Here is a 60,948-nt window from a genome sequence, read left to right on the forward strand (position 1 = left end):
ATAAATGAGGCAATAAATATGTATATATGTACATTTAAATACACATTTATTTATTTCATGGGACTTTTATTTCATAATGAGACATTTATTTATTTCAGGGGACTTGTATTTCATAATGACACATTTCCATTTCTTATATGCAAATGAACGGGGCGTGGTTAGCTCACAGATCCAGACCAAAGCAACAGCACCGCAACACTGACTCAATAGGCTTGTTTGAGACGAGCTGCGGCTCGCCTCGACAGTAGACGAGAATAGCCGATTGCAGCCGGGGGAGGTCTCAAAAAGCTCGCCTGAAGTCGGACAGCTCGGAGTCGGCTTCTTCTTCTTCTTCTTCTTCTTCTCTCGGTTTTTGGCGGATTGCAAACAACTTTAAGGTGCATACCGCCACCTACTGTACAAGAGTGTGTATCACCATATCATCCTATCACCATTTGTGGAATTATACCACTGTATTTACGTTGTTTTAAATTCTTCCAATCAATCCTGTTTCACTCAAATACTTAAAAATGGCCTTCCTGGTAGCTCTTACCCCCTCACCTTCTGTTCTCAGTGTCCCCATCAGGCTCCACTCCCTTCCTGGTAGCTCTTACCCCCTCACCTTCTGTTCCCAGTGTCCCCATCAGGCTCCACTCCCTTCCTGGTAGCTCTTACCCCCTCACCTTCTGTTCCCAGTGTCCCCATCAGGCTCCACTCCCTTCCTGGTAGCTCTTACCCCCTCACCTTCTGTCCCCAGTGTCCCCATCAGGCTCCACTCCCTTCCTGCCTCTCTGACCCTGTCTCTTAGTTTTTCCCTATCTGTTTTGTACATGTTGCAGTGTAATATGATGTGTTCCACATTTTCCCATTATAAACATCCAACCATCGTGCCGTTTAATCCTGTATGATCCAGTCTGAGTCTAGTGATGATGATCTCCTCCCGTCTGTTCCTTTCTGTGTTATTGTCGACTGTATGCTTTTCAAAGCAGATAGTGAGTCTGTGCATATCACTAACCTATCAGGTCTGACCTCTTCAACCTATTGTAGCCCAATAATTGCTGCGAGTATTTCTGCTGTATGAACTGATAAGTTATGTGACACTCGTTTTGAGATTGATATTTTGAATTCTGGTATATACACGCCTATCCCCACGCATTTTTGCTTCTTAGATCCATCTGTATACATTTTGAGGTAATTGTAATACTTTTCGTTCAGGTACATACTCGTTTTAATTCCCACTTCATTTATTTGCCACTCTTTTTTCCTTTCTATGAAACTCACATGTTAGCTTCTGGGGAAAGCCATGGGGGAACACGGCTAAATGGGCTTGCTTTGGCCAACGTGATGGTCTCCACTCCATATGTCCTCGTTCTCTCCTTACTTGTCCAGCCAAACCCACGCCCCTGGAACTTTGTATATTCCCAGCCATCCTGTAGTATTCTGTTTGTGATATTTTCCTCTCCACTTTCTTGTAGCCTGACCCAGTAGGCCTATGAAAGAGCAAGTTTCTCTCTTCTAAAGAATGCACAAATGTGTTTAATCGTTAATGTCAGATATGTACTAAGTAAATACATTTGTTCCTGCTCAAGATTAGATTCAACTTTATTGTTATTGCACAGATTACAGGTACTGAGACAACGAAATGCAGTTTAGCTTCTAACCAGGAGTGCATAAAGCAGTAAAGTGAAAAGTAATGTACACAATCTACAGAATAAAATATAGAATGAATTGAATGATGAATACACAGTGAGGGGTATGAATACACTAGATATACACAGTAGCCTATGAGCAGTATGAACAGTATTAACAGTGTGTATGAATGCTAAGATATATAAAGTATGAAAACGGTAAGCAGTGCAAGTATTGTATAAAATATTAATTTCATGATGATAAACATTGTGGAACAATGATGAAAAATGTGAATGGAAGTGGCGACGTAAAACTGACACAAAACAACAACAAACTTTTGCCAAGCCAATGGAGAGTTTCATCCCCAGCACGGGGTAAAACCATAGACTGTATATATAAATGGACGTAGGGTCCGTGACGTCACCCATAGGATTCTGCAGAGTTGCCGAGAAGCCCTTAGTAGGCGGAGTCGGCCACTAACGGCTCGACAGTGACGTCTGAGTCTAACTCCCGCCTGCTACATCCTGCTCCAAATAAGGGCAAAGAGGCGGAGCCGAGGCGGGACCTTCTGCCTCCAGCTGGGAAGTAACAGAGCTAGCTCAAGCTAAGAAGCTAAGCTAACATGCTTCCCCATCAGCACACTGCCGTCACATTTTACGTTTCTAAGGTAAGCGGACATGAAACTATTCAGCAAAACTATAAATAATAATCTAAGTTATTGAGTTTTTAGCATAATACTTCAGAATCTTAAAATCCCTTAACGTTTGTATGCAATGTGCTAAATGCAACACTGGAATCAAGCAAATATTAATATGTTTGCATGACATTAGTTATTTATATTTTGCTATCACTTAATTATACGTTTAATACATTTAAGTTAAGCTAAGGTGCATGTGATGGTAGCTAGTTAGTGCTCTTACCTGTGAGGCCTCCTCCAAACAGCATTATAACCAGACTGTATCATTACAACTATAAGTACCAGTTCTAGATCCTTGACTTTAGACAAACAATTCAAAAGACAAAATGTATTTAAAGACCAATCTTTATTTGAAGGTGCCTCTTAACCTGGGATATTAGTTATACAGTAATAGTATTGACAATCTAAAAAAACTGAGCAACTCAACAGTCAACTTTATATTTCTTATTGTCTAAAGCATTTATTATTTTCATTTTCCCCTCATATTCAGTGTGGACGGATTGAGACAGCGTGGTGTCCAGAGAGCTGCAGAGACTTCAGGGAGAAACCTCCGTGTGATGGACGTCCTGTCTGTTGGTTTGGCCGGAGAGGACTGAGGGTCTTTCCTCAGCGAGGAGGACCAGGCCTGATGGAGGAGCCCATGCATAGCTGATACCACCTGATCAGGCCTAGTCTGTCACTTTATTTGACTAAATGTGTTTACTTATACATTTAATAGGTTTACACCTTCTGTCCATATGTGCTTTTTTATTTAAAACATGTTTGATTAACTTTTGGTTCAGATTTCAATAAATTGAATTTGTATTTGCACTCCTTTTGTCCATTATTCTTACTGAAAATGTTAGATTACACATTCACATCCGACTGAAGATTGGCCCCATTTATTTGCGTTGCAAACTCTGCGGTACAAGGTACATGTTGTGAAGCTCATAAAGTGAGGCAAATAGAATTAATCAGCTGATGGAGTGTAGATGTGGAAATAGGTGCATTCGATCAGCTGACTTCACAATAAAAGTAGTTTCTTAGTGAATGTCCTGTACTGCTCTTAACATCTCATAACATCAGCTTTTAATTTTCCTCTTGGATGTTCTTCTTGACCCTCAGAGAAGGAGAAAATGTTGAGTCGTGTCTTTCAGGCATGTCCTTTCCTAACAAAAATTACAGGAAACATAAAACATATTATTGCAGAACAAGTGTGTTATTTATGAAAGAGGTGTGTTTGTGTTTAGGGGCTGTAGATATAATTATTTTGTAATTGTAATGTTTTATTTTATTTCAACAGTGAGCTACAAAGACAATCAGATTATGAATGAACAGTATGAAATTCATCAACATTGAAATATATTTTATTATCAAAATAATATTTAACTGTTATCAAAACTTAGTGCAACTGTAGAAGCTTGCTCTGTTCTCTCACTGAAATCATAACTTTTACCACGTTTTTTACAGACAATATTGAGAGATAAATAGCAGTTGTCACTATGTGTTAAATAGCTTTGCCTTCAATACCTTAAATTAGAAAGCTGACAGTCATATTGCTTGTTAACATCTAAATGTAACCCTTTGCATGGAAAAAACCCTCAACTTCACTGATCTGTAGGTGATCTAGTATTTAGTATTGTTTAATGGAATGTATATCAGTGTATTAAAGTCAATACTTCATTTATTTAAACCAATATCTTTCTTGATTCTTTGTACAGTATGAAAAAAGAGTATTTGTACCTGTGCTGAAGTTCACTGCTGTGAGGAGTCCAGTTCTGTCTCTCACTCTCTGGTCCATCCTGTCTGCATCACCTGGAAACTTTAAACAAACAGATATATATGTAAAGAACCATGTGTACAAACAATATAACTTATTCTCTTCTGTTGAACATGTTGGATTGTGTATTGTCCGAGTCAGGGTCCTTTTTATTTTACTGTAACTTTGGAAGTTGTGTTACCAATGCTGTTGTGTTACTGTTTATTTGATACCAATTTGGTAATGCACATTTCCTGCTGAAATACATGCATACCAAGTTACTGCGTGGCACTTTGGTTTTGATAAAACAGTGTAGTTCCACTATATAAACGTTACATTCATAATCAAACGAGACAATCTGCAAGATAATGAGCTATTTCTTGTTATTTTTAATGCTTGTCCTTCACACGTTAATCAAATAAAATAAGTACCGATACATAGCAGAACAATTGTGGCGATGTTCAGCTTAATAAGCCTTGTTCAACATAATTTATTTAGCTAATACTACAGCGGGCTGCAGGCGAACCAAGTCTGCGTTTCGCTGCATTCCTTGATCTCCAGTTATAATGCCGGACTCCGCCGCCGGCCGAAGCTAACGGAGCCGCCGGGACGCGCTAGCGAGCTAGCCCCCTGCGGCTCCATTAGCTTCGGCCGGCGTGGACTCCGGCGGCCACCACTGGGATAATTGGGTCCCCTTTTAACATTTGCTCCCGTTTAGCATTATGGGCGTCACAGCCATATACTATAAAAGGCTGAATCATAAACTAAACTGTATATATATATATATATATATATATATACACACATGTATAAAGGGTTGCGTCCTTAGCTGGCTAATAAGCTACATAATAAGCTACATAACAAGCTAAACTAACAAGCACACAAACACCTGCTAACGGGATTAACATGTATAATATTATCATTTTACTCACCGAAAAAAGCTGAGAGTAGACTTCTTGGAAGGTCTGTTAGTACATTCAAGCGCACAGCACTACATTTCAATTGTCTGGTATTTGTAACAATATTCCCTAAAAGGCACAATCACCACGAACACGGCTAAAGGGTCAAGTACAGCAACTACAACTAACTAACGTTGTAGCCTAGCAGAGTGGACAAATTGCTGTTAGCTGACAGTGAGGCACGTACCTGTCCATCAAAGTGACCACGCCCTAATTTATGCAAAAACTTTAAGACCTAATATAAATAAAAGGGTCGTGTTAGAAAACAATTCACTCACAGATCCATAATCATGAAGGTGGAATCTAACTATATTCATAATAATATTTATTGGATCCATAGGTAGAAACATGTTTTTTTAGGCTGTGAAATTGGGCATTTTAACATGGGGCTCTATGGAAATTGCTCCTTTCTGCAGTCAGCGCCTATCGGCCAATATATGAACTGCAGTTTGTGGCACTTCCGCATTGGCGTCCCGGCTCTTCCCCAGAGTTTGCCGCTTGGGTAAAACCCAGTGAGCGCTCAGCTCGAGATACCAGCGAGTCGTTTCCCATCAAGCATTTTGCTTCCGCAGCCCGTGGAGAGAAACTGCGCCGCCTCGTCGCGCCTCGCTCTCAAGTCTGCTTTGTCCCGCGAGATTTCAACGTCTCATGTAGGCGAGCCTCCAGAGCAAGTCGGACAAAATGACTAACCATCATGCAACGCACTAGCAAGACGTTGATCGCAATTGCGCAGGTCTGCGCAGGTCTCGCTTGTCTCAAACAAGCCTAATAGCTCTTGTTTCACACTCAGCCTGATTAAGCACTGGTTCTTCCTGTTTCAGCCGCAGCGGAGCCGGCTCTAAACACCGAACACCCGTTCTTAGCTGACCCCACTTGGCTGCCCGGCAAGAACCAAGAACCACGCTCACGTCGGAAGGGGGCGAGATTAACCTGAGCCATAATAACAGTTTATGGCGAGTACGGAAAATGAAAGTTGTAACAAGCAGTAGTGCTGAGCAAAGTGACTAGAAGGCAACCACACACTTATAAACAAACACACTTTATAAAGTCAGGCAGCACTAACCAGGCTTCGTGTGATTCTGTTTATTTGTACCTTACTTTGACCATCCGTTCGCTGTTATTGATCATTGTGGAGAGCAGGCAGAAGTTTTGTTTTGTATTATAGCAGCTATCAGATGGAATCAATACATGGGCTGCACAGGTTGTCATGTCCGACTATCACAAGTAGAATCATAATGAAAAGGTAAAATAAAGCAGAAAAAAACATGCATTATTTTACACTTGTACAGCGATTACCGTAAAGGCGCTATTAATTGCGCACTCAAAAATGAATAGCTGCTGATTTGACCAAGCGAACGCGAGAGATGGCTGAGTTGACCGCAGTTATGCAACAGCAACCAATGCTAAACTGACTATCTTGACAACTTGTTGCTATCCTATTGTGGCATAAGCCGTTTTCTACAGGCACATTTTACCTTTTCATTATGATTCTACGTGATAGCCGGACTCGGACATGACAACCTGTGCAGCCCATGTTTTGATTCCATCTGATAGCTGCTATAATACAAAACTGAAGTATTTCATGTGGCCCACCCACATGCACATCTGGCCCACCCACAGCCAATCAGCGCTTCATAGCGCAGAGCCAGGAAGCCCAGAAGGGCAGAATCCAGCAGAGTGGATTGTGCTGTTCATCCTATAGAGTGGCGAAGTCACGCCCATCTACTTGCGGTCCATGGGACCTTATTTCGGAAAAATAATGCATTGTAGTCAATGGGGAGAGAAAACTTATCTTTCGATCCCGTTTGAATTGTGCCATGAATTACACATAAGATGTTTGTCAATCTTAAAAAATTATTTTCATGTCAAAAAAGTCACAGTTTGTCGTAAAACTGTTGAAATATAAGACTATGAAAAATACGCAACTAGAAAGACTACAAATCCCAGAGTCGCGTAAGTGATGTCACAATTGTTTTCCTCCACTAAGAGATAGCTAAGATCAGCGCCATATAGATATAATCTATCTATATGGCGCTGGCTAAGATAAGATAACTTTAACAAGATGCCTGTGTGCTTAGTACCAGGTTGTTATCATACCAGCAATGGGTCTTGCTCATTCTTTCGCTTCCCGTCTGATGAAAGGACCAGGGGTGGCTTGATCAAGTTAGCTACATAGCTAGTAGCTAGCACCTTAGTTAGCATTATAGCCTTGTCATTTTTATTAGCCTCAACATGAAGTAACATTAAGTAACCCAAAATGTTAAACAGTAAGAGTAGTAGTCATATTTCGTGAACCCTTACTGTCACTGGTGTGATCATTCTATAATACACAATTTAATCCCAGGGGAGAAAGGCTAACGCTAACGCTACATTAGCATCGGCGATCTTTTGCACTTCATGCTATCTGCACAAATGGTTGACATTAAACATTAAAAAGACCAGGCAGTACAGAGAGAATCAAAGGCAGGCAGGCAGGCAGGCAGCTTTGCATGACATTCATAGTGAGGGTAGTCAATCCTTTTTTTGACAAGACAGCAGTGACGGCCATCTTGGTGACGTGTGTTATTGTGCGAGACCGGAGATGTAGTTCTTTTAGCGTTTCACACAAACAAATGTGTTACTTCACAGTTTTACGACATATATTATTTTTTTGACTTGCAAAATTATCTTTTAAATTGACAAACATCATATGTGTAATTCGTGGCACAATTCAAACGGGATCGAAAGATAATCTTTCTCTCTCCATTGACTTCAATACATAATTTTTCCGAAATAAGGTCCCATGGAGGTCCACCGGAAAGGGAGGGACTTCGCCTCTCTATGTAATCTATATGTATAGAAAAAAAGTTTAAATATTAAAGATAAAGCTGTGAAACAATCTCAATAATTGGCAGCAAAAATTTAAGGTTTTTTTAATGCATAAAAGGATACATGTTGAGATAGGAAGTTATAATATTTTAAAGGGGACCTATCATGCAAAATGCACTTTTGTACGTCTTTTATTTATGAATATGTGTCCCCGGTGTTCCAGAGAACTCACCAAGTGTCAGAAAACACAACCCTCTCTATTTTCCTCCATACCCAAATCTCTAAAAAAGGGGCTGCAACGGATCTGATAAAAACTGATCCAGATTTGAACACTCCTGACGTCAGGATGGTGGCGCTACGGCTATTGGGCCAACTCCACCAATCAGGAGGAGACAACCACGGCCATTGCCGTTCGAAAGCGCTGGAGACGCTGTAGTACATATGCCAGGCCTGTAAGTGGCGCTGTAGTCTGCCACAAAAGCAGCGAAGAAGACTTGGTTACCATGGTTACCCTTCTGTTTATTCTCCGCTGTGGCTTTCTTTCTCCCTCCCCGAGGCAAGCGTTTGCTCCCGCTGCTTTAATTCAATGCAATCCCTCCCCGTCGAGGCAAGCACTGTAATTCTCTCCGGTTAGTCCACCAGCAGATGACAAACACCCACCTCTCCGCCTCTTCCAAGGAATGAGGGGACCGTGCGGCAGAGTTTCAGTTTCAGTTTGTTTCGCCGGTCAAGATGTCTGTTAAAGTTTAAATCTTCCAGACAAAATTTGAAAAGTTCCGGTCAAAGGTCTTCTTTGTTATTTATTGAGCTTTAAAACAAATGAATAACGACTCTATATAATAAAACACGGAGGACGGAGATCTCTTTTTCTCCCCCTCTTCTGACAGCCCAGCAGCTGATCAGAGCACGTCTCCCCTCTCCTGCAGGGGGGCGTGGTCAGCAGAATCAGACCCGTAGACAGCAAACAGCACATAGAGCGAAATGAGGCATGGCTAAAATGCATGATCTGTTTGGTATTTTGAAAACAGAAACGTATAAATATACCTTATATAGGTATGGCCCTACAATATATCATTTACATATAGCATGATAGGTCCACTTTAAGTGAGACTCTTTTCTTTTCTGACTTTATGGGTATTTCACTTTATACTAAATACATAACAATAAGAGTGCAGAACATCTAATACACTTCACTATAAATCCAGAACAATACAACTGCAGGAGTATGGATAAAGCGAGATGTTTGCATGCATTTTGAGCCGATTTGGGCAGAATCCAGCAGAGTGGATCGTGCTGTTCATCCTATGTAATCTATATGTATAGAAAAAAAGTCTAAATATTTAAGATAAAGCTGTGAAACAATCTCAATAATTGGCAGCAAAAATGTAAGGTTTTTTTAATGCATAAAAGGATACATGTTGAGAAGTTATAATATCTTGAGAGAAGAGCTTGAATATTAAAAAATAAAGAATACAAACTCTTGTGGCTCCTTCCTGTCTTCCTACTGGGTCTTTCTTGGCTTTGTTCTGGCTTTGTTCTAGCTCTATTCAGGTTTTTGGAGTTTTTTTCTAGCTCTATCCCTGATCATTTTCAGAACCTGAAGGCTCTATACGGACTATCTTCTGGTTCTCCTCTGGATCCATCCACTATCTCTTGTCTCTGTCCAGTGAATTACACTTTTGTTACTGGAGCAGGTAAAGCATACAACAGATACTTTCAGCATTATCGGAGCACGAAGTGGACGCTTGGATGAAACACAGCGGACTTCTAAACAATGAACACCCGCAACTTGGAAGAAATAAAGTTGGGTTTTATGCGTTCTAATATTACAATGCAAACCCATGATGTAATGACAGTTATTAAGAATAATTTAGTCATTGAATGCTCATTTCAGTAGATTTAATCAAACAAAACATAAACATATTGGACATGGCCTCAAGACTGTAACCTCTTCACATTCTGTTGAAATAGTCAATTACTAGCCATATCTCACACATTGCTGTTTTGAATCACTAATATGTGGATGACAGTTGAACTGGATGATGTAACATGTATGCCATCTGCTGGAAAGAAGACGTATCGCTCTGTTGGCGTTGTTTAGACAACAAAAACAGAATGAAGCTCTCATACCATAAACAATCTTTGAGTCCAGACCCCGTCCTGCAGAGAGCACACAACCCAACAGCACGTTGATGGTCTTGCATCACTTTACAAAACGTTTGCATTAAGACACTAAGACTAGCTGGTCCCTTGTAAAGGTGAGTCCACCTTAAATGAGCAGTGGGTGATCAGCAGGTGAAGGGCAGGACACGGGAACTTGGTCCTGAGGAGATGTAACGATTATTAAACAAGAAATAGTCGAGTCAAGGGGTCGAAGAAATGAACATTTGTGATTATTAGCGAGTCGGTTGCACGTGGGTGAAAACAGGCTTAGGGAGTAACGTATTACATGTAACGGCATCAGATCATCAGGATACAAAATAGACAAATGTATTCCCTTACCAACACTCTTGTGTCTTTTTCAACGATTACGCCATTTAAATCTTTTGTCACAAACTTTGCAGATCTATTTTTCCTCTCCTGTGTGGCTTCTCATGTGTCTCTTTAAAGTTCCACTCTGTGAAAAAGCTTTCTTACAGACTGAGCAGCTGTGTGGTTTCTCTCCTGTGTGGCTTCTCATGTGTGACTTTAAAGTTCCACTCTGTGAAAAAGCTTTCTTACAGACTGAGCAGCTGTGTGATTTCTCTCCTGTGTGGATTTTCATGTGTGACTTTAAATTTCCACTCTGTGAAAAAAATTGTTTACAGACTGAGCAGCTGTGTGGTTTCTCTCCTGTGTGGATTCTCATGTGTTTCTTTAAACATCCACTATGTGAAAAAGTTTTTTGACAGACTGAGCAGCTGTGTGGTTTCTCTCCTGTGTGGATTCTCATGTGTCTCTGTAAATGTCCACTCTGTGAAAAAGCTTTCTTACAGACTGAGCAGCTGTGTGGTTTCTCTCCTGTGTGGATTCTCATGTGTGACTTTAAATGTCCACTATGTGAAAAAGCTTTCTTACAGACTGAGCAGCTGTGTGGTTTCTCTCCTGTGTGGATTCTCATGTGTTTCTTTAAACATCCACTATGTGAAAAAGTTTTTTTACAGACTGAGCAGCTGTGTGGTTTCTCTCCTGTGTGGATTCTCATGTGTCTCTGTAAATGTCCACTCTGTGAAAAAGCTTTCTTACAGACTGAGCAGCTGTGTGGTTTCTCTCCTGTGTGGATTCTCATGTGTGACTTTAAACTTACACTCCATGAAAAAGCTTTCTTACAGACTGAGCAGCTGAATGGTTTCTTTTCAGCACTACATCGTGGATCACTGACAGATTCATGTCTATTTTTCAGTGAGTTTGAGCCTGATGCAGGTTCTGTGGTCTCCTTCCAATCAGCACTGTCTTCAGTGTCAGGTTCAGAAGAGTCTCCAGTGTCAGGTTCAGAAGAGTCTCCAGTGTCAGGTTCAGAAGAGTCTCCAGTGTCAGGTTCAGAAGAGTCTCCAGTGTCGTCCTCAGTCTCTGGTTGTAAACTGCTCTCTGGATCTGAGCTCCTGGCTGGTTCTGGTCCTCCACAGTCCTCTCCATCAGCTTCTGTTTCCATGTGTTCAGTTTGTCTTTGATGAGGCTGAGAGGACTGAGGTTTCTCTTTATCATCTTCACTCTTCACAGGGTCAGGAGTGAAAGTGGACTTGGTGATATCAGCCTCCTCCAGCTCCTGAAGCTGCTCTCCCTCCTGACTGATCCTGAGTTCCTCCTGTTCCTGCTTAATGTGCGGGGGGGGCTCTGGGTCCTCCTGGTCCAGACTGGTGCTCAACTCCTGCTGGTCAGGGAGAAGCTCTTCTTTAACCACCATCAGCTGCTGGACGTCTGCAGGAAACAGGAAACACACAGTCAGAACAAACTGTTAAGACTTAGCATTTAAAAATCTCATCACCATTACAATGGCAGACATTTTGCAGCCCTAATTAATGCCTTTGTTTTTATATTTTCACATTATCTTTCTTAGTCCCACCTATTGTGTATTTGTGTTGGCTCAAGTCACCTCATGTAGCCCAGCCCCTTTCCACTTCCAGTTCAAAATGAAAAAGGGTTTTTTCTTCTGGCGTAGCACTAGCTGCAATGTAAACAAGGAATTGTATTTGGGATCGTTCACAGATACACTACGCCTACAGTATAGAATTACAATACTCTGTTACAAATTTAAATCCTGCATTCAAACCTTATTTAAGTAAAAGTATGCAAGTATTAACAGAACATTTGACGGCACCTTCTTATGTAAAAGTAATGACGGTGCAGTAAAATGTTCCCTGTCAGTGTTTCATTTATGTTGTTTCTTGATTATTGTGTATGTTGCATTTTACTGCTGTACATGTTCAAAGTTGCGCTTGTATAAATGATTATAGATGAGGGAACCTGCTCAATATTAAGATGTGTGTTTTTTATATACAGTACCAGTCAAAAGTTTGGACACCTTCTCATTCAATGTTTTTTATTTAAATGTGTTTCTACTTTATAGATTAATACTGAAGACATCAAAACTATGAAAGAACACATATGGAATTATCTAGTGAACAAAAAAGTGTTAAAAATCAAGAATATGATTTTTATTTTAGATTCTTCAAAGTAGCCCCCTTTTGCCTTGATGACAGCTTTGCACACTCTTGGCTTCTCTCAGTCAGCTTCATGAGGTCGTCACCTGGAATGGTTTTCAATGAACACGTGTGCCTTGTCAAGAGTCAATGTGTGGAATGACTTGCCTTCTTAATGTGTTTGAGACCATCAGTTGTGTTGAGCAGAGGTAGAGTTAGTGCACAGTGGAAAGCCCTATTTGACTGCTGTTGTAATCCATATTATAGCAAGAACCACTCAACCCAGTAAAGAGAAGCGACCGTCCATCATCACTTTAAGAAATGAAGGCCAGTCGATCCGGAAAATGCCAAGAACTTTGAATGTATCCTCAAGTGCAGTCGCAAAAACCATCGAATGCTATGATGAGACTGGCTCTCATGAGGACCCCCCCGGGAAAGGAAGAGCAAGAGTTACCTCTGCTCAGAGGATAAATACATCAGAGTTACCAGCCTCAGAAACCGCAAATTAAAGCACCTCAGATTAGAGCTCACATAGATGATCACAGAGCTCAAGGAGCAGACAATCTTAACATCCACTGTTCAGAGGAGACTGCGTGAATCAGGCCTTCATGGTCCAATTGCTGCAAAGATCCACTACTGAGGATCAGGCTTGGATTTTCGTCATTTTAGGGGCAAGGCCATTTGGCCTTTGGTGTCACACATTTTTTCAGGGCACAAAGGCCATTGAGGGAAACATTTGGATTTGGAGCTTACAAATAAATAACTTCACTTTCTGATAAGAAAAACACATGAATGACATGGAAAACAAATCACTTTTTTAATATCAATAATGTCAAACATTATATCATCATATGCCTCCTTAGCATTACCGTATATAAAATGAAATGAATAATTAGTGTTTGGTATTTTTTCCATCTACTACTTCTCCCATTCACAAATCCAAAATCAAATCAAAAAATCTAAAATTCTATTAATATGTAACAAATATATTCCATTTCAGAGCAGAAGAAACAGCCTTCAAGGGTCCAACTCTGCACATTCATCATTCAGCAGGGCACAGTGAAGCTCAAACATTCAACTGTATGAACAAGCAATACTTTGAAATGCAAAAGTGTGTGTGTGTGTGTGTGTGTGTGTCTTTAATCAACTCCTCACTGCTCCTCATATCTGTTCAGAAACTAGACAGAAGTTAAACATGTACAAACCACAGACTGTCTGTGTCATGGTGAATACAGTCGCTGCTTTAATTCTGTCTTTAGGACGTTGTTGTGAGTTTGGACGGAGCAGATACATGTTAGTTTCTGATCTGATCGAATGGAGATCGCTCCATTCAGAGAACACGCATTTAAAAGTTTTTCGCCTGCCGTCTTGTCTGCACACTTGTCAAAGCATGGTTTTTACTAACCGTTGTCAGTATGTAGTTACTTCGGCATCATTTTGAAACGTGTATTACAATTAAATCACGGTCAAATAGGTTAATTTTGTCGTAGTTGGTTTCCACCACAGTATTTACATGGATATAAGCCCCGCCCCCTCTCCAGCGCGTCCTGTTTGAATGACAGGAGTAAACACAGCTGACAGCCGCGGTGAAACTCCAGCGGTTAGAGCGATGAGAATATTCGCATCGCGTCCGTTGTGAACGCAGCATAATGCAGTTCAGAAACCACTGTTCTGACGCTTTTAAAGTAACTTTGAAATTGCTGCAAAGATCCACTACTGAGGACGAACAACAAGAAGAAGAGAATTGTGTGGGCCAAGAAACACAAGGACTGGACATTAGACCAGTGGAAATCTGTACTTCGAATTTGCTTAGAGATTTGTCTTGGCAGATGAGAAGCGCTATATAAATTAAATGTATTATTAATTTATTATTACTTTGGTCTGATGAGTCCAAATTTGAGATTTTTGGTTCCAACCTCCGTGTCTTTGTGAGACGCAGAGAAGGTGAGCGGATGGTTTCTTCATGAGTGGTTCCCACTGTGAAGCATGGAGGAGGAGGTGAGATGGTGGTGGGGGGGGGGGCTTTGCTGGTGTCACTGTTGGTGATTTATTCAGAATTCAAGGCACCCTTAACCAGCATGGCTACCACAGCATTCTGCAGTAGCCAGCAAAATATAAATCATTTTTGTTTACTAGATCATTCCATGTGTTCTTTTATAGTTTTGACGTCTTCAGTATAAATCTACAAAGTAGAACCAATTTAAATAAATAAAAATCTTCGAATGACAAGATGTGTCCAAACTTTTGACTGCGTCTAATACTAGTGTATATCTCTCTCAAAATATATATATTCTGTGTATATATATATATACACACAGAATATACATGTTGGCAATAATTGATTGATTGAGATTTTACATTAATTTATATTAACGTTTGAATGACTTAATGACATTTGTACGAGTTCCCCTATTCTTTATCAAGTAACATTTTAGATGTGTTTAATTTATTATTGAACATATTTATTCATTGATTTCTTTATGAATTATTCTCGCGCAATTTGAATTAATCCAAAGTATTTGTTTTGATTTCCTTTTACACATTTAAAAAGAAAAGGTGAATAAAGAAGCACATTAAAACTAAAGTATCAATGTATGTCACATTTAATCAACTAGTGCCTACATGCATGGGTAATATTTAAATCAGTAAATTAAATAGCATATTATTCAATGTATGTATTTTTATAAATATATTTAATTTGGTAGGTTTGCTCTTCCGTAATAATTATAATAATGGAGTATTTTCACAGTGTGGTGTTTGTACTTTTACTTCAGGATGTACTACCTGCAGCACGTGCTGATAAAGGGTCTAAAGCAGGGGTGTCAAACTCAATTTCATCACGGGCCACATCAGCATTATGGTTGCACTCAAAGGGCCGGTTGTAACTTTAAGACTATATCATTAATTAATATAACTTCATAATTAACTACGTCTGAAAGCAGAAGTCTAGAGCAAATAATTGCAAGTCTCTTCAGTAAGAATGTCACAATATGATTTTAAAAGAAAAGCCACATTCTGGATGTGGTATCTTACCTTGTGTTATTATTACATGTTATTGCATTTGTCCAGCAGGGGGCAAACTCACTCTTGGTATTAAAAAGAGCCTGTTGTACATGTTCCCACGAGGAAGTCCCGGAAGCATGTTACCAAAGTAAAACCAAGCCCCCAGGAAGTGCACCGGACTCAGATGAAAATATTCATGCTGGCCAAACGGCGGTACTACACTTCCTTTTGGTTGCCAGGCCCAGAAACACTTTTTCCCATTGACTTACATGGGGAAAGAGTGGTCTGTAAATCGTTGGATATTTTTTTTTAAACTAAATAAACTACCCAGTATGAACACTTGTATAGCCCTTATTAAAAACATTCGTTCCTCAAGTTGTAAAAATGTGCTAATAACGTTATTCTGAGAGTTATTTCCCTCTGCATTATGAACGCGCATCTAACCCACGGGACCGCGCCGCCCGGCACGTTCATGTTACGTGTTCAGCACAACATGCGTTTATCTTTACCCATGGATGCACAATAAGAACGGACCCATATCGCCTTACTGCCAGCCCACGGAGCTGTAATAATGGATATATTGCACATGTTTGCTGTAATTCATAATTTGTAAAATATTATACTACATGGGCTGTATGATTAAATCTTGTACCGTAAATGTTGTATTAAATAAAGTTAATATTACCGACGTAGATTAACGTCCCTGTAGCTTCTTATTGCACTAAGAAGCTTATTTCACTGTATGTATATATATATATATATATATATACAGTGCAATAATTCTTTCATGCTAAATGAAGCTCTGTTGCTTGGATATCACTAGATCCTGTTACAGCGTAATATAAAAGTACATAACGATTGATGTGTAAATTAGCATAATTACTAGCTAACCGCTAGCTGCTAACTGCCGCCTCGTTAATATCAAATCTATCATAATAACAAACCATTACCATGCTGTCATGAACGTGCGGTGCTGTTACGTGTACGCAAATTGACGTGCTTGATGTGAACGAGCATTTTGGGGGGCATGTTTAAAGTTGCGCATGCGCTATGAGCGCACATACGGGTACTTCTCAGGCATGCCGGGTAATCTGTGACGTTTCACTCTCTCAAAAGTTGGGCCATTTTATCATCATGCGCGAATGAGCAACTCTCATAGGAATGAATGAGGCCCCGCCTCCCATGCTGTATCCAGTTCTTATTATACATCCATGAGTAAAACCAGTTAAATCTACTCCTATGTTGTGGACATACAATTATTGATCACAAGATACAACATATTATTGGCGATGAGGATTAAGAAGAGGATTAAGACAAGGATCAATACGGGATCAAAGAGGACATGCCGAACGGACTGGTTAGCACCTTACATGCAGGTTTGGGTCGTTAGCGGCAGCTAGCTCAAATTATTAGCAAAGTCTGCGGGTGGAGGAGAGGATTCATTGACACACAATGGCAATGATTGGCACGCTGGCACCTTTTGATGCAAAAAATCAGAAGTGGGAAGAATACTGTGAGGTATTGGAACAGTTTTTTGAGGCTAATGAAATTGAAAATGGAGACAGACAAAGAGCCATATTAATAAGTGTTGTGGGATCATCAACATACAGCCTTATGAAAAACCTCCTCAGTCCGGATAAGCCCAAGGATAAGACTTACACACAACTTGTGGAGCTGCTAAAAAATCACTTTGACCCAAAGCCTAGTGAAATTGTGCAAAGGTACAAGTTTGACTCCCGCAACCGTGAGCCCAATGAGTTAGTAATGGAATACGTGGCTGAGCTGCGTCGGTTAGCGCAGGATTGCAACTATGGTAACACTTTGCAGCAGAGGTTGAGAGACAGGATCGTCTGTGGAATAAATGAAGATCGGATTCAGAGACGACTCTTATCAGAAGCGGATTTAACATTTGAAACAGCATTATCAATTGCTGTGGCGTCAGAGACTGCAAATAAAAATGCACAGGAGATACAAAGCCAAGGGGCCACAGCTAAATGCTTCACAATGGATAAAAAGCCACAGGAGGCTTATGCACACAGAGAACCTACCAAAGAGTGTTACAGATGCAAGGGAACCCAGCATGAAGCAGCAGACTGTAAGTTTAAACAAGAGACATGTCATGCATGTGGTAAAATAGGACACATTGCCAGAGCTTGTCGTAGTAGATCTACACAGAATGGAAACAGCAACAAAAATGCAGACCCAAAGAGAGAAAGGAGGCAAACCACATATCACCGTTCTCATAAAGTACAAGAGCAACGGAGCCAAAGTGATAGCTCAGAAGAAGATACATTCTTACTGAATAAGATGAGGTTCAGATTGGGACGCATGAGTGAAGTGCACCTGAGACGAGTAGACCCATACATGGTTGAAGTGAAGCTGGATAGTACGTTTGTTAACTTTGAGATAGACACTGGCTGTAGTCTCACAATAATGAATGAACAGACATTTCAAAGACTATGGAAAGACACAAAAAGTCCATGTTTGAGACCAACCAAAATCCACATTGAGTCTTATACAGGTGACCCTGTTAATGTGGTCGGAGCTGCCCTTGTTAAAGTGAAATACAAACATCAAAGGCGGTACTTGCCCCTCATTGTGGTTAAAGGGGACGGCCCCAGCCTGCTGGGAAGAGGCTGGCTGGAGGAAATACATCTGAGTTGGAAAAAAATCAAGCTCAGACACAAATCAGACCGATTACAAGAACAAGACCGATTACAAGACCGATTACAAGAACAGTACAACGATGGAGCGAGGAGTCAGATGAGGCACTGCAGGATTGCTTTGCATCCACGGATTGGAGTGTGTTTGAGGACAATAACATCAACATACACACGGACACTGTCATCTGCTACATTGGGAAATGCATCGATGACGTGGTACCGAAGGTTTCTGTACGGACATTCCCAAATCAAAAGCAATGGGTAAACTCCGATGTGCGCTGCAAGCTGAGAGCGCGCACTATCGCGCACACAGCGGGAGATTTGGAGGAGTACAGGAAGTCTAGGTATGATCTCCGGAGAGCAATTAAAAATGCTAAGAGACAGTACAAAGAAAAGGTGGAATCTGACTTCAAAGGCTGTAACACTAGGAATATGTGGGCGGGACTAAGGACAATGACTGACTACAAAGGAGCAGCGGGGGGTGCTGCGGGAGTGTCTGCATGCGCATCTCTCCCAGATGAGCTGAACAGTTTTTTTGCACGCTTTGAGAGCAGCCGGGCTGTGGAGGTACAGAGGGACCAGGAGCTACCCTGCCCTTTTGTTTTAAATAGGGCAGATGTGTGTAAATCCTTTAAAAGGGTTAACCCACACAAGGCTCCTGGACCTGATGGCATCCCTGGCCGTGTTCTCAGGGTGTGTGCAGTTCAGCTGGCAGAGGTGTTCACAGACATCTTCAACAGGTCCCTGCTGCAGTCTGTAGTCCCCACATGTCTTAAACACTCCACCATCATTCCTGTCCCCAAAAAGACAATCATCACCTGCCCCAACGACTACCGCCCAGTAGCACTCACCTCCACCATAATGAAGTGCTTTGAGCGGTTAGTCAAATCATTCATCACCTCCTCCCTCCCTGACTCTCTGGACCCCCTGCAGTTTGCCTACAGAGCAAACAGGTCCACTGACGACGCCATAGCCCTTACCCTCCACACTGCCCTCTCACACCTGGACCCGAAGAACAGGAACACATATGTGAGAATGCTGTTCATTGACTACAGTTCAGCATTCAATACCATTGTGCCCTCCAAGCTGGCCATCAAGCTCAGAGACCTCGGGCTCAACAGCGCCCTCTGTGACTGGATCCTGAACTTCCTGACGGGCAGACCCCAGGCAGTGCGGGTGGGAAACATCACATCCTCCACCCTGATTCTTAACACCGGTGCCCCTCAAGGCTGCGTGCTCAGCCCTCTCCTCTACTCCCTGTTCACCCACGACTGCGTGGCCACACACAGCTCCAACACCATCGTGAAGTTTGCTCATGACACGACCGTCATCGGCCAGATCACAGACGATGACGAGACGGCGTACAGAGAGGAGGTCGAAAACCTGACATCTTGGTGCCAGGATAACAACCTCCATCTCAACATCAGCAAAACAAAGGAGCTGATTGTGGATTACAGGAAGCAGCAGGGAGAGGGACACGCCCCCATCGCCATCAATGGGACTACGGTGGAGAGAGTCAAAAGCTTCAGGTTCCTTGGGGTCCACATCACTGAGGACCTGACATGGTCTCTTCACACCACCACCATCACCAAGAAAGCTCGACAGCGGCTCTTCTTCCTCCGCAGGTTGAGGAGGTTCAAAATGGACTCCAGGATACTCTGCAACTTCTACAGGTGCACGATAGAGAGTATCCTCACTGGCAGCATGACGGCCTGGTACGGCAGCTGCACCGACCTCGATCGTAAGGCTTTACAGAGGGTGGTGAAAACTGCACAGCACATCACCAGGACGGAGCTGCCATCCATGGAGGACCTTTACTCCCAGCGGCTCAGGAAGAAATCACTACGGATTATCAAAGACCCCCATCACCCCAGCCACAAACTGTTCTTTCTGTTGCCGTCTGGCAGACGGTACCGCAGCATCCTGGCAAGGACAAGAAGATTCGGAGACAGTTTCTTCCCGCGGGCAGTGAGACTGTTAAAAAATTGAACTGTTGAAACAACATCAAACATTCATCTGCTACTCAGTAGTATGTATCTAATATCTAATATATATAAATCATTCCAATAACTTGTATATAGACTCATACTGCACTATTCCACATCATAACTTTATTTCATTTTATAACTATTATTATTTTTGTATTGCTCATGCTCTTATTGTTATTATGTTGCATTGTTGGAGAAGCCTCTGACATAAGATTTTCAACTACATAATTACTCTGTAACTATGTCAGATTGACAATAAAGAACCTTGAAATCCAGAGTCCTGAAACACCTGAAGACAGAGGACAAATCGCTGCAGCAAGTACTGAGCAAACATGAAAATGTCTTCAAAGAGGAGCTTGGCACACTGAAAGGTATGAAAGCTACCATCCATGTAAAGGCTGATGCAGTCCCTCCTTTCTTCCGTCCGAGGTCTGTCCCGTACGCCATGCGCACCAAAGTAGATGAAGAAATAGACAGATTGTTGAAAGAAGGAGTAATCTCACCTGTTAAACATGCAGAATGGGCAGCACCATTGGTTCCAATACTGAAGCCTGTTGGGACAGTAAGGCTATGTGGAGACTACAAGCTCACTGTAAATACAGTTTCCTCACTTGAACAATACCCCATACCCCGAATGGAAGACCTGTTTGCAGCACTGACAGGAGGAAAACAGTTCACAAAGTTGGACATGAGTCATGCATACCAGCAAATACTCATGGATGATGAATCAAAGAAATACTTAACAGTGAATACGCACAGAGGCTTATTCACATACAACAGACTGCCTTTTGGAGTAGCATCAGCCCCAGCTATATTTCAGAGGACAATGGAAGGTCTCCTGCGAGGCATTCCTTTTGTGGCAGTGTATTTAGATGACATCCTGGTGAGCGGTGTGGATGAGGAAGACCATCTGCAGAACCTCGAGACAGTGTTGGCAAAGCTGGAGGAGGCAGGATTGCGTCTGAGAAGGAGCAAGTGCACTTTCCTGGAAGAGGAAGTGGAATATCTGGGACATCGAGTGGACGCACAGGGACTTCACCCTGTGGAAAAGAAAGTCAAAGCCATCATGGAGGCTCCCAACCCCACAAATGTTACTGAACTCAAGTCGTACTTAGGTTTGCTAAATTACTATAACACATTTCTGCCAAACTTAGCTACACTATTGGCACCACTGCGTGAGCTCCTGCGACAAGATGTGTGATGGCAAAAGAAACAGGAAGAGGCTTTTAAAAAATCAAAGGCCCTGTTAAACTCAGCAGAAGTGTTGGTGCATTACTCTGCTGACCGAGAGTTAATTATGTCATGTGATGCGTCACCTTACGGGGTGGGGGCTGTTTTATCACACGTAATGGACGATGGAACTGAACGTCCTTTGGGGTTCATGTCGCGTACCCTAGCGCCTGCTGAAAAGAATTACTCACAGCTAGACAAAGAAGGCTTAGCAGTTATATTATATTTGCAATCAAGAAATTCCACAAGTACTTGTATGGTCGAACTTTCACCATCTATACAGATCACAAGCCACTGATCTCTCTCTTCAACGAAAATAAACCCATTCCACAGATGGGTTCCCCTAGAGTTCAGAGATGGGCAGTGCACCTGAGTGCCTATGAGTATCACATTGTGTACAAACCAGGAAAGAACAACGCTAATGCGGACGCATTAAGCAGACTGCCGCTGTCGGAAGATGTGCGAGAGAGTGAGACCGCAGAACAAGTGCTCATGATTGATCTTCTGGATGACACACTCGTGGACACAGCCAAAATAAAACACTGGACAGATAAGGATGTAATATTGTCTCAAGTTCATGGTTATGTCCTGTCGGGATGACCTTCAGTGACTGAGGCTCCTCTCAAGCTGTATCATCAGAGGAGAGAAGAACTGAGTGTGAGGGATGGCTGCGTGCTCTGGGGGGCCAGAGTCATCGTACCAAACAAAGGCAGGGAAAAGATATTGAAAGTACTGCACCAAACACATTCCGGCATGTCAAAGATGAAAGGTCTGGCTAGATCTTATGTATGGTGGCCGGGGATGGACCAGGATGTAGAAAAGGAAGTGCAGTCTTGTGAGGAGTGCCAAAAGCACCACAAGTCACCACCATCAGCACCATTACATCCCTGGGAGTGGCCGGAGTCTCCCTGGACGAGAATTCATGTGGACTATGCAGGCCCTTTCCTGGGAGAGATGTTTCTACTGATAGTGGATGCTCACTCAAAATGGATGGATATTTATCCAGTGAAGTCAGCTACATCACAGGTGACCATTGAAAAGCTGCGTCAGAGTTTCAGTGTTTTTGGACTGCCAAAAATGTTGGTGTCAGACAACGGAACCTGTTTCACAAGTGCTGAATTTGAGACTTTCATGAAACAAAATGGCATCCGCCATGTGAGGTCAGCACCATTTCACCCGTCTTCTAATGGGCTGGCAGAGAGGGCGGTCCAAACCTTCAAAGGGGGGATGAAAAAGATGAAAGGTGAAACATTGCAAACTAGACTGTCAAGGTTTCTGTTCAGTTACCGCATCACACCTCACGCGACCACAGGCGTGTCGCCTGCAGAGTTGATGATGTCAAGGAGACTCAGATCTGCATTAGACCTGAGGCCTGTACTACGAAGCCGGATTTTCCTAACCTGGATATGTTTGAGTTAGCCGGTTGGCCCAATCCAAAACATACGCGCTCTCGCTAAACTGTACTACGACGCTGGTTATCAAGTGGATCGCTCAAGCCAGCCGTGTCCTATCTAGTTAGGTGCGCGTTCACATGAAAGGGGTGGTATTTGGACCATTCGACCAATCTCAAACATGGACAAGCGTACTGACAGCGCAGCGTCATACTTCCTGAATGAAAATTGAACTTTAATATTAGTCAAATATGAAGAAGTTAAACTTTAAACATCCATGACTTAAACACTTTATCCAGGATAAAAGCCACATAGCTGCACCTGCAAGGTGAATACAGCTGGTAACAGAAAAAGCGTTGGAATGCGTACATTAACAGGTTTATAATATCACTGCCCCGTCCAAGACACGAGTGGATCTGACTTTAATTACATTTGACTCGAGTGTTTTGTCAACTTAATGTGTTGCTTAAAATAATACTTCTGCATACAGTATGTGACACTGTGTGTTGCACGGCCAGATACGGCTCAAGAAGCTGACTCAGATAAGGAAATATATGATACATTATGATGTGATATGATATGAATGATAATGGGACACATCGACGTCTGCACTCACAGTGCCGCGGACTGTACTTAATGTTAAGGAATAATTCTTCTAGATATCTAACCTTTTGCTCTGTGACGTTTTATGATCTACTCTGCCATCTGTTATCTCCTTTAAGGAAAGGCATTGGTGCCATATGTGTTGTTGTCACCAGTTTGTGACCGGTCAACTTGTCTGGCACGAATGGTAATTGTTGTGAGAACGCTGAGGCACTTCCTTATCGGTGTTTGTGGACTCTAAGATGTGAAATCTTTGAGGCCACGAGTGTCGGACGCAGGTGGCTCAGTGTTCCCAGCTGTTTAGTCTACTCCTTCAGAGATGTTGATTCTCTGTGAACCAGTTAAAAGGTCTAGCATAGAGAGAGGCTCTTCAGAATTGACGTGGCAACTCTACCGTGTGGTCAGAACCTCTGACTCTTTGATTTGTGATGTGAATCCTCCGGCCGAATACTCTGAATAAACTCTGTGTGTGCTGCTTGGGACGTATGTGCCGTGCAGGCATACACGGAGATGTTTAAAAAGACCTTAATGAGGGCAGCAGTAAAGTGGAACTTCTGTGTGAAATCAAAATAGAGATTTGTAGTGAAAAAATCGCCGAGATTCCGGGGGTTTCAGCGGCCAACACTAGCAGTTAACACAAGCAGCCAGAGATATTACCCCCAGCGCCTCTAAAAAAAACACGGCTCCAGCTGCGGCTCCGGGGGATGTGTGTAAAATACCTCCCCGTATCTGCATGAGCTGGTGAAGTGAACTCAGAGGGAGAAAGTCACAGCTTTTGTCTATAGCTTTAACTCACACCACCGCCGTCTCTAGTAAAAACGAGACGGTTTAAAAGCACTCTCGTGGCTTGTGGCCGTTTACGACGTGCTGACAAGTGCGAGGTGCGTGCATTACCTGATGCGCCACAGCTCCCTACATTGCTGGAGGAGCTGGTGCCGGTCCGGGGTGCATACATAAAATGATAGGCTAATTGATCACGGGTGGGCAGTGGCATGCAAGTGTAGAACAAAACTGTGTTTCATCGTTGTGATGAACATGATGGCGTGTGTATAGGCTGGTCGAGTAGGACTACAGTTAACTGTGTAGTTTCGGATAGAAAGGGTAGAGGAGAAAAAAGTCTATGTGCTCCTGATCGGGGGGGCATAGCACCACTAGAACAGGGATAGTGGGGTCGCAAGAGGATAAGCTAGTTATTGCTCTTGGACGGTCTTCAGGCACCGATCTAGGACTTGTATACACCCTCTGAAACCTCTTTAATCCGGACTAAATTGAGCTGGATGAACTTTGCTGTCACGCTGGTGTTTATTATGAGTTCATGTTTGTTCGTCTAATTGCAGTGTGGTTTTTCTTGTACTAACCGCCGTCTTGTGTATGTTTTGTAACAACTAATAATGAATCAGTCCATAGCCAGGGTAAAATAAACTAAGCTTTAGTTAACTCACCAAAAGTAAATGACTTGAGAAAAATAAATAATATATAGTGTTTTGCAAAATTCTGGTAGTATAGATGTGCTGCAAAATGAAAATAAATAGCAAAAGAGTGTTTGTATGTCCTGCATCTGAGTGTGCAGAGGAACATGTAAACAAGGAGCACACTGTTCAGGGTGTGCGCTGTAGGTGTAAGAAGAAGAGAAGATTATATTACTTTAAGAATACATTCTTAAATGGTATTGCTGGTATGTTAAGATATGTTTGTGACCTTTTATAAACCCTATGCCCCGTCCTGCACCCTGAGACCCTCAGAGGCATCACTGCTGGTCATAAAGACCTGCCTGAGGAGGTCAGGGTGGCAAAATCTGTCTGCTGTTTTAGGTCAATGTTGTATTATTTGTTTCATTTATTCTTAAATCTATGTATTGTATGGTAATAATGAAAAAAAAACGTAATGTATTGAACACATTCCGAAACAAAGCTGATAAGACAGAACTTGACTCAGACATAATACAAATTATTGTTGAAACATTTTGCGCTGTTGCTGCAAAATGGAAACTTTGTTGATTATCTATTCCAACTGGCCACTGGATTCAGATAATTAATATAAGTTGAAGTTTAATTACAGTTTTAAATATAGTTTAACATTCTTTATTAAACTGCTTCAAATGATTTCTCGTATCAACCAATGGGTCTCCATAGACATTACTACAATTATAATAGTTGTTAAACTACTGACAAGTTTTCTGAAACCGAGTTTATGGACAAAAGAGTAAAGGTCGCTGGTTAAGCCAGGATCAATATATTTGTTGACGTTTTCATTACAGTGTGCATAATAAATGTGTTAAATGAATTGAGCAATTCTTTAAAAAGTATAATGTTGCAATCTCTTTACAATAAGTAATTACAGTTAAAAAAAGTAGATGTTTTCCAAGGGCCTCTCCTTCACAGGCCTACACTTTAAATCATGAGACTTTCAAATCATAACAGACAGAGATCGGTATCACTTTGTGTTGCAAGCTAAATCCATGTAAAGGTTCTACTTGAGCCCAATTTAAATACCATAAAGAAAGTATTGAACCCAGCTCAAGCTAAATGTCAAATGTATTTAATTAATGTGCAAGTGTTTTGATTTATTTAAAATGTTCTAATCTCAGCTTCTTTCGAGTTCAGTCTAAGCAACAAATTGTTTCTCATAACATTCTCACTGCTGTCCCAAATGTTTTAACATGACAAGCTGTTCACACACCCACACACTTTGGATAAGTAGTCACCTTATCCACATTGTAAATTGTTGCCTTCTTTAAAGTTATTAGTTATTTAAGATTAATTATTAAATTAAATGTGGTACATAAGATAAAATAAATAAAATAACTTGTTAATGTATAATGTTAATAATAATGTTCACAAACATTAGACCTGTCCTCTAATCTCTACTAGAATAAGATAAGTGTGCATGTTTGGATGTTTTATCACTCCTGTAATGTACCTAATCTTGATATCCTTTTCATTACAGAGCTGGGGAAATGGTGTATTGATTAGATTCTGATCCGTGCACGTCCAATTTTGACTGACTTTAGTTCTAATGTTAAATTTGACTTCAACCCATAAGTAATTATTTAAATGAACTCTAAATTTCACATGATGATGGATTAGGGTTCCACATTTCACACAGTCAGTTGATTTTTGCCGGCCGTCTTTCCTGCAACGGCAGTTTTTCTGTATCTGTTCTCTATCCTGTAATATGACTTGATCGCTTTAAACTCTGCACACGGAGCTCTGATTGGTCAGCAGGCGGTGCTTTCACTGAGTTAATCTCTTAGCCTGCAACCTAACCTCCTCCCGGGGAGGTTAGCCGCTCAGCATAAGTTACCATGGAGATTTAGCCCGCTAAAAAGAGAACCAGCGTCGTAGGACCGGAAAGCCCGAGTTTTCCCTGAAGTCAGCCGGCTAAGCAAAAATCCGGCTTCGTAGTACAGGCCTCTGCTCCTGCCAGATGTGAAAACAAGAGTGCAGCAAAAAACAACTAAAACAGAAACAGTCCCATGACACAAACAGGAAACTGAGAAGTTTCTCACCTGGGGATAAAGTGTTCATCAGAAACTACTCTTATGGACCTAAATGGATCGCTGCGGTCATCGAGAGCTCATCAGGTCCAGTGTCATATACAGTGATCATTGGAAGTGGTCAAGTCGTGAAGCGGCATGTGGATCAAGTAAGAGCCAGATTAACAGACACCGTGCCCTTAGAGCCGGTGCTGGACTCCAACAGAGACACTGTGGTTCCAGTGACAATCGAGCAAGAAGGACCTCCTGCAAGTGAGCCAGTGGTTCTGTGTACTCCGGTCCCGCCGGACTTGCCTGCTACACCCGTGGTGAGACGATCAGAGCGCGAGAGACAGCCACCTGTATACCTGAAAGACTTTGTTAAATAGATCAAGAGATGTTCCATTAATAGAGCAGCATAGTTCTCTGATCTCACTTTAAGGAAAGGTTTAGAATGTTAATCTTTGAAAGTGAAATGGTTTATGCCAGTACCTCGAAATGTTGTGTAACGGGAGTATGTTATACCCCCACCTTCGGGAAGTATTGTTAGCTTAAAGGGGGGGAAATGTGGTATCTTACCTTGTGTTATTATTACATGTTATTGCATTTGTCCAGCAGGGGGCAAACTCACTCTTGGTATTAAAAAGAGCCTGTTGTACATGTTCCCACGAGGAAGTCCCGGAAGCATGTTACCAAAGTAAAACCAGTTAAATCTACTCCTATGTTGTGGACATACAATTATTGATCACAAGATACAACACTGGAAAAACATTGATTGTGACATTTTGAAAAAAAAATCTATTTATGAGAAAAAGGCTAATTCTAAGAAAAAAGGCATATTTGGACAAAAAAAGTCAAATTCTGAGAAAAAGTCAAATTTGAGATGCATTGTGGGACATGTCGTTTATGGGCAACGTGCTTCTGTAAAGTAGCATGTAACCGTATAATAAACACATTATATTCTTTGCAAGCTCTTGTGGGGCCACATAAAATGAAGTCGCGGGCCGGATTTGCCCCCGGGCCTTGAGTTTGACACCCCTGGTCTAAAGTGTTATTAATGTGATAATAAAGTGTTACTGAAGAGTTTAAAGTGTTAATGGAGAGTAAAGGGAACAGACCTGCTCTGTGTATCCGAAGCTGAGGCTGTAAAACAGCGTCCAGTAGTTTCTGGAGTCTCTTGTTCTCTTCTTTGGAAAGAGACAGCTCCTCCTCGAGCATTTGGACTTTACTCATGTTTCCTAGATCACCTTTTCCTGCAGACTCCGTTAAACACACCGTTTCTCTCTCAATCAAACTCTCAATCTGACTAGTGTTGCTAACGTGTTTCCAGCTAGCATGCTAAGCTAGCTCCTATAGTCCGAGGTAAACGCTCCAGAAAAAAAGAGCACAGAGTCCATTCGGAGGTTTATCCAGACACACAGATGATGGATCAGTAGTGCTGGAGCTCACACACACTTTCTCAGGAACACAGAGAGAGAGAACCGTAGCGACGAGACGCCACGTGGATCCAGGTTCTTCTTCTTCTTCTTCTCTCGGTTTTTGGCGGATTGCAAACAACTTTAAGGTGCATACCGCCACCTACTGTACAAGAGTGTGTATCACCATATCATCCTATCACCATATGTGGAATTATACCACTGTATTTACGTTGTTTAAAATTATTCCAATCAATCCTGTTTCACTCAAATGCTTAAGAATGGCCTTCCTGGTAGCTCTTACCCCCTCACCTTCTGTTCTCAGTGTCCCCATCAGGCTCCACTCCCTTCCTGGTAGCTCTTACCCCCTCACCTTCTGTCCCCAGTGTCCCCATCAGGCTCCACTCCCTTCCTGCCTCTCTGACCCTGTCTCTTAGTTGTTCCCTCTCTGTTTTCTACATGTTGCAGTGTAATACGATGTGTTCCACATTTTCTTTTACTCCACACCCCCTGCATTCTTCAACTTCGCTTTTTTCCTTTAAAAACATTGTTCCGTTTAATCCTGTATGATCCAGTCAGAGTCTAGTGATGGTGATCTCCTCCCGTCTGTTCCTTTCTGCATAGATCTTTATTATTTAGTGGGAATGCTGATTCAGCATTCCCACTGTATGTTATGCTACGGACAAAATTCTTATTATTCCATCCAGTTATTTTGTCCGTCTTCTCCTCCCACATTCAACATCGCAGAAACTCTGTTCAAACATCAAAACGTTCAGCTCGGTCGGGAATCGATGGCTATTACTTTTATCATTCATAACTTTCATAATTCCAGAGATACATCCCATAATTCATCACATTTTTTACATTTGAACTTTAACATTGCGCAGCTCGTTAAGGCAGGGTGCGTGATGTCACAGCTGGAGGGTAGGAAATCTTGAAATTTGCCTTCATATTTTTTTTTAAAACTGCCATAATTCCCAAACCCTACATTCCTGAGACATAATTTTTCATTAGAAACGTAGGAAAACATCTCGTAGCTTGAAAAATGACAAATAATTAAACAAAATGCCTCTTGAGGCAAAATTCACATGTGTGCTAAGAGTCCAGCCATGAAGACATCTACGAGACAGTTTTGAGATTTCTTCAATTGCTGTTGCCATGGCAACACAATGCTCGCCATGAAACACGGTTTTCTCATAACTTCAGTGAAAATGCTTCAAACGGCCCAAAACTTCACAGGTTTGGTAACGATGCAGCCATCAACGCATCTAAGCGTATTATGGGGTGTCATCAAATGCCATTGCCATGGCGACAGATCATTCACCATCAAGTTAGTTCAAAAGTTTGCAGTTTAAATATTCTGCTGCTTTTCCAAGCCTTTTTACTTTCTTTTCTTCACTCATCACACATTCAAGCCCCCAGTGTTCATGTATCATTTCAATCTAAATTCTTCACTTTCTTCTTACACATTACATTTCAGCATAGCAGTTTAGCGTCAGCTTTTCAGCATAAAGCATTCCCACTAGCAATTTCTTCAGGAATTGCGCTCCTCCCCGACCCATTTCACCATGACGGCTTTCCTGGCCAGCATTTAGACTGAACAACATCCTCATGATGTTTTAGAGCAGTGGTAATTTATTTCATTCTTCCCTTGAAAAAATAACAAAAATCAAAATACTGTTAAAGAACAGGATCGATAAGCAGTATTTCTAATTGTTTCAATTAGGCCTCATTATTTCACAGTGGCACACGATCATCTGCCAAAACAATCACTTCTGTTCATGTTCAATCCATCATAAAATATATAATGATATATATTTTTGTCTTGTTATTAGCAGAGAAAATGTAATGTTCGTACAACTATATACAATGAATTCTAACAATCTAAGTGGGAACGGGGTTAGGGGGGGCTCGAAAATATTTCCAATCACCCAAGGGGGGCCTGACTGAAAAAGGTTGGGAACCACTGTTTTAGAGGACGAGGGCAATATCCAAGCAGACACAATAGAGGTTCCACTGACACCTGTTGACCGATTGCTGTAGTGATGTTTGCACATGTTGCCCTCCAAAATACTTGAGTTTTGCTGCATTCCTTCATTGCAATGCAGCCTAGTCCCTACATGAGTCTCACATATTGGACAATTCTGTGAGGTCCCCCTCTTATACTTACTATAGATATAAGGAGAATATTATAACTCTTTGTATCTGTTCCAAATTGAAATGTTGGAAGGTAGCTTCAAGATATGAACCCAGATACCATCATGCATCACACAGTTAAGCAGAGTACACCAAGATGTTCTCAACCCTCCAAGTTGGTCTGCATTTAGATTGAACATTTCCGAGTTGAATTTGGATATAAAGTGTTTTAGTTCTTTGTGATCCAGGAAAAACCTCTTTAGTAGGTGAGAGTCTCTTGAGATTTCCAATGAATTGGATTTTTTATACACATAATGTCTGACCTGTAAATATTTTTAGAAGTCTGTATTTTGTAAATGGTAATTCAAATGTTGTAAGTCTTCCACTGTCAAATAGATCATTGTGATAATACCTGCTCTTTGCTAGGGTCTAAAATCTGGTCTTAAGCTTCTTCCATGACCACTAAGCATTAGTTATCAAAAGATTCTGCTTAGCAACGGGGGGGTAATTCGTTCATTGTCTTAGAGCAGATTGACAGGAGAAACTCCTTACATGTTTAACACTAAATCCTGTACTTTCTACTTCTTACATTTTCAAAACCAACCTGTTACTTTAGTTTGAATCTGCATTTGGTGGAGGGATCATTATTATTTCGAAACATTGAGAGCCTATCTTTTGGTGGCTATGTCCCAACATTGAGACTAATCACTCAAACATGATAAGCGCTATTATACTGTACATGTTCCCTTTTTTTAACAAAGCCTTTTGGGAAGAGGCGTTTGAGGCTCTTAGAAAAGAAATCAAACGCATCACAATTCATGCCATCTTGACTTTTGTCTTGCAGGTTTCACTTCACTATCTAAGAAGAAAACCCTTCAAATGATATATGTTTAAAAGTCATTACACACTGGACTATCTTTAATGCACTTCTCTCTAAAACCTTGGATGAAAGGACCCTACACACTTTGAGATAATCAGACATAGTTGTTGACTGCAGCGCTACGGCGTGTAGAAAATTCTTCTTTGATTCAGTTCAACTTTAGAGAGCGTCGGATAAGAGGGTCAGAAAGAGGATGAGGGCCACATGGGGACATTTTATTTTAAATTGAAATGATTTTGATCTTTTATTCAGAGGAAACTTTTCTGAATTCTGACTTTACTCTGAGATCTAGGAATATATACATGTTTTAATTGATTGTAATGCAAATCTCAGAACTCTGAAACACAGAAGAGGATTAGGACCACATGTGGATTCACTTTTTGGATCTGACCTGTTGAGATCTCCAAATCAGGTTGAATACTTAAAACGAAAGTTAGTTATAATCAAATATAATCAATTATATTCTTGTATAACCCACAATGAAAATGCTTCATATTTTATGATGTTCTAGATTTACAGTATAAACAAAAAGCAAGTGGTTTGTTAAGTTGAGTGTGTAAGGCCTGTAATGGTTTATGGGTGTCACTGATAAGAGAAGAGGCAGTTTCTTCCCTCTCCCCTCACAGCGGTACACAGGGAGGGGGGCTCCTGACTTAAGGAGAAATACATTGAGGCCCCAAAAGGGTGGTTATGTCATAGCCGAGAATAATATTTTGCAAGTCCTGCAGAGTAGGGGTCATGTCCTTTTTACACAAACATGGGAAGGTGTGTCTTATGCCAGAGCCATAGAATATGTCTGGTCATGTCCAGTTCTTTACATCAGAGGCCATGCCCAGTTTCCACAAATATGGGTATGGAGGAGGTGTCTTTGGGTTTTTCTATCCTGTTTTCGAGCATAAAGACACTGGCAGATGAGGAGGAACTTTCTTTTTGGAGAGAGGGAGACAGGGGGGGGGGGATCCCCTGGTATATTGGCTCTCGGTAACGCTCTCTCCTTCAGAGCTGGGTTTTTGCTCTCGGTAAGGTTCTCTCAAACTTGGTAACTATTGCGTAAATCTATGGGTGTGTGAATGTTAGTACCCACCATCTGTGTTTGGGAAATAGGTATGTGTTTGTGAATGAAACTCCCCGCCATCTGTGCGAAAACTAGGTTAAACTTCCCGCCATCTGTGCGAAAACTAGGTTAAACTTCCCGCCATCTGTGCGAAAACTAGGTTAAACTTCCCGCCATCTGTGCGAAAACTAGGTTAAACTTCCCGCCATCTGTGCGAAAACTAGGTTAAACTTCCCGCCATCTGTGCGAAAACTAGGTTAAACTTCCCGCCATCTGTGCGAAAACTAGGTTAAACTTCCCGCCATCTGTGCGAAAACTAGGTTAAACATCCCGCCATCTGTGCGAAAACTAGGTTAAACTTCCCGCCATCTGTGCGAAAACTAGGTTAAACTTCCCGCCATCTGTGCGAAAACTAGGTTAAACTTCCCGCCATCTGTGCGAAAACTAGGTTAAACTTCCCGCCATCTGTGCGAAAACTAGGTTAAACTTCCCGCCATCTGTGCGAAAACTAGGTTAAACTTCCCGCCATCTGTGCGAAAACTAGGTTAAACTTCCCGCCATCTGTGCGAAGACTAGGTTAAACTTCCCGCCATCTGTGCGGAAACTAGGTTAAACTTCCCGCCATCTGTGCGGAAAAAAGGTAAACTGCCCCAGCATGATTGGGAAATAGGTATGTGTTTGTGAATGTTAGTTCCCGCCATCTGTGTCGGAAAAAAGGTATGGAATTGATGTGAACTGATTTGGTGAAAGAAAGTTTGAATGTGCTTTTTATTAACAACGGTCTTTTATGAGGAAAAGCCTCTAAATTCTATCGGGAGATTTTAAATGTCACAACTGAATTGGGCAGTTGAAGTTACAATTTTGGTAATAAATGTAAAACTGTGAATTAAAGTTTCATATTAGAACATGATCACAGCATGATAGGTTTAGTATGATTATAATGTTGTAACGAGAGAAGGCAAAAACCCTGTATTAGTTTGGACCTATTTTTCTTCAAATAAACTGATCCCACCTTTTGGATTGGGACAACTTAAAAGACATCTGCGCTCTCCTCTCCTGCTTGAAAGGTAAGATTGCACCCTGCCACACTCACACTTAGGTAGGGCCACACCTCATTTACTGATATCAAAGTCCTTCGGGATTGCTTAAACAGATTTAGGGGGTTGTCTGAATTGAAACAGCAGTTAATTTAACCTGGTTCTTCGGGGAGTTAATAGAGGTGAGATCTTGCTGATCGTTGGTGGATCTGAGCCAAGCAGTAAACTTACATAGACTCAATAACTTCGGTTAGGTCAATTAGGAGGTCTGAGTAATTTAAGTTCGGAATAAATTATACCGGATGACTCCCGACTCTTACAGACCAAAACTGATTTTTTCTTTTGAGTAATAAATCAGAGTTCTTACTTAAATCTCAGATCTATGAAGAAAGTTCTGAAGGTTGTCATGAAAATAAATAAAATATATTTTAAGAAAAATCTGATTTCTGAGATTTTCTTGAAAAAAAAAATAGAAAATCTGAAAAAAAGGTTTAATTTTTTTATCAGAATTCTGACTTTCACTAGTAAAGAAAAAGTTGAGGTCCGACCAAAGTGATTTTTATCTGACTTTAAGTTTCACATGTTCCCACATGTTCCTAACCCTCTTCCATAGACGCTTCTTCCTCTCCATTCTTTGGTGTAAATAAATGCACTTGTGTTCACTTCCCCCCCGACTCTCTCAATGTTATTTGTTGTTGTGTGTGAGAGTGTGTTGGTAAAAGAAATGGCCTTGCATTGCCTCTTGTTTTATTATTTATTTTAGGCTGAAGACTTATCTGCAGAATTGGTCAAATACACTGGAAGTGAGTCAAAAGAGGAAGATGCTAAAGACGTGAAGAAGTACTATTGGCTACTGGTGAAGTGTGTGACTGTCAGGGGGCCGAAGAAGGGTCTTCTCCAGCACGTCACACTTGTGGATCTTCCTGGAAACCGGGACCGTAACAAGACCAGAGACACAATGTGGAAAAAGGTGATTTATCCACACGCAATGCTGATTATTGTGGAACACTGGCAACGTAACCGTTATTATTTTCTGTATTCCCCTCCAGGTTGTTGGAAGTTGTTCTACTGTGTGGATTGTGGCTGAGATCAATCGAGCAGCTTCTGAAAAAGAATCCTGGGAGATCCTGGAAGAATCCTGCAGCCTCATGGGAAATGGTCACGAGTGTCAGCAGATTAATTTGATCTGCACCAAGTCTGATAGTCTTGGAGGTTCAGATGATCAGTAAGTGGTTTAAGATGCAAAAGTACACAGTTAAATGTACCATCCAATTTAGACACTGATGGCCAAGAGGAGAAACCATGGAAACATTGATTACGTTTACAGGCACATTAGTATCCTGGTTTGGATGGTATTCAGGGATATAATGTTCACTTGAAACAGGATCAACCAGGGTATCCATGATCATAACAGTATCCGTGTTTCTAAAATGCCTGCATTGATTCCTCAACATCTCAGCCATTTATTTCTGTCCTAATGTTGTTGCTTCACAAACACTTAGTGATGCTGGATGAAGCTATGTGATCATTAGTCATTGAAAGCAAGATGGAGATGCGTAGTGATATCATATCCTGGAATATATATGCAGTTCATGTCATTCTTCAAATACAAATCTTTTCCTATAGGTCAGCAGCTGATGTTCGTGCTCTGATACTAAAACAAAACGAGCAAGCCAAGATAGACGTGAAGGCAGAATTCAGCAAACTAAAAGACGTTAAGGTGAGTTATATTGAATACAAAAACACAAATATTGTCCCAAACTGCAAACCTGCTTTGATATTGAAACTCTTTTCTTGTTGAAACAATTCAGTGAGGAATGTTTCAAAGTTTTCACAGTGAGCTCCAAAGAGTTGATGAAAAAGAAACGTCTGGATCCAGATGACACATGTGATTCAATTCTCCATCAGTGAGCCAGGAATGACTAAATGAAAATGCTTTGATCTCTTCTAATAAATATGTAGAGATACTAATTGAGTATAACATGTAAAGTCAAGAATGTAATTAAGTATGTTACATTTTTTACAGGAATTCCTGCAAGATCTCAACGACTGGCAGACATGGAACTATGTGTCTGGAGCTCTGGGGGTTCTCTCTCTGATTCAGGCAGCCAGCAGCAGAGAGAGAGGAACATCAAGTAACAACATATTTCACTGTCTTTCATATTGACAGAAATAATAACATTCATCGAAAAGAAGTAAGCTGCATACACTAACATGTTGTGTACAAATGGTAAAGTCAAAGAAAGACTGTTCACATGTGATGTTACCCGTGGAGCCAACAAGGTATTGGATGAGCTGAGTGTGTGTTGCTTCAGAGAGGATGCATTGCTACAGTTTACTCAAAGCTTTTGTATTTTTTGCTTGAAACAAAAAGCCCCATATTGAATGATGGTTGTATTGCTTTAACTAATGAATGTGTTGTGTATGGTTTCAGGCTGACATAAAGACGGCTGTGTCCATAGGACTTGAAGAGAAGCTGAGTCATGAACTTGATCAAGTCAGGGAACCCATGGACCCTTATGGCTTTTGAAAGATGTCTCAGTGGGGGGGTTAAAACATCAAAGAGTTCATGTGAAGAAGTCTTAAAGTCGGTCCTTTATCCTGTAAGTATTTCAGTTGGAATTCAATCAAAACGACTCATTTAGCACAAAATATGGATCTGTCTCTTCCAACATTCGGTGTTGTTTCAGACAAAGAAAGGTGGTGCACTTCACAGGTCACTGAAGTGTGGAGTTGAGAATGGTGGCATCCACAAACCAAGAGAAGGGGAATGAAGAAACATCAACATGAAGCTAACTTCATGTTTGACTGACAGCATTGAGGAGGAATTGAAGAAGACCTTCCTGTAAGAAATGACTTACGAAACACATCAAACCCTGTGTTGGATCAATTGTGTTTTACAATACATTGAAATACATTATTGAAATACAAATGTGGTAAGGCCTTCTGAATGTAAGCATTTCTTTGTGTTCATACGTTTTAGAAATGAAGGAGAAAGAGAACCATTCAACGGGGTCATCAATACATTTCCACTTGGCACAGAGGAGGAGATGAGGAAGAAGGAGTGCGGAAATGTCAAACTGCAGCTGACATTTCTCAAGAGGTCAAAGACCCTATTCATTAGTCCATGATCAAACATGTTTGTCCAGGCCAGGGAGACTGTAGTGGAAGGGTGATCAATAGAATACATATTGATCAGTCAGCATATTCATACACATTGTACTGGAATAACTCAATATGAGCTGGAGATGGCTTTGAAGAATGACCTGCAGCTGTAAAGCGGACCCTGTCCCAGTTCATGAGGAAACTCTCAAGATGACAATAGAATATTCTGATATTGGGCAAAGTGCACCCCCTGCTGGTGAACACGTGCTATCACTTTGAATCATGTACTGCTTTTCCAGGTACAATCTGGAACAAAGAATCAAGGGAAAGATGAGCATAGTCTGCAACATGTTCTTTTTCAAAGATGTTGATATTTGCTTCACATTTTCTCTCTAAGGAAGAAAAGATGAAAACAAACCTCAAGAAACTCCTCCGTGAGCGTAAGAGAAGGATCTCCAGCAGCCTGACAACAACAATGGAGGAGACCATGAAAGAATGCTCTGACAGGAAGACAGAAGATCACTACAGACATAGAAATACACCTCTACACATTTTGATGTCAACATGTTTCTGTTTGATGTAGGAGCAAAAGAAATGAAAGGAGAAGGCATGCTGAAAAACATGAGGGGAACGATTGAAATGCACGTTCATGGTTCAAAAGACGTCATGTTTGATAAGGCTGAAGACGCCATGATGAAACAGCTGAGAGACCTGATGCTTTGTCACATTTGATATTTCCTCCTGCAGTCAAATGAAACTAGGAACACTGCAACACAAACATACATGTGCACACATGTCAGTGTTCAGTGATCAATATTTCAATGTTGATTTAGTGGGAGATCCCGGAGAAAGTGGAGAGCACGATGCAGGAATCAATCCAGCTGTCACTCAAAACAATTGGTGTCTCCATCCCAGGTGAAGGAGACACAACATCACAAACAATACTGTACATTTCACTACTATCCCTCCCTTGGGCCAGAGTGAATACCACACCCTATTTGAGATCAGGCCGGGGTTCGGACTCTGTTCTTCTCACGTAAAGCACAAATCCAATCTTAAATAAGTCAATGTAAGATATGCAAATGGTACTCTTGAATCATCTGATGTTGAGAAATCATGTAGTGATTAATCTAGCATTTAACTAGATTGCCATGCCTGGTGTGTTCAGAGAACAGATATATACATGTTAAACACCACTGCCTCCAAGTGACTGAATTGAGCAATAGCATCTGTGTGAAAACATTTTTGATTGAACTGAGCAAGTGAATACATACAACCCATCTAGGCAGATAGGTCATGTTTAACAGTGTATTCATTGACGAGAGGAAAGCATAGGTTCAGGTTCAGTCAATGAACAACTTTATTTTCTTGACATTAATAAAACAGCATGGATCAGAGATCAATAAAGCTTTCTAATACTCCTCTCCTTCCTCATCCTCATCTTCCAGGCTATCAGCTCCAACCTCCTCGTAATCTTTCTCCAGAGCGGCCATGTCCTCTCTGGCCTCAGAGAACTCTCCCTCCTCCATACCCTCACCCACATACCAGTGCACAAAGGCACGCTTAGCGTACATCAGATCAAACTTGTGGTCCAGCCGAGCCCAGGCCTCTGCAATAGCAGTGGTGTTGCTCAGCATGCACACAGCCCTCTGGACCTTGGCCAGGTCTCCACCAGGAACTACAGTGGGCGGCTGGTAGTTGATGCCCACCTTGAAACCAGTGGGGCACCAGTCCACAAACTGGATGGAGCGCTTGGTTTTGATGGTGGCAATGGCAGCGTTCACGTCTTTGGGAACGACATCACCACGATACAAAAGGCAGCAGGCCATGTATTTACCGTGGCGTGGGTCGCATTTCACCAACTGATTGGCTGGCTCGAAGCAGGAATTAGTGATTTCTGCCACCGAGAGCTGCTCATGGTAAGCTTTCTCTGCAGAAATAGCAGGGGCATAGGTGGCCAGAGGGAAGTGGATACGGGGGTAGGGCACCAAGTTGGTCTGGAACTCTGTCAGATCAACATTGAGGGCACCATCAAAACGAAGGGAGGCAGTGATGGAGGACACAAGTTGACTCATCAACCTGTTCAGGTTTGTGTAAGAGGGACGCTCGATATCAAGGTTTCTACGGCAGATATCATAAATAGCCTCATTATCAACCATGAAGGCACAGTCAGAGTGCTCCAGGGTGGTGTGGGTGGTCAGGATGGCGTTGTAGGGCTCCACCACAGCGGTGGACACCTGGGGAGCTGGGTAGACGGAGAACTCCAGTTTGGACTTCTTGCCGTAGTCGACGGACAGACGCTCCATCAGCAGGGAGGTGAAACCAGAGCCGGTGCCCCCTCCGAAGCTGTGGAACACCAGGAAACCCTGAAGACCGGTGCACTGGTCGGACTGAAAGAAAAAGAGAAAATCATGAAATAATAATAATAAATGTATTTATATAATACAAAGACAGCAGTGCCAAGGGTTCACAGCTAATGATAACAAAGCGTATTAGTGCACAGCATGTAAACATATAGATTCAATGAAAACAGATCAGAGATAAGAGGGTGCCATACCATGGAGGGCTTTGAATGCGATCAGGAGGATCTTAAACTGAATTCTGCAGGGTGGAGGAAGCCGATGCAAGTGGGCCAGAATCGGGGAAATATGCTCACTTTGAAAGAGTGATACCAGATTGTTATGTCTTGTGTTTGTCTAAAACACTGTACAGCTCTACATTTTAAAACATATACTTCACATATTTATTATTAGTTATGACACTTGGCTTTTGCAATACTTATTTTTGCCATTGACCACAATATGATTGCATACTCCTTGTATGTGAAAACCTACTTAGCAATAAACTGATTCATCTCCATTTAATACTCTTCAGCAAAATTGACTTCTGTTCTAAATGTACTGACCAGCTTTCGGATTCTGTCCATCACTAGGTCGATGACCTCCTTGCCGATGGTGTAGTGTCCTCGGGCGTAGTTGTTGGCAGCATCCTCCTTGCCAGTGATCAGCTGCTCAGGGTGGAACAGCTGGCGGTAAGTCCCCGTGCGCACCTCATCTAAGGGTAATGAGCATTAGATTATTGAAGGTTTTGAATGACAGAGGGGGGAAAAGGTTTATGATACTTTTATCATTTATAATGAATGAGAATGTACCGATGACAGTGGGCTCCAGGTCAACAAACACTGCTCTGGGGACGTGCTTTCCAGCTCCAGTCTCACTGAAGAAGGTGTTGTAGGAATCGTCCACTCCTCCTGAGATGTTCTGGTCACCAGGCTTCCTGCCGTCCGGCTGGATCCCATGTTCCAGGCAGTAAAGCTCCCAGCAGGCATTGCCAATCTGCACACCAGCCTGACCAACGTGGATTGAGAGGCACTCGCGCTGTAAAAGGGAAAAAAGGTTGTTAAGAAACTATCATAAAAGGAAGCCTAGTGGCTGATTCTTGTGCAAAAACATGTGTGTAACATACATTCTAGTGGCATATCACCACATGTGGGAGGACTGCTCTATTACTATTTTAATAAGAACCAAACATCATATCATGATTTTAGTCACCTGACGCACACATTTGTCATCTGAACAGAAAGACAGTTATAATTCAAAACAAAAAGAGGCTAAATACTGTTTATACGTCAAATACCGAAAGCACAATGACGCAGTTGTTGGCAGACAGGTGGCACGATTGGACGTGAATGTGGGCCAGTGTTAAGAGAGGAGACTATGCATTTACATTTTCTGCAACTGTCTCACACGGATTGCGCCACTGCCACACCCCTTTAGGAGACTAGTGGCGTGGCAGGCCAGAACGTAAACACACATAATAATCATCTAATTCGACCTAAATAAAGTAAAAATGTGAACCATGTCTCTCATCTCTCTAATGTGAAGACATTAGAGAAAACACGTCGGTTTGCTATCCTGGCTCCAAAATGGTGGAATGAGCTCCCCATTGACATCAGGACAGCAGAAAGCTTACACATCTTCCGGCGCAGACTGAAAACTCATCTCTTTCGACTCCACTTTGAGCAATAACATTACTAACAAAGCACTTACTAACAAAGCTCCATGATCAAAACTGCCAAAAAGAATTTCATCAATGACAAAACTGAGGAAAACAAAAATAAACCCCGGGAACTTTGGAAATTACTCAATAACCAGCTTGGCTGCAGCAAAAAACTCAAAACGAGATTTGCAAACTTAAACATAAAGACAGATAACAGGCTCATCACAGACAAACTGGATGTGGCCATGTACTTGAACATTTTTTTCACAAACATAGCCACAACTCTTGTAAATAAATTACCCACCCACTCAGGGCTTTTTGGAGTAGATCACATAATGACCTACTACAAAAACCTAGGGGTACGCAAAGATGATTTCAGTCTAGCAAGGGTAACAACAGCAGAGGTACTCATTAAACTGAGCGCCCTCAAACCTAACAAGGCCACTGGCCACGACAATATCCCCTCCAAATTCCTCAGAGACACAGCAACCGCCATCTCACCAGTCATAGCTCACATAATTAACCTCTCCATAAAACAGGGAAAAGTACCCAAAGACTTCAAAATTGCAAGAGTAACCCCCCTGCACAAAAAGGGCAGCAAATTGGACCCAGGCAACTACCGCCCTGTTTCTATACTTACCTCCATCTCGAAAGTCATGGAAAAAATTGTATATGAACAGGTCGAAAAGTACCTCGCGGAAAATAAACTAATCTATGAATTTCAATCTGGCTTTAGAACATCCCACTCCACTGACACATGCCTTCTTTATTTGAACGACCACATCAAACAAGAGGTGGACGAGGGTAAATACTGCGGCATGGTGATGCTGGACCTACAAAAGGCTTTCGACACTGTCAATCACCCCATTCTGATTGACAAGCTAAAAGCAATTGGTTTTGATAAACTATCGGTGAGCTGGATGCAATCCTACCTGGAGGGGAGAGAACAGATGGTGGAGGTAAACGGTACTCTGTCCCCCCCCCTCCCAGTGAGCTGTGGTGTTCCACAAGGAAGCATATTAGGTCCGTTACTGTTCCTAATTTATGCAAATGACATGTCATCAGCATGTGACTGCAACTTGTTCCTGTTCGCGGACGACTCAGCCCTGCTGGTCTCTGACAGGAGCAGATTGCAGGTTGAAAAAACACTCAGCTCCGAGCTCGGCAGAATCTGCACCTGGCTCGCCGATAATAAATTATCATTACACCTGGGTAAAACAGAGTCCATTCTCTTCGGTTCGAAACATAATCTCAGCAAATCCGACGATTTCTCAGTTGCAGTGGGTGACATTATTGTCACAAGTAAGAAGGAAATTACATACCTAGGATCTATTCTTGAGGCAAACCTCTCCTGTGACAAAATGGCATCCAATGTAATAAAAAAGGTCAATCAAAGAACTAGATTCCTATACCGGATCTCCTCTCTGGTAAACAAAAACACCCTGAAAACTCTGGCAGGAGCACTCATTCAAGGGTACTATGACTATGCTTGCATGTCATGGTACCATAGCACCTCCAAGGCGCTAAAAATAAAACTTCAAACATCGCAAAATAAACTGGTCAGACTACTGCTTGACCTTCCATCTAGAACCCACCTCACCTCTGCCCACTTTGACAACCTAGGATGGCTTAGAGTAGACGACAGAGTACAGCTACTTGCAATGGGCCTGGTCTACAAGATCCGCTACACCTCTATGGTACCCATGTACATGTCAAAATTCTTCCCAAAGGTCAAGGAATACCATGATCATAACACCAGAGGGAGCTCCACAAATCATGTAAAACCCAGATTTGGCACAAAAAAGGGGGAATACACGTTTCGGAATTATGCCACATCAAGGTGGAACGCTCTTCCCACAACTGTAAAGGAAAGTAAAACTATACTTACCTTCAAAACCTCTCTTAAAGAGCACCTTCGCGGGAGAGCATTGCAAAACTGGCCCCGGTAATGGTACAAATCTCAACCTGTCGTACAATGGACAGCTTCCCCCCCCCATCTATGTATATACTCGCATTTTAGACTCTGTTACTAACTGTATATCTGTAGACTTGGTATGTCTTAAATGTCCGGTTAGGATGTATTAGAACGAAATCTAAAATGAAAATTTGTAAATAAGCCATCTGTATGTAAAAAACCAACTGTATGTAAATTGTAAATAAGCCATCTGTATGTCAAATATGTCTTATATGTCTTAAATGATATGATGAATTGGAAATGGGGGACCCTGATGTAAACAAGACGAAAGTCTTTCTCTGGTCTGCATCCCCTTAACAATTGTATGTTTTGAGCTGTACTGTACTGTACCCAATATACAAGCTGTTAATAAACTTTTCAATCAATCAATCAATCAATCAAAGGACTGGCTTATCTAAAGCCAGTTGAGTAGCACTTGAAATGTGTTGGCTCTATGAAACCTGATGTACTTATAGGATTCTGTTTTCTTCAAGTTTGTATCTTCTTGGTCGAATGCACTTATTGTAAGTTGCTTTGGATAAAAGCGTCAGCTAAATGCGATGTAATGTAAAGACACTAAACCGAGGTCGACACAAATCCGTCGCAGGAAAAAGAACTCTCGCGAGATTTGGGGAGACAGAGCGTTCATTTTATTTAAATGTCGGCAGCGAGTAATCATTTCAGACAGTACGTTGGAAAAACGCCCTGGTTCACTGAAATTCAGGAAAATAATGTTTTATCTGTGTTAATATCATGTTTTAAATATGAAACCATTAAACCTGGCCACTAATGAGACAGGAAGTATATGTATTTCCAACAATTCGGCCGATTGTAAATGCTTCACTTCAACATCTTGACTGTGCCGTCGAGTTACACTTAATTTACCAACACCACAGTTAAAACGACTTATTAATGACGAAGCTTGATTTACCAGCTTACACCGCAACATTTTTGTTTCACTATAAAAATGATGCGTCGTCTTTAAAGAGTAAGCGGTTAAAAAACGTTAAGCTGGTTACGTTTTCGCATGATGACAGACGTTCAGAGCGCTGCATTTGGTTAAATACACATCCTCTAAGTGGAGAAAAGCTGTACTATCGTACTCACCATTTTTCTGAAGATGTGAAGACAGAGGGTTTCGATAAAGAAGAGGAAAAGGCAAAGTTATCTCTCACAGCAGGGCCTGTATGAGTCCAGGGTAACAAGTAACAGGTGTATTTTTTCTAGGCGGGGCTATTTATACTATCTTACGCGGGGCAATTGCTGCGGAATCTGATTGGATGAAAAGACAAGTGGGTCCACTTCTGATTGGTTGAATTCTTTATAATTTTTTTTAAAGAAACTTTATTGAGCACATAGAAAACAAGAACACTGGCTAACAAAATTCCTGTTCAAAAGCGGAATCACCCCACCCAAGAACGTCAGTCCCATGGATGTACTGGGAAAACGTGATTATTGCTGAACATTAATAAATAGACGTAGTAGAATAATACAACACATGCATATTACTATACAAGAACGTTTAGCAAATAAGATAATAAGAAAAGAAGATTGGCATATTCCGACTTTTGACGTTCATATTTGAATTACGATAAATATATATATATTTAAGTCATTTTCAAACATATCTTTGTCTGACATGAGTAATATTGTCATTGTTTATTGGTAAATATCATTCATTGTATGAACTGCAGGAAATAGTAAGCCCTCCTTTTATATTCTTTATAACTGACTCTGACAATAGCTTGTTTATTATTGTTTTAAATTATGCAAATTTTTTCTCTTTTGTATCTTTATGCGTAGTTATAAAGAACTTAACTATTTATTTCAATGTAAGATTTTTTATTAAATCTCAATTGGTATGATGCATTATGCAATTTGTGTTGCTGCACTATCAGGTCCAGAGGGCACCACTGCACTACTTCATCACAACATTGCATCTTTACCTTTGCCCTCTTGCTCGATAAAGTATTGTGGGTCAGAATAGCCATATACATATGCTGGCTTCCATACTGCAATATGCAGTAGGGCAGACTTGTAGGTTTTGCTTAATGACTTAATCTGTTTCTGGCATACCAAATAGTACAGTTGTATGGGTAAGGGAACCCACAGTAATCTCATTGTTCTCCATTGTATTCTGTCCAGTTTTTGTGTAGTACTTTTAACTGCTGCTTAATAAAGCATGTAATCATAATCCATCCTCATCACAGCCCAGTATATGTGTAATGATGTGTTTTTTAAAGCTTACCATTCAAAACCTGAGGAGATGTAACGATTATTAAACAAGAAATAGTCGAGTCAAGGGGTCGAAGAAATGAACATTTGTGATTATTAGCGAATCGGTTGCAGGTGGGTGAAAACAGGCTTAGGGAGTAACGTATTACATGTAACGGCATCAGGTCATCAGGATACAAAATAGACAAATGTATTCCCTTACCAACACACTTGTGTCTTTTTCAACGATTACGCCATTTAAATCTTTTGTCACAAACTTTGCAGATCTATTTTTCCTTTCCTGTGTGGATTCTCATGTGTGCCTTTAAATTTCCACTCAGTGAAAAAGCTTTCTTACAGACTGAGCAGCTGTGTGGTTTCTCTCCTGTGTGGCTTCTCATGTGTGCCTTTAAACATCCACTCCGTGAAAAAGCTTCCTTACAGACTGAGCAGCTGTGTGGTTTCTCTCCTGTGTGGATTCTCATGTGTCTCTTTAAATGTCCACTATGTGAAAAAGCTTTCTTACAGACTGAGCAGCTGTGTGGTTTTTCTCCTGTGTGGCTTCTCATGTGTTCCTTTAAACATCCACTCCGTGAAAAAGCTTTCTTACAGACTGAGCAGGTGTGTGGTTTCTCTCCGGTGTGGATTCTCATGTGTAACTTTAAATATCCACTATGTGATAAAGCTTTCTTACAGACTGAGCAGCTGTGTGGTTTCTCTCCTGTGTGGCTTCTCATGTGTGCCTTTAAATTTCCACTCCGTGAAAAAGCTTTCTTACAGACTGAGCAGCTGAATGGTTTCTTTTCAGCACTACGTCGTGGATCACTGACAGATTCATGTCTTTTTTTCAGTGAGTTTGAGCCTGATGAAGGTTCTGTGGTCTCCTTCCAATCAGCACTGTCTTCAGTGTCAGGTTCAGAAGAGTCTTCAGTGTCAGGTTCAGAAGAGTCTCCAGTGTCCGGTTTAGAAGAGTCTCCAGTGTCGTCCTCAGTCTTTGGTTGTAAACTGCTCTCTGGATCTGAGCTCCTGGCTGGTTCTGGTCCTCGACAGTCCTCTCCATCAGCTTCTGTTTCCATGTGTTCAGTTTGTCTTTGATGAGGCTGAGAGGACTGAGGTTTCTCTTCATCATCTTCACTCTTCACAGGGTCAGGAGTGAAAGTGGACTTGGTGATATCAGCCTCCTCCAGCTCCTGAAGCTGCTCTCCCTCCTGACTGATCCTGAGTTCCTCCTGTTCCTGCTTAATGTGTGGGCGGGGCTCTGGGTCCTCCTGGTCCAGACTGGTGCTCAACTCCTGCTGGTCAGGGAGAAGCTCTTCTTTAACCACCACCAGCTGCTGGACGTCTGCAGGAAACAGGAAACACACAGTCAGAACAAACTGTTAAGTGTTAGCATTTAAAAATCTCATCACCATTACAATGGGAGACATTTTGCAGCCCTAATTAATGCCTTTGTTTTGATATTTTCACATTATCTTTCTGAGCCCCACCTATTGTGTATTTGTGTTGGCTCAAGTCACCTCATGTAGCCCAGCCCCTTTCCACTTCCAGTTCAAAATGAAAAAGGGTTTTTTCTTCTGGCGTAGCACTAGCTGCAATGTAAACAAGGAATTGTATTTGGGATCGTTCACAGATACACTACGCCTACAGTATAGAATTACAATACTCTGTTACAAATTTAAATCCTGCATTCAAACCTTATTTAAGTAAAAGTATGCAAGTATTAACAGAACATTTGACGGCACCTTCTTATGTAAAAGTAATGACGGTGCAGTAAAATGTTCCCTGTGAGTATTTCATTTATGTTGTTTCTTGATTATTTTGTATGTTGCATTTTGCTGCTGTACATGTTCAAAGTTGCGCTTGTATAAATGATTATAGATGAGGGAACCTGCTGAATATTAAAATATGTGTGTTTTTTATATACAGTACCAGTCAAAAGTTTGGACACCTTCACATTCAATGTTTTTTATTTAAATGTGTTTCTACTTTATAGATTAATACTGAAGACATCAAAACTATGAAAGAACACATATGGAATTATCTAGTGAACAAAAAAGTGTTAAAAAATCAAGAATATGATTTTTATTTGAGATTCTTCAAAGTAGCCCCCTTTTGCCTTGATGACAGCTTTGCACACTCTTAGCTTCTCTCAGTCAGCTTCATGAGGTCGTCACCTGGAATGGTTTTCAATGAACACGTGTGCCTTGTCAAGAGTCAATGTGTGGAATGACTTGCCTTCTTAATGTGTTTGAGACCATCAGTTGTGTTGAGCAGAGGTAGAGTTAGTGCACAGTGGAAAGCCCTATTTGACTGCTGTTGTAATCCATATTATAGCAAGAACCACTCAACCCAGTAAAGAGAAGCGACCGTCCATCATCACTTTAAGAAATGAAGGCCAGTCGATCCGGAAAATGTCAAGAACTTTGAATGTATCCTCAAGTGCAGTCGCAAAAAACATCGAATGCTATGATGAGACTGGCTCTCATGAGGACCCCCCCGGGAAAGGAAGAGCAAGAGTTACCTCTGCTCAGAGGATAAATACATCAGAGTTACCAGCCTCAGAAACCGCAAATTAAAGCACCTCAGATTAGAGCTCACATAGATGATCACAGAGCTCAAGGAGCAGACAATCTTAACATCCACTGTTCAGAGGAGACTGCGTGAATCAGGCCTTCATGGTCCAATTGCTGCAAAGATCCACTACTGAGGATCAGGCTTGGATTTTCGTCATTTTAGGGGCAAGGCCATTTGGCCTTTGGTGTCACACATTTTTTCAGGGCACAAAGGCCATTGAGGGAAACATTTGGATTTGGAGCTTACAAATAAATAACACATGAATGACATGGAAAACAAATCACTTTTTTAATATCAATAATGTCAAACATTATATCATCATATAGGCCTATGCCTCCTTAGTATTACCGTATATAAAATGAAATGAATAATTAGTGTTTGGTATTTTTTCCATCTACTACTTCTCCCATTCACAAATCCAAAATCAAATCAAAAAATCTAAAATTCTATTAATATGTAACAAATATATTCCATTTCAGAGCAGAAGAAACAGCCTTCAAGGGTCCAACTCTGCACATACATCATTCAGCAGGGCACAGTGAAGCTCAAACATTCAACTGTATGAACAAGCAATACTTTGAAATGCAAAAGTGTGTGTGTGTGTGTGTGTGTGTGTGTGTGTGTGTGTGTCTTTAATCAACTCCTCACTGCTCCTCATATCTGTTCAGAAACTAGACAGAAGTTAAACATGTACAAACCACAGACTGTCTGTGTCATGGTGAATACAGTCGCTGCTTTAATTCTGTCTTTAGGACGTTGTTGTGAGTTTGGACGGAGCAGATACATGTTAGTTTCTGATCTGATCGAATGGAGATCGCTCCATTCAGAGAACACGCATTTTAAAAGTGTTTCGCCTGCCGTCTTGTCTGCACACTTGTCAAAGCATGGTTTTTACTAACCGTTGTCAGTATGTAGTTACTTCGTCATCATTTTGAAACGTGTATTACAATTAAATCACGGTCAAATAGGTTAATTTTGTCGTAGTTGGTTTGCTGGTGGTGATTTATTCAGAATTCAATATATTATAAATACATGTTGGCAATAATTGATTGATCGAGATTTTACATTAATTTATATTAACGTTTGAATTACTTAATGACATTTGTACGAGTTCCCCTATTCTTTATCAAGTAACATTTTAGATGTGTTTAATTTATTATTGAACATATTTATTCATTGATTTCATTATGAATTATTCTCACGCAATTTGAATTAATCCAAAGTATTTGTTTTTATTTGCTTTTACACATTTAAAAAGAAAAGGTGAATAAAGAAGCACATTAAAACTAAAGTATCAATGTATGTCACATTTAATCAACTAGTGCCTACATGCATGGGTAATATTTAAATCAGTAAATTAAATAGCATATTATTCAATGTATGTATTTTTATAAATATATTTATTTTGGTAGGTTTGCTCTTCCGTAATAATTATAATAATGGAGTATTTTCACAGTGTGGTGTTTGTACTTTTACTTCAGGATGTACTACCTGCAGCACGTGCTGATAAAGGGTCTAAAGCAGGGGTGTCAAACTCAATTTCATCACGGGCCACATCAGCATTATGGTTGCACTCAAAGGGCCGGTTGTAACTTTAAGACTATATCATTAATTAATATAACTTCATAATTAACTACGTCTGAAAGCAGAAGTCTAGAGCAAATAATTGCAAGTCTCTTCAGTAAGAATGTCACAATATGATTTTAAAAGAAAAGCCACATTCTGGATGTGGTATCTTACCTTGTGTTATTATTACATGTTATTGCATTTGTCCAGCAGGGGGCAAACTCACTCTTGGTATTAAAAAGAGCCTGTTGTACATGTTCCCACGAGGAAGTCCCGGAAGCATGTTACCAAAGTAAAACCAAGCCCCCAGGAAGTGCGCCGGACTCAGATGAAAATATTCGTGCTGGCCAAACGGCGGTACTACACTTCCTTTTGGTTGCCAAGCCCGGAAACACTTTTTCCCATTGACTTACATGGGGAAAGAGTGGTCTGTAAATCGTTGAATAATTTTTTTTAAACTAAATAAACTACCCAGTATGAACACTTGTATAGCCCTTATTAAAAACATTCGTTCCTCAAGTTGTAAAAATGTGCTAATAACGTTATTCTGTGAGTTATTTCCCTCTGCATTATGAACGCGCATCTAACCCACGGGACCGCGCCGCCCGGCACGTTCATGTTACGTGTTCAGCACTACATGCGTTTATCTTTACCCATGGATGCACAATAAGAACGGACCCATATCGCCTTACTGCCAGCCCACGGAGCTGTAATAATGGATATATTGCACATGTTTGCTGTAATTCATAATTTGTAAAATATTATACTACATGGGCAGTATGATTAAATCTTGTACCGTAAATGTTGTATTAAATAAAGTTAATATTACCGACGTAGATTAACGTCCCTGTAGCTTCTTATTGCACTAAGAAGCTTATTGCACTGTGCAATAATTCTTTCATGCTAAATGAAGCTCTGTTGCTTGGATATCACTAGATCCTGTTACAGCGTAATATAAAAGTACATAACGATTGATGTGTAAATTAGCATAATTACTAGCTAACCGCTAGCTGCTAACTGCCGCCTCGTTAATATCAAATCTATCATAATAACAAACCATTACCATGCTGTCATGAACGTGCGGTGCCGTTACGTGTACGCAAATTGACGTGCTTGATGTGAACGAGCATTTTGGGGGGCATGGTTAAAGTTGCGCATGCGCTATGAGCGCACATACGGGTACTTCTCAGGCATGCCGGGTAATCTGTGACGTTTCGCTCTCTCAAAAGTTGGGCCATTTTATCATCATGCGCGAATGAGCAACTCTCATAGGAATGAATGAGGCCCCTTCTCCCATGCTGTATCCAGTCCTTATTATACATCCATGAGTAAAACCAGTTAAATCTACTCCTATGTTGTGGACATACAATTATTGATCACAAGATACAACATATTATTGGCGATGAGGATTAAGAAGAGGATTAAGACAAGGATCAATACGGGATCAAAGAGGACATGCCGAACGGACTGGTTAGCACCTTACATGCAGGTTTGGGTCGTTAGCGGCAGCTAGCTCAAATTATTAGCAAAGTCTGCGGGTGGAGGAGAGGATTCATTGACACACAATGGCAATGATTGGCACGCTGGCACCTTTTGATGCAAAAAATCAGAAGTGGGAAGAATACTGTGAGGTATTGGAACAGTTTTTTGAGGCTAATGAAATTGAAAATGGAGACAGACAAAGAGCCATATTAATAAGTGTTGTGGGATCATCAACATACAGCCTTATGAAAAACCTCCTCAGTCCGGATAAGCCCAAGGATAAAACTTACACACAACTTGTGGAGCTGCTAAAAAATCACTTTGACCCAAAGCCTAGTGAAATTGTGCAAAGGTACAAGTTTGACTTCCGCAACCGTGAGCCCAATGAGTCAGTAATGGAATATGTGGCTGAGCTGCGTCGGTTAGCGCAGGATTGCAACTATGGTAACACTTTGCAGCAGAGGTTGAGAGACAGGATCGTCTGTGGAATAAATGAAGATCGGATTCAGAGACGACACTTATCAGAAGCGGATTTAACATTTGAAAAAGCATTATCAATTGCTGTGGCGTCAGAGACTGCAAATAAAAATGCACAGGAGATACTAAGCCAAGGGGCCACAGCTAAATGCTTCAAAATGGATAAAAAGCCACAGGAGGCTTATGCACACAGAGAACCTACCAAAGAGTGTTACAGATGCAAGGGAACCCAGCATGAAGCAGCAGACTGTAAGTTTAAACAAGAGACATGTCATGCATGTGGTAAAATAGGACACATTGCCAGAGCTTGTCGTAGTAGATCTACACAGAATGGAAACCGCAACAAAAATGCAGACCCAAAGAGAGAAAGGAGGCAAACCACATATCACCGTTCTCATAAAGTACAAGAGCAACGGAGCCAAAGTGATAGCTCAGAAGAAGATACATTCTTACTGAATAAGATGAGGTTCAGATTGGGATGCATGAGTGAAGTGCACCTGAGACGAGTAGACCCATACATGGTTGAAGTGAAGCTGGATAGTAAGTTTGTTAACTTTGAGATAGACACTGGCTGTAGTCTCACAATAATGAATGAACAGACATTTCAAAGACTATGGAAAGACACAAAAAGTCCATGTTTGAGACCAACCAAAATCCACATCGAGTCTTATACAGGTGACCCTGTTAATGTGGTCGGAGCTGCCCTTGTTAAAGTGAAATACAAACATCAAAGGCGGTACTTGCCCCTCATTGTGGTTAAAGGGGACGGCCCCAGCCTGCTGGGAAGAGGCTGGCTGGAGGAAATACATCTGAGTTGGAAAGAAATCAAGCTCAGACACAAATCCCGAGTCCTGAAACACCTGAAGACAGAGGACAAATCGCTGCAGCAAGTACTGAGCAAACATGAACATGTCTTCAAAGAGGAGCTTGGCACACTGAAAGGTATGAAAGCTACCATCCATGTAAAGGCTGATGCAGTCCCTCGTTTCTTCCGTCTGAGGTCTGTCCCGTACGCCATGCGCACCAAAGTAGATGAAGAAATAGACAGATTGTTGAAAGAAGGAGTAATCTCACCTGTTAAACATGCAGAATGGGCAGCACCAGTGGTTCCAATACTGAAGCCTGTTGGGACAGTAAGGCTATGTGGAGACTACAAGCTCACTGTAAATACAGTTTCCTCACTTGAACAATACCCCATACCCCGAATGGAAGACCTGTTTGCAGCACTGACAGGAGGAAAACAGTTCACAAAGTTGGACATGAGTCATGCATACCAGCAAATACTCATGGATGATGAATCAAAGAAATACTTAACAGTGAATACGCACAGAGGCTTATTCACATACAACAGACTGCCTTTTGGAGTAGCATCAGCCCCAGCTATATTTCAGAGGACAATGGAAGGTCTCCTGCGAGGCATTCCTTTTGTGGCAGTGTATTTAGATGACATCCTGGTGAGCGGTGTGGATGAGGAAGACCATCTGCAGAACCTCGAGACAGTGTTGGCAAAGCTGGAGGAGGCAGGATTGCGTCTGAGAAGGAGCAAGTGCACTTTCCTGGAAGAGGAAGTGGAATATCTGGGACATCGAGTGGACGCACAGGGACTTCACCCTATGGAAAAGAAAGTCAAAGCCATCATGGAGGCTCCCAACCCCACAAATGTTACTGAACTCAAGTCGTACTTAGGTTTGCTAAATTACTATAACACATTTCTGCCAAACTTAGCTACACTATTGGCACCACTGCATGAGCTCCTGCGACAAGATGTGCGATGGACATGGCAAAAGAAACAGGAAGAGGCTTTTAAAAAATCAAAGGCCCTGTTAAACTCAGCAGAAGTGTTGGTGCATTACTCTGCTGACCGAGAGTTAATTATGTCATGTGATGCGTCACCTTACGGGGTGGGCGCTGTTTTATCACACGTAATGGACGATGGAACTGAACGTCCTTTGGGGTTCATGTCGCGTACCCTAGCGCCTGCTGAAAATAATTACTCACAGCTAGACAAAGAAGGCTTAGCAGTTATATTTGGAATCAAGAAATTCCACAAGTACTTGTATGGTCGAACTTTCACCATCTATACAGATCACAAGCCACTGATCTCTCTCTTCAACTAAAAGAAACCCATTCCACAGATGGGTTCCCCTAGAGTTCAGAGATGGGCAGTGCACCTGAGTGCCTATGAGTATCACATTGTGTACAAACCAGGAAAGAACAACGCTAATGCGGACGCATTAAGCAGACTGCCGCTGTCGGAAGATGTGCGAGAGAGTGAGACCGCAGAACAAGTGCTCATGATTGATCTTCTGGATGACACACTCGTGGACACAGCCAAAATAAAACACTGGACAGCTAAGGATGTAATATTGTCTCAAGTTCATGGTTATGTCCTGTCGGGATGGCCTTCAGTGACTGAGGCTCCTCTCAAGCCGTATCATCAGAGGAGAGAAGAACTGAGTGTGAGGGATGGCTGCGTGCTCTGGGGAGCCAGAGTCATCGTACCAAACAAAGGCAGGGAAAAGATATTGAAAGTACTGCACCAAACACATTCCGGCATGTCAAAGATGAAAGGTCTGGCTAGATCTTATGTATGGTGGCCGGGGATGGACCAGGATGTAGAAAGGGAAGTGCAGTCTTGTGAGGAGTGCCAAAAGCACCACAAGTCACCACCATCAGCACCATTACATCCCTGGGAGTGGCCGGAGTCTCCCTGGACGAGAATTCATGTGGACTATGCAGGCCCTTTCCTGGGAGAGATGTTTCTACTGATAGTGGATGCTCACTCAAAATGGATGGATATTTATCCAGTGAAGTCAGCTACATCACAGGTGACCATTGAAAAGCTGCGTCAGAGTTTCAGTGTTTTTGGACTGCCAAAAATGTTGGTGTCAGACAACGGAACCTGTTTTACAAGTGCTGAATTTGAGACTTTCATGAAACAAAATGGCATCCGCCATGTGAGGTCAGCACCGTTTCACCCGTCTTCTAATGGGCTGGCAGAGAGGGCGTTCCAAACCTTCAAAGGGGGGATGAAAAAGATGAAAGGTGAAACATTGCAAACTAGACTGTCAAGGTTTCTGTTCAGTTACCGCATCACACCTCACACGACCACAGGCCGGTCGCCTGCAGAGTTGATGATGTCAAGGAGACTCAGATCTGCATTAGACCTGCTCCTGCCAGGCGTGAAAACAAGAGTGCAGCAAAAAACAACTAAAACAGAAACAGTCCCATGACACAAACAGGAAACTGAGAAGTTTCTCACCTGGGGATAAAGTGTTCATCAGAAACTACTCTTATGGACCTAAATGGATCGCTGCGGTCATCGAGAGCTCATCAGGTCCAGTGTCATATACAGTGATCATTGGAAGTGGTCAAGTCGTGAAGCGGCATGTGGATCAAGTAAGAGCCAGATTAACAGACACCGTGCCCTTAGAGCCGGTGCTGGACTCCAACAGAGACACTGTGGTTCCAGTGACAATCGAGCAAGAAGGACCTCCTGCAAGTGAGCCAGTGATTCTGTGTACTCCGGTCCCGCCGGACTTGCCTGCTACACCCGTGGTGAGACGATCAGAGCGCGAGAGACAGCCACCTGTATACCTGAAAGACTTTGTTAAATAGATCAAGAGATGTTCCATTAATAGAGCAGCATAGTTCTCTGATCTCACTTTAAGGAAAGGTTTAGAATGTCAATCTTTGAAAGTGAAATGGTTTATGCCAGTACCTCGAAATGTTGTGTAACGGGAGTATGTTATACCCCCACCTTCGGGAAGTATTGTTAGCTTAAAGGGGGGGAAATGTGGTATCTTACCTTGTGTTATTATTACATGTTATTGCATTTGTCCAGCAGGGGGCAAACTCACTCTTGGTATTAAAAAGAGCCTGTTGTACATGTTCCCACGAGGAAGTCCCGGAAGCATGTTACCAAAGTAAAACCAGTTAAATCTACTCCTATGTTGTGGACATACAATTATTGATCACAAGATACAACACTGGAAAATCATTGATTGTGACATTTTGAAAAAGAGAAGTGACATTTTGAAAAAAAAATCTATTTATGAGAAAAAGGCTAATTCTAAGAAAAAAGGCATATTTGGACAAAAAAAGTCAAATTCTGAGAAAAAGTCAAATTTGAGATGCATTGTGGTACATGTCGTTTATGGGCAACATGCTTCTGTAAAGTAGCATGTAACCGTATAATAAACATATTATATTCTTTGCAAGCTCTTGTGGGGCCACATAAAATGAAGTCGCGGGCCGGATTTGGCCCCCGGGCCTTGAGTTTGACACCCCTGGTCTAAAGTGTTATTAATGTGATAATAAAGTGCTACTGAAGAGTTTAAAGTGTTAATGGAGAGTAAAGGGAACAGACCTGCTCTGTGTATCCGAAGCTGAGGCTGTAAAACAGCGTCCAGTAGTTTCTGGAGTCTCTTGTTCTCCTCTTTGGAAAGAGACAGCTCCTCCTCGAGCATTTGGACTTTACTCATGTTTCCTAGATCACCTTTTCCTGCAGACTCCGTTAAACACACCGTTTCTCTCTCCATCAAACTCTCAATCTGACTAGTGTTGCTAACGTGTTTCCAGCTAGCATGCTAAGCTAGCTCCTATAGTCCGAGGTAAACGCTCCAGAAAAAAGAGCACAGAGTCCATTCAGAGGTTTATCCAGACACACAGATGATGGATCAGTAGTGCTGGAGCTCACACACACTTTCTCAGGAACACAGAGAGAGAGAACCGTAGCGATGAGACGCCACATGGATCCAGGTTCTTCTTCTTCTTCTTCTCTCGGTTTTTGGCGGATTGCAAACAACTTTAAGGTGCATACCGCCACCTACTGTACAAGAGTGTGGATCACCATATCATCCTATCACCATTTGTGGAATTATACCACTGTATTTACGTTGTTTAAAATTCTTCCAATCAATCCTGTTTCACTCAAATACTTAAGAATGGCCTTCCTGGTAGCTCTTACCCCCTCACCTTCTGTTCCCAGTGTCCCCATCAGGCTCCACTCCCTTCCTGCCTCTCTGACCCTAGGCTCGTCTCAATACCCCTCCTCGACTCCTCTCTTCCCCTCCTCCGGGACTTGACCCGGAAATCGATCAAGACACGCCATGTTGAAGGACGTCCCAATAGCTGAAATGCACACGGAGGAGTCGAGGAGGGGTGAGGGAGGAGGGGTGCGGGAGGAGACGAAAGGGAGGATACACGAGAGCAGACTACGCGGAAGTGTTTTCACTACTCGCGTATAAAAGCCCCGCCCCCACCTTCACAGCTGGTCGATTTCAAGAGAGGAAAACGGAGAACTGGAAGAATGAGTGGAAAAGCGTCACATAAATGTATAAGTGCTCACAGCTCCGTGGGAATTATTATGTGAAATTCATTTCTTAAGGTTATACTAACAATTTAAGTCATGTTTAATGATCTTGAACGTCACTAAAACATAGCTATTAAGAAAGCTATTTCATAAATGGCTAGATCTTGATAAATAACAATTATTTGTTTTGTTTTGTGTTAAAATATTGAGTAGTTAAATTATTTAAAATGCACAGTCCTGAATGTGGGTTTGTGGTGAATGTGGGGATCTACAGGACACACATGTTCAGAGCAAAGGCTTTCACATTATTATAATTATAATTTTATTGAAATGTACATTTTACACCAAAACGGAACACAAAAGCAGGACCAACCATCATACATTGAATTCCTTGACTAACAAGAGAAAGATTCATAATTTAAATACATATTTAACAACAAATGGGCCGGTTCTAAGGGGTTATTCAGTTAAGCCCGATGAGAGGGGATACAGCTGTGCACATGTCATCATTAACAGACGTCGTTTAAGAGTGACGTTTGAGTGAACGAGGACATCCCAATTAATACCTGAGGACTCCTCTGTCCTCGCGTCACCTCCTCGTGTCTCTCGCTCGCATCTTACGGAGGCGGAGCTAAGACGCAAGGAAGGGACGCGAGTGAGGGAAAGGAGGAGTCGAGGAGGGGTATTGAGACGAGGCTCCTGTCTCTTAGTTGTTCCCTCTCTGTTTTCTACATGTTGCAGTGTAATACGATGTGTTCCACATTTTCTTTCACTCCACACCCCCTGCATTCTTCAACTTCGCTTTTTTCCTTTAAAAACATTGTTCCGTTTAATCCTGTATGATCCAGTCTGAGTCTAGTGATGATGATCTCCTCCCGTCTGTTCCTTTCTGCATAGATCTTTATTATTTAGTGGGAATGCTGATACAGCATTCCCACTATATGTTATGCTACGGACAAAATTCTTATTATTCCATCCAGTTATTTTGTCCGTCTTCTCCTCCCACATTCAACATCGCAGAAACTCCGTTCAAACATCAAAACGTTCAGCTCGGTCGGGAATCGATGGCTATTACTTTTATCATTCATAACTTTCATAATTCCAGAGATACATCCCATAATTCATCACATTTTTAACATTTGAACTTTAACATTGCGCAGCTCGTTAAGGCAGAGTGCGTGATGTCACAGCTAGAGGGTAGGAAATCTTGAAATTTGCCTTCATATTGTTTTTAAAAACTGCCATAATTCCCAAACCCTACATTCCTGAGACATAATTTTTCATGAGAAACGTAGGAAAACATCTCGTAGCTTGAAAAATGACAAATAATTAAGCACAATAATTAAACAAAATGCCTCTTGAGGGCATGAAGTGACAAAAATTTTCAACATGCCTCCATTAAAGCCCATTGTAATTTCAGGCTGATATTTCCTCACAGCAGCAGCCGCACACCTTTAGTTAAACTGCCAAAAAGGCCACATTATTAACCCGAAAGTACACAAAAATTACACTTCAGATACTCAACTTCCTTGACATGCTTCACGTTTTGAAATTTCACAGATATCTGTTATCGTTCTTCCACAAAACGTTCACATGTAAGAGGTTTATCTCTCATTCAGAACAATGAAACCTTTGATCTCTTCATAGCTCGTTAGCTCAACTATAAACACCTGTGTAATGGAACACGATGATGTCATCACTCCAACTGATAGCAGTCAGTTCTAACTGTTTCTCTCTCTCTCTCTCTCTTTCCGCACGGACACATATGTTGACTGTACCTACTGTATACCTAGTGTGTGCCCTCTTTTCTCTTCTTCCCTTCTCTTCCCGGACTTCAAGCCGGCAACATGTGCTTTTCTGCTGCTCAATAAAGCACTTCTGTAGGGAAACATTCAACCTTCCATCCAGACAGAGTTTCATTATCTCCAGATTCAATACCTCAGTGTCTTCCACATGGAGAGGGGGGGGGGGGGGGGGGGGTCCTCCCCGACCCATTTCACCATGATGGCTTTCCTGGCCAGCATTCAGACTGAACAACATCCTCATGATGTTTTAGAGCAGTGGTAATTTATTTCATTCTTCCCTTGAAAAAATAACAAAAATCTAAATACTGTTAAAGAACCGGATCGATAAGCAGTATTTCTAATTGTTTCAATTAGGCCTCATTATTTCACAGTGGCACACGATCATCTGCCAATACAAGCACTTCTGTTCATGTTCAATCCATAATAAAATATATAATGATATATATTTTTGTCTCGTTATTAGCAGAGAAAATGTAATGTTCGTACAACTATATACAATGAATTCTAACAATCTAAGTGGGAACGGGGTTAGGGGGGGCTCGAAAATATTTCCAATCACCCAAGGGGGGCCTGACTGAAAAAGGTTGGGAACCAATGTTTTATGCCGCAGTTCCACTACGCGGTCGGCCTCGGCCACGCTCGGTACGGCTCGGTACGGCTTGGCCGCGTTGGGCCTTAACAGGGCCGACTCACTTCATGCTGCGCTTCCATTACAGTTTAGGAACTGGGGTAGTTACTATAGTAACGCAGTGTAGGCGGAGCCGTGACGTCATCTTCAATGAGAACTCCAGAAAACACAACACAGCCGTTAGCTGTTAGCACTCAGAGCTCACAGCTCCTTATATATGTTCAGAAACTCGACAAAAGTTAAACAAGTACACACCACAGACTGCCTGTGTCATGGTGAATACAGTCGCTGCTTTATTTATGTCTGTATAGGCCGTTGTTGTGAGTGTGGACGGTCGGAGCATATACTGCGTTAGCTTAGCCAATCTCCATCTAGAAAAACACGAATTTTAAAAGGTTTTTCGCCTGCCGTCTGTCTGCAGACTTGACAAAGCATTAATTCATGGTTTTTACTAACCGGTATCAGTATGTTGTTACTTCGGCATCATTTTGAAACGTGTATTACAATTAAATCACGGTCAAATATGTCCATCTTGTTCTAGTTGTAGCCCTCTTGCCAGCGCTCCTCTCTCTAGTTTAGCATACTCAGCCCGACTCAGCCCTGTTTGTTGGCCCCGATAGAACCACAATTTTGTCGGGCCAGAAAAGAGGTGAAAAAGTGGCCCCGGGCCGGGCCTGGCCGTACCTAGGCCTAGTGGAAGCGCAACCAAAAACGGGTACGGCACGACACGGCACGCTTAAAGCGAGCTCCGCGCTGTAGTGGAACTGCGCCATTAGAGTACTAGGGCCATATCCAAGCAGACACAATAGAGGTTCTACTGACACCTGTTGACCGATTGCTGTAGTGATGTTTGCACATGTTGCCCTCCAAAATACTTGAGTTTTGCTGCATTCCTTCATTGCAATGCAGCCTAGTCCCTACATGAGTCTCACATATTGGACAATTCTGTGAGGTCCCCGTCTTATACTTACTATAGATATAAGGAGAATATTATAACTCTTTGTATCTGTTCCAAATTAAAATGTTGGAAGGTAGCTTCAAGATATGAACCCAGATACCATCATGCATCACATGAAGAGCAGCTGATTTGAAAAAACAATCTCGAGAGACGGCTGAGTGACCGCAGTGCAGAATCGCTGTAAAGTTTAAATCTCCTAACAATGTTGTGCATTTTAGACACAGGCCTATTATATTTACAGCCCTTAATAACATTCATTTTCTGGGCTCAATATGTGTCTTGGCCGTTTTCGCTGTGATCGCTAAATTCACCTTGTTTATAATATTATCACCGTTCCAAGCAAACAAGGGCTTTTGTTTTGTAATCAGTTTCGCCCCGCCCCTCGATCCAATGAGCATTAGACCATTTAGTAAGATAAAACAACAAAAACAAAAAGGCCTCTCAGATGCTCTTCCGCTAACTTGTGTAATAAAGAAAAACAAATGGACCGTAGATACACGGATTAGGGCGACACCATCTGGTCACAACTTTAAATATTTGACCATGTTTATGTGCAAATGAAGAACCTTTTTCCTTAAGTGAGACTCTTTTCTTTTCTGACTTTATGGGTATTTCACTTTATATTAATGGTGGGGTAGGTCATTTTGGAGAAACCAGCTCGAGTGCGCTGGAATTAGAAAATACACAGCCGGAAATAATCTGCCACTTCCTTACAGAGCCCCTCCTCCAACACACACGAATGCGCACATGACCAATGAGGGCACGAGATAAGTTTGTGCACAGATGGAAGGCTGACAGGCAGGTAGGCCATCCAGTTATTTTAGCCGGGCCGGCTCAGATGAATGGTCGTACTTTTTACAGTACTACGGCTTCCACAGATGACATTTTTGTATGGATTTTTTGTCAAAGCACTTAAGATATTCATTGCTATCGGGATGTTAAGAGCATTCCATGGAATATAACAAAAAGTGTATCTCGAGCCGGTTTCTCAAACTTACCTACCCCACCTTTAAATACATAACAATAAGAGTGCAGAACATCTAATACACTTCACTATTGTGACGACCCCTGCCTTGTTGTCTCCTGTGGTGTGCATGGCCCTTTAATGTTTCTCCTCTGCTTGTGACGCCCTGATTGGGGACACCTGATGCCCTGATTGAGGACACTTGACGGCTGGCGGAGGATTAAGAGGCCTGAGCCAGAGTCTCGATCTCTCTCTCCCGCAGAGGACCTGACCTCGGAGCAGCCACGTCGCTTCGTCTTTTGTTTTCCCTTTGTGTTAGTTTTTTTAGTTTACGTTAAGCTTCTGTTAATAAATATATTTTTCATATATGTTCTCGTCCTTCCCACGCTTTTTGTTATGGCCAAGAGCCAGGCCATGACAGATGGGGGCTCGTCCACTTCTTTTATCTGTGATACAGCAACGGATAGGTAAGATTTGTGTTGGGAGTTGGGGCGCGTGTATAAACGTTGTTGGGAGCGCGTTTGCAGTGCGGCCGGTTTCTTTGTCTCGGCTCGTTGTGGAAGGACATTAGATTTCAGATCGTTGTTTGGGGACTGATTTGATT

The 60,948-nt window shown here is 41.7% G+C and overlaps 4 protein-coding genes and 1 pseudogene across 4 annotated transcripts; 4 read left to right on the forward strand and 1 right to left on the reverse strand.

The window, feature by feature from the left end:
- The first annotated feature begins 16,706 nt into the window (after positions 1–16,706).
- Positions 16,707–20,336, forward strand: LOC117482479. The gene is made up of 2 exons (XM_034130566.1): positions 16,707–17,527; positions 20,332–20,336. Exons 1-2 carry the CDS (start codon positions 16,885–16,887, stop codon positions 20,334–20,336), a joined length of 648 nt encoding a protein of 215 aa, XP_033986457.1. The 5' UTR covers positions 16,707–16,884.
- Positions 20,337–20,369: 33 nt separating this feature from the next.
- On the forward strand, positions 20,370–21,645 carry LOC117482469 (uncharacterized protein K02A2.6-like). The gene has a single exon (XM_034130562.1). The coding sequence runs from the start codon at positions 20,457–20,459 to the stop codon at positions 21,282–21,284; it is 828 nt and encodes a 275-aa protein (XP_033986453.1). The 5' UTR covers positions 20,370–20,456; the 3' UTR covers positions 21,285–21,645.
- Positions 21,646–32,951: 11,306 nt separating this feature from the next.
- LOC117482480 (nuclear GTPase SLIP-GC-like) lies at positions 32,952–36,125 on the forward strand. The gene is made up of 7 exons (XM_034130567.1): positions 32,952–32,984; positions 34,068–34,274; positions 34,354–34,529; positions 34,931–35,024; positions 35,331–35,439; positions 35,739–35,907; positions 35,995–36,125. Exons 1-6 carry the CDS (start codon positions 32,952–32,954, stop codon positions 35,741–35,743), a joined length of 624 nt encoding a protein of 207 aa, XP_033986458.1. The 3' UTR covers positions 35,744–35,907; positions 35,995–36,125.
- A 1,620-nt stretch (positions 36,126–37,745) lies between these two features.
- On the reverse strand, positions 37,746–43,565 carry LOC117482467 (tubulin alpha-1B chain-like). Its single transcript, XM_034130561.1, has 4 exons — positions 43,470–43,565; positions 39,561–39,786; positions 39,315–39,463; positions 37,746–38,799 (listed from the first exon to the last, which is right to left on the reverse strand). Exons 1-4 carry the CDS (start codon positions 43,470–43,472, stop codon positions 37,822–37,824), a joined length of 1,356 nt encoding a protein of 451 aa, XP_033986452.1. The 5' UTR covers positions 43,473–43,565; the 3' UTR covers positions 37,746–37,821.
- A 7,602-nt stretch (positions 43,566–51,167) lies between these two features.
- LOC117482464 lies at positions 51,168–54,354 on the forward strand (annotated as a pseudogene).
- The last annotated feature ends 6,594 nt before the right edge of the window (positions 54,355–60,948 follow it).

Source organism: Trematomus bernacchii, unplaced genomic scaffold, assembly GCF_902827165.1.
Source record: "Trematomus bernacchii unplaced genomic scaffold, fTreBer1.1, whole genome shotgun sequence".
Taxonomy (NCBI): domain Eukaryota; kingdom Metazoa; phylum Chordata; class Actinopteri; order Perciformes; family Nototheniidae; genus Trematomus; species Trematomus bernacchii.

What these genes read in the sequence shown, in the direction of transcription:
- LOC117482469 (XM_034130562.1), top strand. Translation starts at nt 20,457, where the DNA reads ATGAAAGCTACCATCCATGTAAAGGCTGATGCAGTCCCTCCTTTCTTC.
- LOC117482467 (XM_034130561.1), bottom strand. An exon ending in CCTGGAGCCCACTGTCATCG is followed by an intron (nt 39,464 to 39,560) that starts GTACATTCTCAT and finishes CATTACCCTTAG; the next exon opens with ATGAGGTGCGCACGGGGACT. An exon ending in TGGACAGAATCCGAAAGCTG is followed by an intron (nt 38,800 to 39,314) that starts GTCAGTACATTT and finishes TTTTTCTTTCAG; the next exon opens with TCCGACCAGTGCACCGGTCT.
- LOC117482480 (XM_034130567.1), top strand. Translation starts at nt 32,952, where the DNA reads ATGTTAGTTCCCGCCATCTGTGTCGGAAAAAAG. An exon ending in GAGACACAATGTGGAAAAAG is followed by an intron (nt 34,275 to 34,353) that starts GTGATTTATCCA and finishes ATTCCCCTCCAG; the next exon opens with GTTGTTGGAAGTTGTTCTAC. An exon ending in CTTGGAGGTTCAGATGATCA is followed by an intron (nt 34,530 to 34,930) that starts GTAAGTGGTTTA and finishes CTTTTCCTATAG; the next exon opens with GTCAGCAGCTGATGTTCGTG.
- LOC117482479 (XM_034130566.1), top strand. Translation starts at nt 16,885, where the DNA reads ATGGCAATGATTGGCACGCTGGCACCTTTTGATGCAAAAAATCAGAAG.